Here is a 70,986-nt window from a genome sequence, read left to right as displayed (position 1 = left end):
AGAAATCACACAGAATCAACAAATCACAAGGTTGAGAGAAAAAAATATATGTATCAGATAGTATACGGAAGGTTTGGATTCACCTATGGCGATGATACCATGTAAGAACTGCAGAAATCTTGAAGAAAAGATACAAAACGCAAAAGAAAGGGGAGGGAATTAGAGAGAGAGAATTAGGCTTAGAAAGATAGAGGAATGATTTTGTTATTTCAGTATGTTTTTCACTATTTACAAAAAATGTTATATCTTGTTACAAAGCTTTCTCGCTAAGCTAATAACTAATTGCCTAACTACCTTATAACAGACTATGTAATCTCTTGACAAGTGTCATTCATTTCTGCCATAGATTTATCTGTCACTTGGATGTTGGTTTTCTTCACTTCACTACTCTTACAAACGTCATCCAGATAATAAAGCTCATCTCCCTTAAAGCCACACTATGATCTCATTTCTTTGAATATCATGAAGCAAGCAAAATAAAGGATAAATTGATAGAACACAGTTCAATTGTTTAGTAACTTGTGGTACGAGAATAGATGATGGGACAATGACGCAACTAATAAACAATGGTGTAAAGAAAGAACGATGTAAGACATAATGTTCCTGCTCGAATAACAAGAACAGTAGTACCATTAACAGTTGCTATACACTTTCTGCAAGGAGGTGTCATATATTGAAACATATTCTTATCATAGGCCATATGATAACGCTAGGCACTAGTTAGGCGGCACGCTGGCGCCTAGGCGAGGTCTAGGCTAGTGCTTAGGCGACCTAGGCGGATTTAGGTAAATTTCTTATATATCTTGTAAATAAGTGCATATTGACACCTACAAAAAATTATATTTGTATGAAATTCATGGATAAAATAATAAAAGAATGATAAAATGCAAAAAGAGTATCCAACAAGTCCAAAATTTAAAAACACATTAAGCATATATGCCATATAACCATAACGAGGAGTATTGTAGGATGATACATGTACAATAAGTTCACAATTTAAAACCACATAAAATGAAAAATAGGAGGAAAATAAGGAAATATGGTAATGTAGATAGGATTTTTTTTATTTAAAAAAGAAAAAAAAAAAAAAAAAAAAAAAAAAAACTGCCTAGCCATCTAAAGCCCAGCCGATTTTTCCAACCGATTTGCAAGAAAACGCCTTAGACCACAACCGCCCAACGCCTAAGCCGTTGTTTAGAACACTGCTCGAAGCCCATATCCAACTTGTGTTACGATCGGTGTCCGAGGCTAAGAATGCTAATTGTGCCTGATTGGCACGAGTCAACAGCGGCTGACTAGAATCAGTAGGAGTGGCTTCGGCTCCCTTAGTGCTACTTGTATTGGCAGCTGCTACACTAACACGTTCACCCTCATTATTTCCATGCACCTTAGCTCACAACTACTTCGTAAGCTCCGGAAACGATCGGGTACTCCATGTTTTAAGAAACATGTATCCTCAGTATGATGATTTTCTCCACAATAGGTACATTTCAAATCATCCTTGTTCTCCCGAGAGAACACACGAGGATTCAAATGAGGATAATTCGATCGATCCATTCAACTTTACTCCACTCGGCACAACTAAGGTATAACTTTGGATCATAACCGAGTTCAACATAGGGTTTGTACGTTGAACCTAAGATCCCTCGTTTCAGCTTTTGCTCAGAACTCGCATCTCCTTTGTTCACCATCTTGATGACGGTAATTAGCAGCAACGGCAGCACATGCACGGCGATGTGCTAGGGTTACAACAAGGAAACAAAATTTAAGGTTTGTATACGAACTCCGCTCCCGATACCAAATTGAAATATTTTGGTAGCATACTTCGATGATATCACTATTCGTTTAAGGTTACAATATATATAGGCACACGTGCCTTGTCTCACAAGGAAAATAATTAAAAATATTACAATAAAAAAAAAAAAAAAAACAAATTCTATTACTAGACTCCTAGAATATTTACAATTCATGACAACTTATGACTCAGGCCAACAATTTACTTATATAGCACGTACGTGAGATATTTTTCAACTCTATATGTTTTGAAGGTTAGAGTTTTCTTCAAAATTTTCTATTTGTTGCCCCTATATCAACTTGATCACCATTCATAATAGTCGCACAATACAATAAGCTGCAGAATAGACAAGCCATATCACAATTATTGTTACTCCATACATTATGGGTGCAAAGTATAATTACCATGCAATTATGGTTTGTTTAAAGAAATAAAACATCACAAGGTTTATATTTGAAAAATATTTCTTTAATCAACTCATACTTTAACTATGTTCTTTCACTTTATTTCAGGCTACTAGCCATTTGATTTACACTTTTATTCTCATAGTTTTTGTACTTGCACCTTTTTTTCTCCATTTATTTAATTGGCCCATATTATATTCATGAGATGAATTATGTGGGTTAGTAATCTATGTTCTAAATATAGTAATTATCCAGATTGAACAGCTAAAGCTTACCTGTACCTTATTTCTAAAGACTCAGTCAAACAATCTGGCATTGAGTTTAATCCCATAATTAGTATTTTCTGTTTATCCTCCAAAAGTGATGGAACTTTCTTCACGTGTCCTCCATATATACCAAGCAATTCACCTTCTCCACTCATTGACCAATTTAATTTTGGACCTGTAACCTCAACTTTTGCCAACTACAAGAAAAGCTGAGAGGTGGTGGAAAAATATCCGAGAGTTCAATCTCGAAATTCCAACCAATTTAGAGATTGAACTTTCATGATTTCTTGTTGAACGTTCATTACATCTTGTTGCAATCTTTCTTTTTGTCCCAGCTATTAAACCATCTTTTTCTGTTGATCGGAATATTTGGGACAGACGAGAAAAATGTCGTTCAGCGGAACCCAACAGAAATGCAAGGCTTGTGATAAGACCGTTCATTTCATTGACCAGTTATCTGCTGATGGTATTGCCTACCATAAGACCTGCTTCAAATGCAGTCATTGCAATGGACAACTTTCGGTAGGTTTGCATGCAATGACAATTTACGTACTGCTTTCATTATTTTTACAATTTAGCGGATAATATTCTATTCCTATATCGTAGATTGTGACTAAACCCTTGATTATATATTATAAGATTGTTGAAATTTTGTTTGAACCTGTAGTTTATATATTCACAATCTTATAACTGGTACAAGAAACACTAATAACTTGGAGGCTGAAAATAAAATTAGGGTGCATCTTTTGTGCGATTTAATGAATCATAGTCATAAATCTAATAGCATTTACAATCACAAGAGGCTAACAGATAAGTTGATCTTATTCACTTTTATACCTGAGGTCTCAAGTTTGGTTCACCCATTCCTTAATATCACATGTATAACAAAAAACAGAAACAATTACAATCATCTTCTTGTATGAGATTTTGGCTTTTAATTTAGATTGGCTCTCTAAATATAGTTAGCCACCTAGTAGGTTAGATGCACCCAAATACGTATATACTAACATATTGAAAAAGCACCCATTTACGTGTATATATATTAACATACTGAAAGAAGTTGAGGACATTAACAAAGAAATAAACAAGAAATGGATGGAGGATGAAGCGGCTGTTTTTGTGCTTTTATAGATGAGTAGTTATTCATCCATGGATGGAGTTTTATACTGCAAGCCTCATTTTGAGCAACTCTTCAAGGAGACTGGAAGCTTTTCTAAGAAATTTCAGACGTGTAAGATCCCTTTTCCCATTGCAATTCTCTTGGTACACAAATCTTTAACTAATTTTTTTTTTTTTTTTATTGATTTTTTCAAGTTTTGATGAGCTAAAACTGTTTTGTTCAATCTTGTTTGATGCAGCTGGAAAGTCACAAAATGAACTGGTACACATCCTATTCCTAATACATTATATTTTATATATGCTCAATGTTTTTTGTTTTTATTTTTATGTATGTGCGGTAAAACTTACACATTCTTTATATATGTAGACTAGGACCCCTAGCAAATTGTCCTCCATGTTCTCTGGGACCGTAGACAAATGTGCTGTATGCAACAAAACTGTGTATCCACTAGAGAAGGTTTGAATCCTACATATCTCAATTCAAAATTTTGCACTTCAAATTAATATTATATATTATTTTACAAACTCACGAAAATAGTACAGGATAACAAACTGAGTGAATAATATTTCTACTATATCTTGATGCGATAATATTTTTTGTGGTTGGCTTGAGGTTTGGTAAATTCCAGGAATTTTTTGTGACAGGTTACCATGGAGGGAGATTTTTACCACAAATCATGCTTTAGGTGTAACCATGGGGGTTGCTTCCTCTCACCATCAAACTGTGCTGCTCTGGATGGCATTCTATACTGCAAGCACCACTTTGCCCAACTGTTCAAGGAGAAGGGCAGCTATAGCCACCTTACCAAGACTGCTTCACTAAAGAAAAATGGAGCTACATTGCCGGAACCAAAACCTGAGGAATCGCAACCAGAACCAGCAGAAGAAACAGAAGCAAAACCAGAAACAGAAGTAGCACAAGAGACGCAAGATTCAGCCCCACAAGAGCAATCATGAAAATGTACACCAGCCAATGACATGTTCCATTAAGCTTGTGGTTTTGGGATTTTTAAAAGCAGGTCCAGAGGGATTCGATAACTGTGCCATTTTCAATCTTTTTCATCAAATGCCTGCTGAAGGGAAACATATAGATTAAGCTTTTCTTTGTAGAAAAGAGCATTTGAATTAATGTCTAATGAAATTGTAAAGCATGTTCAATTGTGAATTTCAATACATTTAAACTGAATGAAACTTAATTCTGTCCGACAAATGCAAACGGTAAATTGTATCATGCGTTGGAGTGAGTGATCAAAACTTGAAATAGACATGGTGGGTACATGTAGACCTGATATTCGTGTTGTGTTTTTCGTGTTTGTGTTGTTTTCGTGACATACTCGATATATTAATGGGTCGTGTCCTGTAACACCCATTAAAGTAAACAGATATTATGACTTGACCCGAAATCGACCCTTTAATATTACCAGGTAATATGACCCGACCCGTTATCTATTAAAGAAAATATATTTTAAATGAAAATAAAAAACATAATTTGACCCAACAAAAAATGGAAAACATATTACTAAATTAGTATATGCATACCACGTGGTCACATAAATATTACTTCTAAACATAAAAAGAACATTTATCCTTAAGTATTACATACTCCGAAATAAGAGACTAATGAAAAAACATTAGTACATTACTACAAAATACCAAATGTTCAAGGATATGCAAAATGGAGGGATATGCGTTTCAAGATTGAGGAATCTTGTGCGTTTTTTACAATAAAACCTTCAATTTTCATCAATCACCAAAGAAAATGGTATTAGAACTTTGACTTGATATATTGTTTTCAAGAATTATATTGATGATGTATTCATTAAGACTTTCCACATTAGCACTCTCTTCCACATAAACTAAGTATAAAAAACCAAACATTGTAAACCATTCAAATTTGTTTCGTATTTTTAAATTACTTGATATTTTTATTTATAATGTGTTTGGTATTTTTAAATTACTTGATATTTTTATTTTTACCGTGTTTTATAATTTTTTTTAATCTCACTATTTGCCTATAGTAAACTATGAAAATAAATAAATAAATAAAACTTAAAATTTTAAATTTATATAGAATAATAATACAATAATATATATTAATACAATATACTTTACAATATGGCTATTGAATTTTATGGTTAGTTTTTCTAGTAGTTTAAACAAATGAAAATTGTCAAAATAACTTTTTTCTTAATGTGTCAAAACAGGTTATCCGCGTGTCAGCCTCGTGTAAACCTGTTAAGGACCCGTTATTAACGGGTTCTTATTGTGTGACCCAATAACGACACGATTAGTTATCGTGTTGACTCAAAACCCATTATTTTCGTGTCATTTACGTGTTATGTTATGTAAGAAATTGCCAGGTTTACTTTAAAGTGAAGCAGTTTTTATTGAAAAAAAAAATAATTCCAAACTAGGCCTAACCATGCATCTTTGAATTGGATATTCAAAGGATAATATAATAAAAATACAAGAAATGTTTGATTAAAGGGGCTTTTGGATCTAGGTCCAAAAACATAGGTACTTTTTGGGACTGAGTCCAATTATTCAATTACATATTTTGATATCAATTTTGCCCCTTCAGATAAAAATATTTAAATTCTTTAATTTTTTTATCATTTATTTAGTTTTTAAATTTTGAATATTTAAATACTCAAACTAAAATATTATCTAGTAACCACCTACTATTTATGAAGAAAACAAAACCGATATAATCTGGTAACTACCTACCTATTGTATAGGAAGAAAATTGCTTTATACCTACAAAGCAGATATAATCTACCTGCAAAACAAAAATAAACTACCTATTGTATTGGAAGAAAAATGCTGGGAACCTACATGGCGGAACATAGAAATATAAATATGATATAATATACCTCCATTAAATGAACGAATTTGGAGGGAAGGACACAAAAATATCACCCATGAAAAGAAGTGTGACATCCCACATCGCCCAGGGGAGTGATCCTTATATGTATATTCTCATCTCTACCTAGCACGAAGTCTTTTGGGAGCTCACTGGTTTCGGGTTCCTTAGGAACTCTGAAGTTAAGCAAGTAGCGCGCGAGAGCATTCCCAGGATGGGTGACCCATCGGGAAGTTCTCGTGTGAGTTCCCAAAAATAAAACCATGAGGGCATGGTTGGGGCCCAAAGCGGACAATATCATGCTACAGTGGTGGAACGGGCCCGCGAAATGGTCCCCCCAGGCCGGGATGTGATAGTTTGGTATCAAAGCCTAACCCTGGTCGTGGTGTGCCGATGAGGACGTCGGGCCCCTAAGGGGGATGGATTGTGACATCCCACATCGCCCAGGGGAGTGATCTTTATATGTATATTCCCATCTCTACCTAGCACGAGCCCTTTTGGGAGCTCATTGGCTTCGGGTTCCAAGGGAACTCTGAAGTTAAGCGAGTAGCACGCGAGAGCATTCCCAGGATGGGTGACCCATCGGGAAGTTCTCGTGGGAGTTCCCAAAAACAAAACCATGAGGGTGTGGTTGGGGCTCAAAACGGACAATATCGTGTTACGGTGGTGGAGCAGGCCCGAGAAATGGTCCCCCCGGGCCGAGATGTGACAAGAAAAGACAAAAAAGAGGAGGATTAATAGAGGGAATTGTTTGGAAGAAGGAAAAAATGAGGGATGAAACGGACTGGGGGTTGAGGTGATTATATGGCTATAACTAATCCTACAATTAAGGGATTAGTTAAACGACAAATAATCCCATAATTAAGAAATTTTGTATATTTACAACAATTCGTAAGCCTAAGGGGTAAATATGGTACAAACCACAAATAAGCATACGTGGAATCTCAATTATTGGACCTATTTCTATGAGGTGGACTAAATTCTACTAATGGCTCACAAAATTGGATCTATATCATCCCTTGATTAAATTTGGAAAAAAAAACAAGGTGAAAGATTCATAATTCCAAAATTATCCCTCCTTAATTAAGATTTTAAAACAATCAATATTATTGTGAAAAACAAATCACTAACAGAATAAAACTACTCATAGTGGACAATTTTTTTCCTTTCGTTCTTTAAAATAAAAATATTTAAAACAAAGATAAAATTACAAAGATTGCCACAGGCTCGTGGCAAGAGGTTAACCTTCACATAGGATTAACATATTGATTAGAGCTTGCTCTTACCTTCAAATTTAATTATATAAGATTTGACATCTTATTTAAAGATAGTCTAAGAGCATCTCCAAAGGAGATGTCAAATTTTAAACATAAAATTTGAATTTGACAACCTATGTGGCATTTTGACATATTTCAAAATTTTACCTTCATCCGATATGCAAATTAAATATTATTTTATTACACTATTTTCTTTTCATTTTATTTTATTAAACTATTATTTTATGCCCCTTCTTTCTAGACTTCTCATTTTCTATAATTTCTGCAGATTTGATAAAAAAAAAAATTTTTTTGCAATTTCGATTCCCATTGTTTCTGCCATGGTCTCAACGCCAGAAACCTTTGTCCTCCCCAGCGCTTCCGATAACCTCGTCTCATCCGTCGATGCCACCCACTTCTCCTCCAACCTTTCTCTGTCAACCTTGCCCCAAAATCCTCCTATCTTTATCGTGGAAGCCATGGCAGCACTCCTCCGTCGTCATCGAACTTTTCCGTCATGGAATTCATGGCAGTACAGAAGCCCAAATTTCCCCAAATAATTTCAACCTCCCTCGTAATTTTTCTTCTGGGTGAAATTTCCTTCAGCCAAATTTCCCCAAATAGTTTCGCAGTCAAATTATCAAGTCATGCGATGATTTTCTTTGGGTAAATTGGGTATAAGGGAAGCCACTGACCTTTTCCGTGCATGTTGGGGTCCCAAATTCGGAGACTTTGAGATGGGATTTTGGCGGGAAAAAGGTAGTGTGCTGCGAAGAAAGAGCAGAGGGTAGTGTGCTACGGAGAGAGAGAAAGCGTGCAAAGAGAGTTCCAGATCTGATAAAAAAATTAATAAAAAAATATTTGACACTGCTGTCAAATTTGACAGCAAGGTGGAGAGCTGCCATTCCATATCATGCCACATCAGATTTGGTTTTTCGGTGGGAAATCATTGTTGCTGCCTTTTATAACTATTAATGCTGAGATGCCAAATTGTCCAAATCAGCATTAACAGTCATAAAAGGCAACAACAATGATTTTCAACCGAAAAGCCAAATCTGATGTGGCATGACATGGAATGGCAGCTCTCCCCGTTGCTGTCAAATTGTCAATGCTTTTTTTATTAATTTTTTATCAGATCTGGAACTCTCTTTGCGCTCTCTCTCTCTTTCTCTCTCCACAGCACACTACCCTCTGCTCTTTCTCTTCACAGCACACTACCCTTTTCCCACCAAAATCCCATCTCAAAGTCTCCGAATTTGGGACCCCAACATGCACGGAGAAGGTCAGCAACTTCCCTCATACCCAATTTACCCAAAGAAAATCATCACATGATTTGATAATTTGACTGCAAAACTATTTAGCGAAAGGAAATTTCACCAGAAGAAAAATTACGAAGGAGGTTGAAATTATTTGGGGAAATTTGGGCTTCTGTACTGCCATGACTTCCATGACGAAAAGGTCCGACGATGACGGAGGAGTGCTGCCATGGCTTCCACGATAAAGATAGGAGGATTTTGGGGCGGGGTTGACAGAGAAAGGTTGGAGGAGAAGTGGGTAGCACCGGCAGATGAGACAAGGTTACCGAAAGCATTGGGGAGGACAAAGATTTCTGGCATTGAGACCATGGAAGAAGCAATGGGAATCAAAATTGCAGAAATTTTTTTTTTATCAAATCTGTAGAAATTGCAGAAAATGAGAAGTCTAGAAAGAAGGGGCATAAAATAATAGTTTAATAAAATAAAATGAGAAGAAAATAGGGTAATAAAATAATATGAAGAGTAAAGTTTTGAAATATATCAAATATTGTTAAATTCAAATTTAAAATTTGATATCTCCTTTGCAGATGGTTAAGTAGGCAAGTACCTAGTACTCATGCCAATTTTCAAAGATTCGGATAAACGCCACGTCGCGCTCTCCGGCGGATAATAGAACTTGTTCGTTCGTTCCCCAAAACCTCCAAAGCCTTTCACCCAGTAATCTTTACTATTATCTGAAACTGCATCCATTACCACACTCTAAATTCTGATGAGCTTAGCTGTTCCTTTCTCTCTCTAGAAATGGACGGTTTCTCTCTCTCCCTCACCACCAACACCACCCCTTTCTTTCTCACTCGCACTCGTCTTCTTCCTTCATTTTCTTCCACAACCCAAAATTTCCCTCCGAGGCACAAGAAATGGGTTGTTTTCGGTTCCAGGGAGGAGCCAAAGCTCGACCCTTTGGACCAAATGGAGCTCAAGTTCGGTCGCTTGATCGGCGAGGACCCCAAACTTACGATTGCCAAGGTATCTATGTGTTGTGTTTGCACAACAAACAGTTGTTTGATAAAATTTGCATACGAACTTGTTAGAATTGGTAGATAAACCTTTTAGTTTCTCTAAGATGTTATTGTCTTTAAATTGTAGATTTTGGGTAGAAAAAGTAAACCCAGAAGCTAGTTATATGGTAATTTAGAAGATTTCTCTGTGTATATGTATATGTGTCTCTGTGTGTGTGTGTGTGTGAGAGAGAGAGAGAGAGAGAGAGAGAGAGAGGGAGAGAGAGAGAGAGAGACTCTGTGTGTGTGTTTATGTATGAATTGTTATGGCATGGTGGTTCTATTGGATTCTTTTTTTTATTTTTTATTTTTTTTGAGAATGTTATTATTCTGTATTGTAGATTTTGGGAAGAAAAGCAAACCCAGAAGCTAGTTATATGGATATTGAGAAAAGTTTTTACAAGAACAAGGGTAAAATTGTAGAGATAAAGGAAGTACCTTTTGATGGGGCCAAGGAAGTTCAAACCAGCCAAGAAAAGGAGGTACCTTTAGATGGGCCTAAGGAAGTTCAGTCATCTAGGTCATTGGATGGTGTGAACTTGGTCCGACCGGTGCCAAAGAAAGGAGTTAAATTTGAAGTGGATGATAAGCCAAGAGTGTCGCTGAATAAGAACCTGAGACGCCCAGTTTCCAAGCCCGTGGAACCTACTAAACGTAGTGTTCCTAATGTTATTTTGAGAAAGCCGACTTTGTTTAATGAGGATGACGTTGAAGATATGCCTTCAAGGTTGCAAATTAAACCGAATTTGTCCTTGAAGATGAGGATTAAGCAACCAAAGGAGAAGTTTAGTGATATGACATTGTTGAGAAAACCGCAACCAGTGAGTGTTGATGAAAGTAGCGAAAATAAACAAGAGCAATCTAGTGATGCGGATAAGAATGTCATTGGTGACGCAGAAATGGAGAAGTGGAGAGAAGAAAATGATAAAGTTAGTGGTTTTACTTTATTAGAAAAACCCAAAGCAACTGGCGTCATAACAAAGAGTGAAGATGATAATGAGCAACCTGAGAATGGCGAATCTAGTATCGTTGATACTGTTGAAGATAATGATAGCTCCAAGGATTTGTCTGAATTTACTGCAACTAGCACAACAAGAAACAGTCTTGAAGAATCCAAAGATGGTCCTGGTCAAAAGGATGACACCCTTATAGGTACTACTCTATGTTGCTTTATAGAATTTCTTCAGCTAGGATTGTCAAATTAATATTGTGCTCGAAATTTTAAGGATTGCAGCCATATGAGCAGAGCACTATGGAGTCCAGTGAGGAGGTATCTGGTTCGAGTGAACTGTCTGATACAAGCTTACCTGTTTCTAATGTTGACTTGACGATGGACACTGCATTACAAGGAAAACCGAAAAGGTAAATGAAAGGAGTTTCAAATGTTTATGTCTCAACTCTAAGTTTATATTTGGCCTGATTAGCAGGTTGTTTTCTTATAGATTAAACAAACCTGTTAACGATGAAGAGAGCATTTTTGTTGGCTCTGAAAATATGCGAGAATCACTAATTGAGGTCAGTGCTTTTTTCACATTTAACTCGGATTTTTCCTTAACTTGAATTTTTTTCTGTTACAAAAAATTCATATTCTATAAATCTATAGGGTCATGAAGATGCTGATTGGGTTATGGCTGAAAATATGGTTAAAAAAGGAGACAGGGGAGATGTAGAACTGATAAGTGCTAGCACCAGGGGTTTTGTTGTAAGTACACTTTGGACAGCCATTTCATAGGCTCCTAGTTGTTCTGCACTGTTTTTTATTAACCATATTTACTTTCCATCTACACTTTGGACAGCCATTTCATAGGCTCCTATTTGTTCTGTACTGTTTTTTATTAACCATATTTACTTTCCATCTGACCTTTCTGAGTTTGAGTTTACCTTTACGACAGGTATCTTTCCGCTCTTTAATTGGATTTCTGCCATACCGTAATCTTTCTTCCAAGTGGAAGTTCTTAGCTTTTGAGTCATGGTTGAGACAGAAGGGCTTAGACCCGTCATTGTACAGGCGAAATCTAGGAATTATTGGAAGTTACGATATGGTGGAATCAAATACTCTTCCTAATCCAAGCCTAGAAGATCCTGATACAGATACAAAAAGTGAGGAAGTAGTTTCGCCAGATATGAAATTGGAAGACCTTCTTACGATTTATGACCAAGAGAAAATCAAATTCTTATCATCATTTGTTGGCCAGGTTTGAAGAAAGTGACCTGAATTAGAACATTACTGCTGCATTTGGAAACATCAGTGTCATCATTTATTCCTTTAAATTAATTTTTGGAAACTTAATTTTGTAGAAAATCAGAGTACAGGTGGTGTTGGCCAACAGAAAGTTTGGGAAGCTGGTATTTTCAGTGAGGCCAAAAGAGAAGGAAGAGTCGGTTGAGAGAAAAAGAAGTCTCATGGTGAGAAGGCGGCCACTTTCATTTTTGATGTATCTTGAATGCTGTTTGTTTTTCCTTTATTCTTTTAGTATTCTTTTTAAGCTACAGTATTTGGTAACAACTATTTCCATTTCTGTATTTAAGAGATCATCATGTTCAACATTTTCCGAAGAGTCGAAGACTAACCAATTTTTTTATTGTTAAGGGTGGTGGAAAAGTGTTTGTGTGTGTGTATAAACTTCCTGAAGCTGATTGTGAGAAATCAGTTTTTTATATTTTGTTTTTAGTATGTAAGGACTACATTTCTGGTTGGAACCTGGGAAAGGGAATTGGTCTCTGGAAATTAATTAATATGATTTCTGGTATATGCTATATGTGTAAGTTGATTAAAATGATTTCTGGTTGGAACCTGAGCAAGAACATATCCTTTCCTCCCAAAATTGGAACTTATTAGTTCATCCAAATATATTTGTAAGTTGGTCTGAAAAATCTCTTTTACGTAGGTGATTCTTATATAACTGAGAAGCAATCTTGTCACTAATATATTAAGTGTCTGAAGGCCATGTTCTCTCGAAAGCTTATTGTACAATTCCGAGTATGAACTATGTTGTTTTAGACTCTTATGGTAATTCTTATGGCAGGCAAAACTTCAAGTTGGAGATGTCGTGAAATGCTGCATCAAGAAAATTACTTATTTTGGTGTTTTTGTTGAGGTAACTGAAAGGTTTTCCGCTCATTGTCTCTGGAAGTGGAAAAATACTTTACTCGGTTGTTGTGATATCACAGTTTTTGTTCCACTATGAGATTTTTTGTATGTATAAGTTATTCAAAATAATCTGTTGATGGATTGCCTTGCTACCATCTGGCTTTGGCACAATTCTTTGTGCTATATTTCATTAGTTTAAGGGTCCTGAAAATGGAGCCAAGACTGGGATACCTAGTTTTTCTCACAAAAATGAACCTAGTTAAAATTTATGTAGGTTGAGGGAGTGCCTGCATTAATCCATCAGACAGAAATATCTTGGGACGCTACTGTGGATCCCTCTTCTTACTTCAAAGTTGGCCAGGTAATTTGGTCAATGATCAAACTGTAGGATACTATTTCAAATTCAGTCTATTCCACTGAAGTTTGTGATTTGTACTTAGTTCGTTAGCAACTTTTAGAGTTTCAGTGTTTCTTACTGTTTTGCTACTTTCTCTCTGCATCTTGTTTATCACATAAAGAAACTCTTTCTGATCTCAGATTATGGAGGCAAAAGTTTACCAACTGGATTTTGCACTTGAACGTATCTTCTTGTCATTAAAGGAGATATTGGTAATGTATATCTTATGGATTTTGTAAGCACACATATCTAATTTTGATTGATGAGATATTCAATTACTAAGAAAGATTCATTCGTGTTTTTTGCAGCCAGATCCATTGATGGAAACCTTGGAGTCTGTGGTTGGTGATCGTGATAGTTTAGATGGGAGATTAGAAGCAGCACAAGCAGATACTGAGGTTTACTTATTTTTGTTCACATGTTGAGTGGGATATATTAGTCTAGTTACATCATCATACTTGTGGACAGCATAGCGCATACTTGTAATGTTTATATGCTAACGCCAGCTTTAGTTAAGAATAAGAGAAATCAAATGCTTTTTCCAAAACTAAAAATCAAAAATAGAAAATAAATGCATAAACCATAAAGCAGTTAACAGATTTTGTTTAGAGTGGAAGACATTTGGGAATTTTGTTGTTGCAAGGATTTAAATCAGCAAGAACAGATTTTGTTTAGAATCATGCCATGACATGAACAAGAAAGTAGCATGTTTTATGTATTTTTTCCTTTTTGGTATAGAATGTGATTTATGGTGATAATTTAATTTGCTATTGTACTTAATCTATATGTGATCATGCATGAATCTAATTTCACTTGTCATATGTTTATCTCTTTGATGAAAAAAAAATAGAAGATGTAACCTCAATGATACTATTATACGTATGTAAACTATCTGGTAACTTCATGAGCTGACTCTATATATGATGTTTCTATTGCATATCAACACGTTATCTGATTCAATAGTTTTGACAGTGGGCTGCTGTCGACTGTCTTATCAAAGAGCTGCAACAAACCGAACGAATCCAGTCTGTCTCAAAAGGTCGCTATTTCTTGAGCCCAGGGTTAGCTCCAACATTTCAGGTACGAACACCTAACATTTCTTGATCAAGGTTAAGGTTGATAGAAAGCAGGGTACGATTATGTACTTTAAATTGCACTGTCATGTAATTTGCTTGATCAAGGTTAATCACCAAACTTTTAGATTTATGACTATTGGTTATGAATTTGTTGCTGTGTCTAGTAATCTAAATTTGTATGTGGGAACGTATTTAGGGATTTTATAATTTTACAGAATAAAAACGTACCTTGTTTCTCATTTGAAAGACTGTAAGGTAACATGACTATGGTGCATGGTTGATGAGTTTGTTCAACAGACTGCACAAATGCTTAACAATGTGTTGTAACCAATACATTAATTGTTCAAGGAATCTGATTCGGTTGGGAGTCTATCCCTTTCTAATGCTTTTTGTGTTGTATTAGTATGCTGGAAAATGTCTCTTCTTTGACCTGGACTTCTTAGCGTCATGTTTTTGCTAGAAAAACTAGTTCAGCTTATATTTGTCTAAATCTGTGTCCACTTCTTCAAAATAGTTTACTTATCTTGCCGAACTCAAATATCTGCTTTGGATCTATCTTTTCAATGCAGGTTTATATGGCATCCATGTTTGAGAATCAGTACAAGTTACTTGCTCGATCGGAAAATAAAGTACAAGAGGTGAGTTGTGGAAACCACAGCAGTTTTGCCTTCAAGGCTTCAGTTACTATTTTCCTTTTTTATTCCTTAAAAAAAAAAAGAAAAAAACAATGCTTATCTCAATCTAATTATCTTGCTTTTAAGGCATTAGAAGTGCTTATTAAAAAGCAAGCATTTTAGTGACTTTAGAGCAAAGAATCAATTATCGATTGCATTACTCTTTTTTTTCAGGTAATAGTTCAAACTTCACTGGACAAAGAAGAGATGAAATCTGTGATTCTAACATGTACAAGCAGGGTAGGCTAGTTCTGTTCTTATCCGAGTTGTAAGTGCTGCGAGTGCAGTTTCGTTCTTGATAGGCATCATTTGGAATTTTGTAAAGGTAGAAAAGGAAATTGTTTCCATGGCGGGGAGGATTGAAATTGTTTCTTCATTTTGTAGAGATGGGGATCTGTAAATCCTCCAAGCTATAATTTAGAGTTATTAGTTTATGAATGCAGAAAGCTCCTTTTCCTTTCTATTGTATCTCCTTTTTTATCTTTGGGGATCCAAATCCAAGTTTGGTACTAATTTAGGATTGGTTTGGTATTGTTGTGCTTGAAAAAAAAACTGTTTCTGCTGTACTATGAGAATAAGCAGCTGTGAAATAAAGCAGTAGAGTGTTTGGTAAACATTTTTGTAAAAGTGCTTTTGGAAAAAAAAGCAGTATTATAGTGTTTGTTATACTTTTATGTAAAACAGTTGTGGCTCTGTGAAATGATTAAGAAGGGTATAATACTAGATATGTCATTAATTTAATTTTCTTAACAAATAAAGGTGAATTACTAATATACTTTATTTTTAAAAGAAAAATATTTATAACATCTTTGAGTGCAATTGCAATCTCATACATCTTTAAAACATTTCAATCTTATACATTTACTTACATTTTCATTACAATTTCATACTTCTGTTAAAAATTCTGTGAAGTTTACAGTTAACTGATGATGTGGCAATTAAATTTTTCACATAGATAAAAAAAAATTATAAGATAAATCAATATGAAAAAATATGTAATTTTTTTATGTTAAATGGGCCCACCCCTTCAATGTGCATCTGTAATTCTGCATTTCTATCTCCATTTGACTCCATTACGAGAGAGATCATTGCCCAAGCATCATCTCTGTCGTGATCATCGACCATCACACAGCCATCACCACCACTACAGCATCCTTGAGCCGTTTCGCCGCTATGGTGCTCCCGTCGTTCAGCACCACCTCGTACACCGCCCCCAAGTTCTCTTTCCCCGACATCTCTATCAACACCCACATCAAATCCTCCAACTCAAGTTGCTGCCTTCGGTAAAAAAACACTAGCTTGCTTCTGTTGAAATTGAGAAAATATTGAATCTTTGCTGTAGTGGAATCGAAGCTTGGCAACCAGATGAAGCCAATTCAAATCTCGAAAGTTCATAACGTTGATTGAGATTGGAAGTTGTGGTGGGGGTTCAAAAAGGGGTTGCAATCAAATTATATAGGAATTTTGATGTGGCAGGAGGTGGAGGTTTGAGCTGGGAATGAAGTTCCAGGTTGGGGATTGGGTTTGGGGCGATAAGTTGGGAGCGAACGAGTGAGACGGGAGGGAGAGAACCAGTGAGATGCAGAGTAAGGAAGAAGATGACGCGAGAGGTGAGGGTAGGATCGGCATATGCAAACTTTCATTAAACATTACTGTTCACCTGTGTTTCTAAAATAAAAAGTTGGTTTTTGAAAGCAGCAAATAGCTGCTTCCATTTTTCAACTGTTTCTCGCAATAATTTTGAAAATAAGTGCTTTGTTGTTGAGTTACCAAACACAATATTGAGCTCAACTTTTTTTCATTCCTGGTTTTAAAAAAAATTTAAGCAGTACCAAACTGGTACTTAGTTGACACACCCCGACCGAAATCAAGGCGTGCTGGCTGTCACGTGAGAGTGACGTAACCCTGTGCACAGTTCGAAAGTATAAATAATAATAGAAAAGCGAATAAATAAAAACCAAACTACTAGATAAACTGGTTAAAGTAATACACTAGTGTAAGACTAAGTGTGATAAATATAATCAGAGCACAAAAAGCCTAAGTGCAGTCCAGTAGGATGAATACTAATTACACAACACCCAAAAGTGATCCTACATTTATGTTGTTCTGTCAGAACCACCGTCAAAGTCCTTGTGAGCCACCAAAGCGCTTCTACCTAAAACCTAGAGGGGCGCAAAACAGAAAGTGTGAGTGGGCAAAAACAAAACTTTTCAAAATCATTTCATTCTCAAAAGTTCTAACCCCTCTCCGTAAAACCTGTATAATTTCCCAGAAAATAGAATACACACACACACACACACACCCCAACCATGCTCAGAATAGCAACATTCACAAATATGCCATGTCAAATATCTCAGCATAAATATGAAAATCAGGTGATATTAATCAATGCAAATGATATGTCAGCCAGAGTCACTTAACGTGACCTGTACTGCTGAATCTAGAGCTTAATCCACATCTCAACAACTATACTTGCACACGAGTCGGAACCACCTAAGTGGTCTGTACGACAGGACTAGGTGTAAATAAATACGCTCAAGTGCTACGATCACGTGAAAACTGTGTGAATAATCGCGGGTCACCTACGAATCGGAACCACCTATAGTGGTCTGTAGGACAGGACTGTGCACCTAACTTGGATCCAAGATGAGCGTATGGTGCGGGAGGTGAACATCACATGAAGGACCGTGCCCTAACTCTGGGCGGGAGCACTAACACCGTGGTGCAGGTTTATGAGCTCTCAATGCATCTCACATAACCACTAATTCACAATCATAAACTATAAACTTAACTGGAACTTACATGTGCGTCCACAGCACTAAACATACATATATGCAACTACTAATGCATAAATAAATAGGCAAACACTTTGCATGGCATTTGAAAACATATAAACATTCAATTTCATTTTTTGGGAAAACTCTCAAGTATATAGGTATATACGGAAAGCCAAAAGCCCACTCACTGGTATGTGGAAGAGTTGTAGCCCCCGAGCCTTGAGTGACTGCGCTCGTCCTCAAGATAGGTCTCACCTATATGCGAAACAACTATAAAAACGTCAATTTAAAGCACATAACCAAAACTAGGTAATAACTTCTCATACAATGCTTAAATAGGGTGCTTGAATATACCAACGTGATCTACTCAACCTCATAAACATCCTCATATTTTTAAAATAATTTTCTGACTACCCACGCGCAGCCACGCGCCAGCCAAGGCACAGCCAGACTCGCCGGCCACGCGCAGGAACGTGCCTGGCACACTGACGACGGTAGTTAACGTCGTTGGGAATATTCCGTTAAAACTAACCTAACACCGTTACTATCGTTATGAATATTCCGTTAAAATTAACAAAATATTCCCCTTTCTTATCTGGCTAGCCGTCGGACTCCGTCGCCATCGTCGGAAAACTGGGAAAAACTTTCATTCGTCAAATCTCACTCATTTCTCAACCAAAATTCACGAATTTTGTATGAAGATGAAGCTTACAAAGAGTAGAACAAAACCTTACCACTTTGGGGACTTAAAACCAACGGAATCTCACCAGAAAAAACCCACGATATTTCAGCCAAACCTGCAACTCACTGAAACTAGGCTTCCCGACGTCCAAAACACTTCAACTTTCTTCTCCGAGCTTCGTGAGAGTGTTCTAAAACTCCCTATGACCTTAAAAACTCCTAAAAACTTCACGATCATGTGTGCATGAACAATGCATGAAATCTGGGATTAAGGTTCTCGAGGTTTTCGAAGGTTTCAAGTCTCACAAATGGTATGGATGTACTCAGGAGCTTGCCAAGAACTCAAAGACACCAATTAAAACCTCAATCTGTGAATGGTTTATGGTGTTCAAAGGTTGTCTGTAAGGTTTGTACAGAAAAATTTCAGAAAATCGAAAGAGGAAGAAAAGAGAGAATGCACGGGTGTGACTGTATATGTTTGTGTGGTCCTAGTTGAGTCAACAACCAAAAGAAACAACTAAACAACACCCCACAACGGCAACTAACATCCAAGGGAAATTTAGTCTTCTCACACCTACGGTGCAAATAATTCGAGACGGACTGTTACAACCTACCCCTCTTAAGAGAATTTCATCCCTGAAATTACACAACTACCACAACTCAAACACTAGTAATCATAAAACAAGCATGGATACAACTCTCTCATCCGGTCATCTGTCTCCCAAGTAACCTCCTCCATTGAGTGATTCATCCACTAAACTTTCACTAAACTCACAGTTTTGTTCCTCAGAACCTTTTCTTTCCAATCCAAAATCGTTACTGGTTCCTCATCATATGTCAAATCCGGATTTATTTCCAATGGTTGAGGAGGTATCACATACGACGGATCCGCAAAGTAATGACAAAGCATAGACACATGAAAAACATTATGCACTTTAGCCAGCTCAGAAGGCAACTCAAGCCTGTAAGCAACTTCACCAACTCACTCGGTGATCTGATATGGTCCGATGTACCTGGGACTTAGCTTGCCTTTCTTTCTGAACCATACTACACCTACCCACGGTGATAACTTCAGAAACACCCAATCACCAACTTTATACACCCTGTTAGTGGCATGCCTATCCGCTAAGCTCTTTTGTCGATCCTGGGTCGCTTTCAGGTTAGACTTAATTACCTGAACATTCTAAGTAGTTTCATCTACAATCTCGGAGCCCACCAAAACTCTTTCTCCGATCTATGACCAACGTAAAGGTGTACGACAAGATTTACCGTACAGTGCCTCCAAAGGTGACATGCCTAAACTTGAATGAAAGTTGTTGTTGTAGGAAAATTCCATTAAATCTAACTGCTTGTGCCAAGCGTCACCAAATTGCAACACCGAAGATCTCAACATATCCTCCAATGTCTAAATGGTCCTCTCTGATTGTTCGTCTATCTGAGGATGATATGTCGTACTATATAGTAATCTCAAACCCAAAGCTTCCTGAAAAGCTACCCAAAATTTAGAAGTAAATCTAGGGTCACGATCCGAGACAATATTCATTGGAACTCCATGGTACTTCACAATATTCGATATGAATAATTTAGCTAATCGGCTTAAAGAATATTTCTCCGTCACTGGAATAAAATGCGCTGACTTAGTAAGCCGATCAACTATCACCCAAATGGCATCATAACCATTATGTGTACGATGAAGCTGTACACAAAATCTATAGTAATGTTTTCCCATTTCCACTGTGGAATGGGAAGCGGCTGCAACAACCCAAACGGCTTTTTCCTTTCAACTTTAACCTGTTGACAAATGGCACACCTACTCACATACTCAGCTATCTCTCTTTTCATACCCGACCAATAATAAAATGGTCGAATGGTATGATACATTTTAGTACCAGCTGGATGCATTGCATAAGCTGAGATATGCGCTTCATCAAGAATTGCTTTCTTTAATTCCAAATTATTCAGCACATACATTCTACTCTCTTGTATAAGCATGCCATCAGACTCTCGAATTCTGAAGTCTTTCTTTTTCCCCTGATTCCTTGCTTGAATTATTTCCTGGGTCTTTTCATCATCCATCTAGGCTTCAAGTACATGATCAATTAAAATTGGCCTAACTTGAAAATTAGCAAGTAAGGCTTCCTCTCAATCTTCTACCCCTAACCTCACTTCAGTTCACCTCAAGTCTGCCAGAAGAGGAACACGACTAGCGTATAAAGCATTAATACGGCCCTAAGATTTTCTGCTAAGTGCGTTAGCTACCACATTTGCTCGACTAGGATGATAATCAATCGTGCAATCATAATCACTAAGCAGTTGCAACCATCTCCGCTGTCGAAGATTAAGTTCCCTCTGAGTGAAGAGATATTGAAGACTCTTATGAGCCGTGAAAATCTTACATTTTTCTCCATAAAGATAATATCTCCACATCTTCAAGGAAAAGATAATGGCTGCTAACTCTAAATTATGCGTAGGGTAATTATCTCATGAGGCTTTAATTGTCGTGAAGCATAAGTAATCACCCTACCATGTTGCATCAGCACACAACCCAGACCATTCAAAGAAGCATCACTGTAGATTTCGAAATTGCCACTATCATTTGGGAGTGCCATAATAGGTGCATGAGTGAGACAATACTTCAACTACTGGAAACTCTGCTCACAATTATCATCCCACTCAAATTTAACATCCTTCCTAGTTAGCCTCGTCAGTGGTAAAGCAATCATGGAAAATCCTTTACAAACCGTCGGTAATACCCTGCTAAACCCAGAAAACTTCGTACCTCGGTGACGATTAGTGGCTGTTCCTAATTCTCAACGACTGCTACCTTTTGAGGATCCACCAACATACCTTGAGTAGATATGACATGTCCCAAAAATGCCACTTGATCTAACCAAAATTCGTACGTGCTAAACTTAGCATACAATTGGTGTTCCCTCAATCTTTTCAACACCAAAGTAAGATGTTGTACATGCTCAAATTTAGACTTAGAGTATACCAAGATATCGTCAATAAAGACAATGACAAACTTGTCTAAATATGGCTGGAATACTTGATTCATCAAATCCATAAAAGCTGCGGGTGCTTTCGTTAATCTAAATGTCATTACCAGAAACTCGTAATGACCATAACGAGTCCTAAAAGCTATCTTAGGGACATCCTCACTGCTGATCTTCAACTGGTAATAACCAGACCTCAAATCAATCTTAGAAAATATGCAAGCACCTCGAAGTTGATCAAACAAATCATCTATATGCGGCAATGGATAACGGTTTTTAATTGTTATCCGATTCAATTGCCAGTAATCAATGCATAGCCTCAAAGTCTCGTCTTTCTTCCTCACACACAACACTGGAGCTCCCCAGGGTGAAGTACTAGGCTGAATAAAACCTTTATCCACTAGTTCCTACAACTGAATTTTCAATTCCCTAAACTCAGCAGGAGCTATTCGATAAGAAGTTAAGGATATAGGATTTGTACTTGGAAGCAAATCAATAGTGAACTCCACATCTCGGTCTGGAGGCAATCCAGGTAAATCATCAGGGAATACATCAAGAAAATGCCTGACTACCCTTACGTCCTCCACGCTACTAGGAGCAACATCATTCAACATCGCATGGGCTAAATATCTCTGGCAATCTTTTGATAATAGCCTTTTTGCTCTCACAGCAGAAATAACACCATGTCTCACCCCACTCTGTTCACACACAAAAGTAACGACAGGTAATCCAGGACGATGGAAAGTAACTGTTTTCCCATAGCAATCTATATTGGCATGATTATAATGCAACCAATATGTGCCCAAAATCACATCAAAATCAACAACATTTAACGGGATAAGGTTAGCTGGCATAACTACATCCTCCACCATCACTGGACATCCTAGATACACACAATAGACATAACATATCTCCCCTCTAGGCATAGGAAACTCTAAATCATACCTTAGAGGTGTAGGGTGAGGTTGTGTCACTTGAGCAAATGTATGAGAAATAACGGAATGTGTAGCACCACAATCAATCAATACTCTAGCAAAATAACCAAGGATATTTAACGGACCCATGATAAAGTCAGGATTATTCGGAGCATCCTGCAAAGAAATATTGTGGATACGCCCCTGGGTCTGTTGTAGTCCACCACGACCTCTGCTAGTTTGACCACCTCGACTCTGCGCATTATGCCCCTGACTAGGCTGACCAGACTGCCTTGAAGATCCTGCACTACTAGAAGCAATCTCTCTTTGTTGGGGCTGTCTTCCCTAGTACCATTGAGATCCACCAGCTGGAATGGGAGGATATGACATATAGCCTCCAGAATACTAAGGATACCCACTCTGAGAATAAGGATCCTAGGGATACAGATACTGCCTTGAAGCATAAGGAACAGCGTCACCTTGATAATGGTAAGCACCACCACGACCCATTTGACCAAAACCACTAGACCCTGGAACTTGTTGGATCCACACTGGTGGTGGTAAGAAAGGCTGCTGGGGCCTCTGCTGATTCTGAGGACAACTTACAGCTCTATGTCCCACATGTAAAACATCCACTGCTGTTACTTCGCTTAAAGCTTTGAGTCTTGCGAGGTCCTTCAGAAGCTTGACCTTTACCTTTATCATCTTTCTTTTGATTACCATCATTTTCTTCTTCTTCACTCTCGCTAAGCATATTCTCAGAATCCTCAATCCTTAACAAAATCTCATAGAACTCCTGATAAGTATCACAAGGAGTAGTGGTCGCCATAGAACGCCACTTCTTCTTAATACCCAATCTGAAACGACGAATCATCTCAACTAGATTAGCAGCAACTTCCGGATGATAACGAGACAAATCAGTGAATCTCCTGTAATACTCATTCGCCGTTAACTTCCTCTACTTCAATTCAGTAAATTCTTACTTATTACGATCAATATACTCAGGGGGAACAAACCTTTTCCGAAACAACCGTTTAAACACTTCCCAGTTAGCAACTTTCTCTGGGGTTAAATGACAAATCTCCTGTCCCCACCAGGATGCCGATTCTTTACCTAAGAACCATGAAGTCGTCTCTAACCACTTTTTAGAAGGAAGATTCCCTTGACTTTGCAACACTCGAAAAGTCTTTTCAATATGTTCAAGCCACTGCTCAGCTCCCTCATATCCTTCATGACCCTCAAACTTATCCAGCTTTAAATTATACATGGTCTCTAAAGGTGTCCTATGAGGAGGGCGGAGCGCAGATTGAATAGCAGTAGCAATATCTTCCCCCAACTGAGCTATATCAGGGAAACTAAGCTTAGCTGAGCGACGTGGTTCTCTACGAGGCGGCATAGTTTTGACAGAAGACACCAAAACAATTAGAAAACTCACAAAATATGCAGGATTACCAAACCTAGGCTCTGATACCAAACTGACACACCCTGATCGAAATCAAGGCGTGCTGGCCGTCACATGAGAGTGACTTAGCCCTGTGCACAGTGCAGAAGTATAAATAATAATAGAAAAACGAATAAATAAAAACCAAACTACTAGATAAACTAGTTAAAGTAATACGCTAGTGTAAGACTAAGTGTAATAAACATAATCAAAGCACAAAATACCTACGTACAGTCCAGTAGAACGAATACTAATTACACAACACCCAAAGGTGATCCTACATTTGTGTTATTCTGTTAGAACCACCATCAAAGTCCTCGTGAACCACCAAAGTGATTCTACCTAAAACCTAGAGAAGCGCAAAACAGAAAGTGTGAGTGGGCAAAAACAAAGCTTTTCAAAATCATTTAATTCTCAAAAGTTCTAACCCCTCTCCGTAAAACCTGTATAATTTCCCAGAAAATAGAATACACACACACACACACACACACACACACACACACCACAACCATGCTCAGAATAGCAACATTCACAAATATGCCATGTCAAATATCTCAGCATAAATATGAAAATCAGGTGATATCAATCAATGCAAATGATATGTCAGCCGGAGTTACCTAACGTGACCTGTAGGGCTGAATCTAGAGCTTAATCCATATCTCAACAACTATACCTGCACACGAGTCGGAACCACCTAAAGTGGTCAGTACGACATGACTAGGTGTAAATAAATTCGCTCAAGTGCTACGATCACGTGAAGACTGTGCAAATAATCGCGGGTTGCCTACGAGTCGGAACCACCTATAATGGTCAGTACGACATGACTGTGCACCTAACTTGGATCCAAGATGAGCGTGTGGTGCGGGAGGTGAACATCATGTAAAGGACTATGCCCTAACTCTAGGCGGGAGCACTAACACCGAGGTGCAGATATATGAGCTCTCAATGCATCTCACATAACCACTAATTCACAACTATAAACTATAAACTTACCTGGCACTTACCTGTGCATCCGCACCACCAAACATACATATATGCAACTTTGGGCGGGAGGTGAACATCATGTAAAGGACTATGCCCTAACTCTAGGCAGACACTTTGCATAGCATTTTAAAACATATAAACATTCAATTTCATTTTCTGGGAAAACTCTCAAGTATATAGGTATATACGGAAAACCAAAAGCCCACTCACTGGTATGTGGAAGGGTCGTAGCCCTCGAGCCTTGAGTGACTGTGCTCGTCCTCAGGATAGGTCTCACCTATATGCGAAACAACTATACAAATGTCAATTTAAAGCACATAGCCAAAACTAGGTAATAACTTCTCATACAATGCTCAAATGGGGTGCTTGAATATACCCAACGTGATATACTCAACCTCATGAACATCCTCATATTTTTAAAATCATTTTCTGACTACCCACGCGCCGGCCACGCGTAGACACTTGCCTGGCACACTGATGACGGTAGTTAACGCCGTTAGGAATATTCCGTTAAAACTAACCTGACGCCGTTACTATCGTTATGAATATTTCGTTAAACTAACATAATACTCCCTTTTCTTCTCCGGCTAGCCGCCGAACTCCGTCGCCATAGCCGAAAAACTGGGAAAAACTTTCATTCGTTAAATCTCACTCGTTTCTCAACCAAAATTCACGAATTTTGTATGAAAATGAAGCTTACGAAGAGTAGAACAAAACCTTACCACTTTAGGGACCTAAAACCAACGGAATCTCGCCGGAAAAACTCACGATATTCTAGCCAAAACTGCAACTCACTAAAACTGGGCTTCCCGACGTCCAAAACACTTCAACTTTCTTCTCCAAGCTTCATGAGAGTGTTCTAAACCTCCCTATGATCTTAAAAACTCCTAAAAAGTTCATGATCATGTGTGCATGAACAGTGCATGAAATATGAGGTTAGGGTTCTCGAGGTTTTCGAAGGTTTCAAGTCTCACAAATGGTATGGATGTACTCAGGAGCTTGCCAAGAACTCAAAGACACCAATTAAAACCTTGATCCATGAGTGATTTATGATGTTTGAAGGTTGTCTGTATGGTTTGTATAGACAAATTTCAGAAAATCAAAAGATGAAGGAGAGAGATAACGCACAGGTGTGAGTGTGTATGTTTGTGTGGTCTTAGTTGAGCCAACAACCGAAAGAAACAACTAAACAACACCCCACAACGACAACTAACATCCAAGGGCAATTTAGTCTTCTCACACCTACGTTACAAATAATTCGGGACGGACTGTCACATAGTCATCTCTTTGAAATAGAACAAGCACATATATATAATTTCCATGAGATATCAATAGATAAACTTTACTTCATTATAATGCCCATACGTTGGTATTGTGCTTCATAGAAAATGTAACATTTGATTCTGTGTATTAGCTAAATACAGTAAGGCCTCGTTTAACAACTCAGACAGTACTGATTATTTCAGTCGGATGAGATAAATAGTCATCAGATAGTATTGACTAAATTAGTCGGGCATTTGGTGTTTTGTCAGATTAATCTGTGCAATGGTTCATACGTTGGACCATAATAATTTTCTAAAAAAATTCACAAAATAATTGTTCTTAAAATGAATAAAAAGAGAGAAAACCATAGAAAAACAAAAAAAAAGGAATTAATCATCATAAAAAAAAAATTAAAAAAAAAAGAAAAAAAAACCACAGGTTGAGTTTTATCTCCCAGCGTGCCTTTATTTCTTCATCTTCCCCAACCTCCCATACGAACCCCCTTCCTAATTTCTTCAATCTCCTAAAACCCACATCGATTCACCACCAAAACAATGCTATTAATTAAATTGAAGATGCAAATTGATGAAGAAAAGAAATCAATTCGTGGTGCTAGTTTGAGTTAACATGAGTCGTTGTTGGATCCAACGCCATTGGCTACGGGATGATTGAGTTGTTGAGGTTGTTGTTGTTGACGATGAAGATCGAGCTTCTTGATCTGAACTACATCTTCGTCCACATCGTCACACTTTGATGTCGACGAGTAAGACGCGATGAAATAAGAAACAGCAAACCAGATGGGAAATTGCTTAGAACTAATTGTAGAGGAGTGGTGGCCGGGGTGGAGAACTTGTTGAGGAGTGGCGGCTTCGTGAAGGTGGAGAGAATGCGGCCCGACTAATTATCTCGAGCTTTTGGGATGTTTTAATAATCCGGGTTCAACCATATAAAATTTGATAGACCCGTTAATTAAGAAAGTGCTTATTTAGTACGAGAGTGCACCAAACAACTACTTCCATATTATTAATCCTATCTGATGTGTTATCCCACGTGCCAAACGAGGCCTAAAGCACATACTTCACTGAGATATGGTAGTTCTGGACCAAATATCAATTCATCATTTTCCTCACGAGGATGAATGATTTTTCTTTAATGTCTAAAAATTGATTAATAATTTGAGTGTCCAACTCATGTTCTTTAATCCATATGTTTCTTTAATACCATAAACATTTTGATGGATAAGAATCATGCTGGTATATTGTTCGATCTGCAGCTCGAGACAATATTTCTTTTAACACTTTCTATTTTTTCTAGACTCTTTAGGAGTTCCATTTTAATATAAACTCTTGCAAGAGATTTAGTATGTTATAACAATATCATAATGATAGTCCTAACCAAGGCATTTTATGCCATCCACTGGTATAGAGTACATGATTTGTGTTTTACCCTTCCACGGCTTTCTTCAAGCAATTTGAATCCTTTAAGGATTTTCTACACTTCATGACACATTCTCCTTTGGAAATTATACAGGGTAGCTAGAGTTTGCTGGGGTTATGAGTAGGATTTCCATCATTGAATTTTGGTCTTCCATTCACTTAGTCAGTCACTCATTTTCTCCATTTGAAATTCTATGGGTTCATTATTGATCCTTCAGCTTCAACCTCCTGCATAGCAGAAGTGGTGTGCAACCTTTGCCTTTGAATGTCCTTCAAAACATCATTTCTTGGTGACTCATCCATCCTTGGTAGCTTCAGTGTAAAGAGCCAACAATGTATCAACTGTTTTGTAGTGTTGGTGACTTGAAATCCTACGCCAACAATAGCTGAAGATGAATACTCGAGAGCAATGCAAGGTAAGCAATCAAGCAAAGGTTCCAGCTAATCAATTTCAGACCGGAAGTTTGATTTCAAGTTTTGACTAATTGCTTTCTTTCTCCTTGTTTGTAGACAAAAGCAAGGGCAAAGGAAAAGACAGGAAAAAAGCATGATATGAGATACTTTTGTTCTTGAAGAAAAAAGTAGAACGATTTGATGCTATTGTAAAACTTCTTGGCTAAAATATTTTCTTGCTGAGAAAGTGAGTTTGGCATTTTGAGGGACTTGGTTGAAGAAGTATTCTCAGAGATGAGGGAAGCTGAGTATTTTGAGAGACTTGGTTAAAGATGTATTCTAGGCGAGGAAGAAGAGTTAGACACTTTTGGAGCTCTACCTTGCCATGGAGGGCGGAGGTCGACATATAGAGGGATTGCCTAATAGCAGGTAGTGGTGTTGTTGGGACTATCCCATTCACACTTGTCAGCAACATCTGCGTAGTTGGAATAGTAAAATTCACGTGCTTCAACTTTCTCAAAGATATTTTGGCAAAGTTGTCCTTGATAACTAAAAAGCTGAGGTTGCGTCTAAGAAATGCCAATGAATTTTATTCAGGAAAATCTGACTTTTGAAATTCGAAAAGTAGTCTCTTCAATTACAAGTGGCCATGTTCCCTATTCTTTTATTGAGACATCAATTGTATCCAAAATGCACACTCAAAAAGTTGCCCGCCTGTGAAAATTGCTTCTGTTGTATTTCTGAGATTTCACTTTATCTGGTTTCCTTTTCTTTCATCTTTTCTGGAAATGGCTTGCCCATCTGACCATTGTTTTGATTTGAATGTTGTGGAAGATGCAGACGTGCCTCTTTAGGACAATATTTGGTGCCCATCCTTCTTATCCTCTAATGGTCCTCTTACGGTTAGGGACTTTGCGATGAAGAATGATATAACTGCTGCTGTAGTAGCTAAGAACCTTCTTACTTCCAAAAGACAAAAGAATACTTTCAAAATGGTTTGATGAATTTGCTTTTCAAGACTTTTTGGCTTTCAATATTCAGTGTGCGAGTTTTGTATCCAACATGGGCCAATGTCGACTTGCTTGAACTCGCCAAGTTGAATCATTAGCGATTGAGGTGGCAAGTCTTAGACAAGAGATTAGAGGACTCAAGCATAAGAATAGAGAGTTGCACATACTTGCAAATAATTACTCAACCAACATGAAAGAAAGCTTGACTAGCTGCAGGAATTCGAAAGTCGGATTCAAAGTGACCATCAGAGGTTCGTGGCTTTATTCCGAAGGTATCCATTGCCTCCACTATCTAGAGTTCTACCAAGTACTGAGGCTTCAAATGATCAACCTTAGGTGCTTATTCCTTCTAAAGTTTTGTCAAGTACTAAGGTTTCACATGATCAACTTTTGTGAAAGCTTCCCTTTTTCCTTTTGTTGTTGTTGTAATTCATGTGTATGTATAGAAAAGTTCCCTCTTTTTGGGTTTTATACATGTCTGAAACTTCTGGTTCAGTTTGTTAGATATAGGAAACTATGAAAACTTCTAGTTTCATTACTATGAATCAATGAATAAATGATGAAAACTTATGGTTCCATGAATATGATTCAATGAGTTGTTTAGCAAAGATGTTTTCTAATATCACATAATTCTTGGGCATTATGAATTCATGAAAGTATCTCTTGTATAAGATGTCGATAGTAACAAAATCAAGTTTTGCTAACTTCACAATTTTCTTATTCCCAAAAAGGAAGAAATTCAGGATGACGAAACTTACGATACTTAATTCATACTATATATAACACATGTCTACAGAAAATGTTAGAACTTTAAGTTCTTAACGTTATTCATATGTACTCGAAATTCATTCTTGATGTCGACATCATTAAAACTTTTAGGTTCATATTTTTGGAATTCATACTCATACTTAATCTGTACATGGATTAAGAAATCAGTAATGCTATTCTTACCATGTTTTTATATCATATTTATATATCACCTTATGTGGCATTTGATGTGGACAACCACATCATTTAAATTAATCAGAATTTAATTTAAATTAAAAACCATTTAATAAACCAATAATTAAAAAAAAACTGAAATTAAATGGTGATTGTAGCATACAATGAGTCTTCTCCTTCCTTCCCCGCTCCATCTTGCCTTCTCCCGTTTATTCTTCCACTTTTAAGCCTTTTTTTTTTTTTTTCAGTCACCTCAAGCAGATGAAGTAATGGAGCTATACTATTCTTTCTGGTTCAAGGTCTGGATCTTTAAGAAACAACCAGATCATGAAATCGAAGAAAACCTAGTAAACCCATCAAAGCCAGAGTTTTTACTGATTTCCGACAAGACTCCATCATACACAAAGCTTAAAGCATCAAATGAACTTGTGGGTTTAACTCATTTTCCACAATAAACCCATTAAACGCAACAAAATTCATTCTTCAACCACCATTCAATTCCCTAAGTCTCAGATAAAGACTACTTAGATACTTGAGTGAAGCTTGGTGGATGGGGATAGAAGTCGAGGAAGAGGAAAAAGGATACATGGGAGACATCTCGAGCACCGCCCGATCGTCGTCGACGACGGAGCGGTACTTGCGACCCTTCTGGCCATCGAACTCGTCTTCCGCACCAGCTTCAACATCGACATTGTCCATTTCTGCGCCTTGTTTGGATCGATCCGATACAAAACTATTCCTACAGAAACTGGATTTAAATCTATGCGAGAAAGGGATAGAAACAACATTTAATTTCACAGTCATCATTTAATTCCAGCTTTTTTTTTATTTTTAATTATTGGTTTATTAAATAGTTTTGTAATTTAAATTAAATTCTGATTAATTTAAATGATGTTGTTGTCCATATCAGATGTTACATAAGGTGATATATAAATGTGGTATAAAAATATGGTAAGAATAGCATTACTGTTAAGAAATTTATAGTCATCATTTGCATCAATCAAGGAACTTCTGGCCCAATCTTTTTATATGATGGAACTTCAGGTCCAATCTTTATATATGCTAATGATTAAGGAACTTCAGGTTCGATCTTTTTATACAATGAGGATCAAGAAACTTCAAGTTCTAATTTGATCAAGGAACTTCTGATCCTGTATATACTCATCATAACAAAATGTAGCACAATAAGTAAATTAGAGCATAGGGTGATAATTCTAACCGCTATAAACAAATTGCTTTAAATAACTAATGATTGTGACAAGGACTTTAATTCAGCACTATTCACATAAATATCAAAACTTAAAGATAATAATTATTATTATCAGAAAGGCAACGGTGCCACGCCATTCACATATATATTAATGTATGATTGGTGATTATACAACACCAAACACATCAATAACAAGATTAATAATGATAAGGAAAAAGTAAATATTAACTCACTATACTTCCCTTTTTCTTTCTAATCAGGGTCGTGTATCAACAGTAGTGTTTGAGAAGTATAGGAAGAGCAAACTGTTGGATCTGACCCAAATTTTAATATGATATGAATAAGAGGATAATGAACAACTTTCGTTAAGAAACTGTTTCGATCTAAACTACAAATGAGGGCACTTATAAGATGGATGTCTAGTTTTCTACGAAATTGGAAACTGGGTTGGTGTTTAACATCTGCAACAATCGCATCGCTAGATTTCCTGAAATTTGAATATGTTATAGGTAATGGGCAGACAAACAACTTTCAAGAAGGAAGTATTTCAATCTGAGGTCAGGAAGTTGGAGTTCATAGGCTGTTTACATGGTTGTAAGATTTTCTGTCAATAATAATAATAGTTATATAGTCAAATGTACATCTGCTTAAAGAAAATTAGTTGTACAGGAGTATGAAGATAAAGTAAAAGGATTTTCTTATCTGTGAGATTCTAGTCGACAGAGGTAAAAGGTAGGTATTGCTTCACTAGATTTACGGTGTTGTGATTTTCACTAATACAAGAGCTTCTCGTGCTGATAACATATTGTGAAACTGAGGATATGTGTGCAGTGGAATATAAAGTAAATAAGACACAATATTTATAACGTTTGACAAGTGTGCTTATGTCCTCGGAGCAGCAGTAGTACTTTCTTTTATTATTTGAAATAATAGGAGTACAAAATAACTCTCAGTATTCTTTCTTCTCTCTCGCTTGACTCACTAGTATTTTCTCGTGCATATATCTCTTCTTTCTTTTTCTTTCTTTCTTTCTTTTCTTTTGTATGCTTTTCTCTCTTTTTGTGTCTTTTTTATTCAATGGTGCAAATACCTCTTTATATAAAAGTTTTCATTCTTCCCTGATCTTATTTGGTCAACCATGTTTTTCAACATACCAATCTTACGAAGATTTTTTCTTTGACAACATTGTAAAGCTACCATCATATCTGGTTGCCTATACTCTAGGCATTCACACCTCCATTCATAACATAAAAAATATTTTAATGAAATAAAATAATTTGTCGAAAATACTTGGTTCAAATCCATTTTGTATTTTCAACAAATTACCGAAATAAAAAAAATAAAAGAAAGTTGTTGTCGTGTCTGGTAACAAATGTCTGAAGAATCTAAGCTGTGTGACATAGATTCGCACCGAAGCCATGTCGCCTAAAGCGAACCGAACTACCTCGACAGCGGTCAACGTTATACTTTCACCTTTGACTGCAAGTTAAACATCAATTTCGAGTTAATTTTTGACCCTGAGTTACCGCTTGCCTTTGTTGTTTCGGTTATCTCGGTGTCGTGTGTCCGCTGGTAAATCCCGTGGATCATGAACCATGGGCAGGCGGTTGTCCATTGACCAAAATACCCTTCTGAACTCTGCATTATCCCCTTTGGGCCCCTTTCTGCTTCAAACTTCAAGTGCCACTTTATCAGCTCTCAGAGCCGCAGAAGCAAGTGGCCAATTTGTAATGAATGCATCTTCGGAGCCTGAGAAGAAGTCTCTGACATTTCTCTCCTCTCTTGCTTCTTATTTTCTGCAAGTTCAGAAAGATTAGATTTTGATAAAAGTTCAAGTAGTGAGAGGAATTTAGATTTTGGTACCAAAAAAAAGAGGGGGGATTTAGAAAGAAAAAAAAGGAAGAAATGGGAATGGGAACAAGCACATTTATCATCAGATGGGTCAACTTTCTCACCATGGTAATCTTTCAAAGTTTTCATCTTTCTGTAAAAATCTGTCTGAAAAAAAAAAAAACTGAAAAGATTGCTTCTATTTTGTCCTTTTTTGTTTGCTCCGTTTCTGGGTATTTGTTTGTTTTAAGGATGGGTTTGGTTCTGTTTATGGGTTTTAGTTTGAAACTGTGATTTGGTTTTTGTCTTTGTCATCCTAAATTTGCTTGTTTCTTACCAGATTGATGTTTTTTTTTGCAAAATTTTCAGTCTTTGCTCTTACATTGTCATTCAAATTGTTGGAGAGAATCTGTTGAAATTTGTGTAGCTGGTTAGCTAACCAATGAGCAGCTCTAGTTTATATGTTCTGTACATAAATTTGATGATGTCTTACTATGTGTGATATGCAGCTCTTAGCAATTGTTGTCGTAGTTTTCGGGGTGTGGATGAGTACTCATCACGATGGCTGTCGGAGATCCCTCACGCTCCCCGTTATAGGCATTGGTGCAGTCATCTTTTTAATGTACGCTTTGCTTTCTTTAACACCCGAGTTTTTATGCATTCTTCGATTCCACTCTCTAACTTTGTATTGATCTCGAGAAATCTACTTATACTTGTGTGCCTTGGCTGTTAGATCAATAATCGGCTTCTTGGGTGCAATGAAAAATAGCTCCATACTCTTGTGGATTGTATCCTTAGTAAATGAATTTTGGTTGATTTTTGATCGAGGTTGTTTTGCGGTCGTTCGTTCTTGTTTGTTCCTTGACTTTTCATGTGCAGTATCTGATTCTGTTGTGCTTCATACTGGTGGGAATCCTGGTGTTCACGGTATTAGCGTAAGTAAACATCATCTGGAGCTCAACACTCTTCGTAATTCAGTTTGTACTTCATATCCCATCCATCTATTGTCTGAATTTTTTTTTCCTACGCCAGTTGACAGGATATGTATTTGAAAATATAAGAGAAGTCGGTACTTTTATGCAGTTTGACATTTTGATCGGGAGTTTAAGAAAATTGTAGACTTGTGGTAGTCACAATGAAGTGGGCATGCTTTTGCATATATTTTTTGTTCTGGAAAGTACTTCATCATTCTCAAATGCAAGCTGATACAGGGGCTCAATTGCATTTTTGTCTGTATGCTTCTGTTCTCGATTCTGTCTGTGAAGATAATGTTGATTGTGATCTTCCATAAGTATTTAAATGTTTTCTCGATAGTTGATAACCTTACATGTGATTTTTTTGAATGACTGCAGTTCAACCCAATTCAATATTTGCTCCTTAACGGTTTAGTTTTCATTGTACCAGTTTCATAATATTTGTACGAGGGCCCAGTTTTATTTGTGTGTATGAGTTAGACGTCGCATAATTTTCTGCCTTTACTTGCAGGTTCATTGTCACAAATAATGGCTCTGGTCATAGCGTGGTTGGCTTGAGGTATGCAAATTATTTTCTGGTCACTCGACTTGCTTTATGGGAGGGCATGATCTTGATTTGTGGTATCTACTCCTGAAATATTGTCTGACCAGAACTTTGAAATGATTAGGTTACAGAAAATTGCAGCTGTAAAAGTTTAGTAGCTTCAAATCATCTAGAGAAGCACAAGTTTCAATTTTTATTTCGTCAAAAGAATGCACTTCTAACCACTGTAGGAATAAAATACAAAACATTTTTTCATCCTCTTTTTTCTCATATGGACAGGTACAAGGAGTATCAACTCCATGATTACAGTCCGTGGTTTCTAAAACAAGTGAGTTCCTTTTTTCTTTTGCAGTTTAATGATGATATGTAGTGTCCGCTTTGTTATGCGTTTTTTTTATATCAGTTGCTCTCTTTCGTGTTTTAGTTGAACAATACGCAAAACTGGAAGCACTTAAAGAGTTGTCTTGTGAAATCTAATGACTGCAACGACCTACCAAAAAAGTATAAGGTGCACTTCTCAAGCTTGTTTAAATTGCTTATTTGTCTGCATAATATTGTTGTGATTTCCTTTACCTTCTCTTTTTTTCCGATTGACTTAATTTCTTTCACTTCACTTGTTGGATTCAGACTCTGAAGCAATACAAATTGGCAAAGCTAACCCCTGTGGAGGCTGGTTGTTGTCGACCACCATCTGAGTAGGTGCCATACTTCTTGTTTTCATTTCTGTGTCTTTTGTTGTTTGGTAAGTTTCCGTCGCCTCATCCTCCTGACTGTCTTTCTGCTTTAAGATGGAGTTTCACTAGTCTGAAATATGCATATAAACTATTAAACTTCCATGAACCACACAAAACGGTCGACAAGAAATAAAGTGCCCCCCCGCCCGCGCCACCCCCCCCCCCGCAAACACAACAACTGAGATGATAAGCATTCACTAACACAAATATGTAAAAGTATGAGACGATAATATAAAATAATTAAGTATATGAAATAGACAATTGAAGTGCATGGTACATACTAGATAACATGTTACTGATTTACCAATTGCTGGGATTCAACTTTATTCCTAGATGCGGTTATCCTGCTGTTAATGCGTCATACTATGACATGAGCTTCCATCCAGTTAGTTCAAACAAGGACTGCAAACTTTACAAAAATGCCCGGGACACCAAGTGTTACAATTGTGATTCCTGCAAGTAATCATCACACCTTTATCTCAATTTTTTTGTCTCTTCTCGTTTTTCCTGTATTCTTGTGTATAAATTTAATCAATTCTGAGCACTATTCGTCAATCATTTTCAAGGGCTGGAGTTGCACAATACATGAAAACTGAGTGGAGACTGGTTGCGATCTTTAATGTTGCTCTGTTTGTTGTTTTGGTGAGGCATTCTCTCTATTTATTCAATCACAACCATTGAAATTTCTTTACTTAATAACAAAAGCTGAACTATGTAAATTATAACATTATCAAACATTTCCAAAATTTAACGAACAAGAGTAGACATTTTGTATGTGATGCATGGCTAAAGATTAGAGAATAAACATCTACTATATTCATATAGTTAGTCTCTGTTGAGAAGACTGCAATAACTTGCGTTCTACGGTTGTACCATCATTTAAGATCAATTTTCTCCTGTAAGTGCTTGATGCCATGACATTCCTTTTTTTTGTGAAATGCCAGTCTATGATATATTTCGTGGGATGCTGTGCAAGAAGAAATGCTGCAAGAGTCCGTTCCAAAAATTAACAAGAGGACCTCTGCTATGAGAAACGCTCTTAGGGACGAAGAAACTATGTAGTCCTGAAAATGCATTCAAGCAACCTGTGAGTGATTTCTTTTATAGAATTTAAACAAAGAAAGTGCTCCATCATACAATGGGGAAGTACTTGCTACCTAGAGGCTATCTGCCTTAAGATTGTATAAAAATGCTTTGTGATGCTACGGAAACAAATTATATCATTTCTTTACTTATCTGAGACTAAAGTCTGAAGCATTATTTTCTATCATGTTCTTGCCACACACACACACACATATCTACCTACGTATACTACAGTTACTGTATCATGATCGCAAATTTCAATCAAAGGTTGACAATTCAGTCTGTTCGAAGTAGAGGCCAGAAACTCGACTGTCAGGCAACCAAGCTAGCTCTACAGGACCTTTTGCGCCTTCTTCAACTGTAAGCATCCCAGTATTCTCGTTTATGTCAGTTCTGGTGAAACTAGGACTGACTGCGTTAATAGCAATGTCGGGATACGTCTTTGCCAAGGCTCTTGTATAAGCATTCAGTGCTGCTTTGGATACGATGTAGGCAGATAACTTGGCAGGCCAGACTTTGGCTTCAACCAAACTCTGCTTCACATCCTCCATAAATTCCTCAACTAGGTTGTCCACTTCCTCTTCTCTGAGGCTATCAGTATCTCCTAGAACCCTCTTTGCTTTCTCATTTGGTATTCCAAACTTAGACATGCAGTTGAAACACTAGAAATGAACAAAAATTCGTATACAATAGTTTTATATCAACAGAATGCGTCGTTATATAGGTAATGTTATCTTGCCACATTTCCATATGTCATGTTATGTTGTCAGTTTGATGACATAAGATAACATTTTGTTTGTATAAATTGGGAATGCATAGCATTGATGGATTTCAGATTCGGGTTTCGGTACTGTACTCTTAGCTTTCCCACCGAGGAGGAGACATTGACTATCGTTGCCGAGTTGGATTTTTGAAGCAGTGGAATAAGTGCTTCGGTAAGTTGCTTAACTCCATAATAGTTTGTTTTCAGGCAATCCCTTGCTGTCTCATAGGTTTGCTTCACAACTTCATTGTCGGATCCGGCATTGGAACGTTGAAGCTGCATCATTATTCTCTCTTGTCAATGAAATAAAAAGTTAATTATACTCTCTATGTACTATGTGAACAAAATAAAGAATCAGTGAAGCGAAACTTCTGAGTGACGAAGTAGCTCGACCGTGAGTGAGAGGCGAACCGTGTAAAAGTAGGGTTCCTAAGCAAACGAAGGTGGACAACGGAAGGGTTGGGGCTTATACTCCAACAGGTATTTCCATGGCTAGAAAGTCTTCTTCAATCCAGCCGTACCTTACCCATGATCGACCCGGGGCTTTTGAGCGAGCAAGCCACTTCTCGGCAAGCTACAACCAATGTCATGTATATATGTCTGCCCCTTCGCGTGCATGATGGGGTTGCACACGAGAAACGGTGTTATTAGTAGCGAGAAACGCTGTTAGTAGTTAACTTCGTAGACATGATTAACCCATTTTATAGCTGAAGCTTTAGAGTAATGATTATCCAACGCAGCCGATAGAAGAATACAAACTTCCAAAATGATGTACAAAAAACAACCGAGTTCTATTGACTTACATCATCAGGTGCTATGGATCCAAGAGTTCCTGCATTATTTACCTGCAATATTGTAAAAGTATTTACTTCTTTTAGTGCTTAACCAAGTGATAAGGAGACCTTGGAAGTTCTCGTGCTGCATCCCTTTCTTTCGTCGGCAGACTCAAACATAGGAAAAACATCGTAACAAGATTCGTAGTTAGAGACGGGAATTACCAATATGTCAAGCTTTCCGACTTGAGTTTTGAGAAATTCGGCCTGAGAAGCAATGCTTGTTGAGGAAGTTACATCAAGCTGATGAAATACTACCCCATAGAGGCCATAAGAAGCCTTCAATTTCTCAACAGCTTCTGTTCTCCTCACATCTCTTGCAGTTAAACACCACCCCAACTCCATGAGCAGCTAATTGCCTGCTTATCTCATATTCAATCCCTTTGTTGCCTCCAGTAACAACTGCAATTCTGTTAAGAAAGAATATTAATAAAACCGTGATCACTAATTAAGCATCGTTACTGATCCTTCGTTGTCACGTAGCACTTCAGGAGAGGATGCGGATCGATTAAACGAAAGATTGATGTACCCCTTGGACTCAAAAACTGGTGGTTGTTTCTGCCATTTGTTGGAGATTTGGAGGAGGAAAAAAATGTTAGCTATGTGGATGGTGGTGATGATTTAGAGGGACTACTCCAAGTGCTTCTTCATCTCTTGTTCTTAGGCTATTTATAGTTTAATTACTAAGCTACTGATTTATCATTTGTCAGAGATGGTCACGTATGCCGTGACATTATCAAATGTTTGAGAATTCTATTTTCAATTTTCTTCGGTTAGGGAGCAACTTATATGATATGAGTTCATTGTCATTGTGACATTTGTATTATTAATACAATACCAAATAAAAAGAAACTTACATGTAGTATGGTCAGTGGCACAAAACGTCACAATTGCGATGTACCATTTTCATGTAAAAGTTTTTCTCCTTCAATCATATTTATTGTTCAACGATGTTTCATATCCAGTTCAGTCATATGGATTCATTTGGATTTCAAGAAATTGGTGGTTTTCATTTTTCTGTTTATTCTTTGTTGTGTTCTTTGTCAAATTTTACACGTGGCACGAGCTTAGAATCTAAGTAAGAAGAGACACTCTCATATTATTGGGGTAATGTTTGAGCATGTGACTAGTATCCAATGGATGAATTGGTGATACCACTAAGACTGTATATTGGTTGCAAGAGAGAGTCTTTCCCAATTAAGCCGGAAAGTGAGTCCATTGTTGCCGCATAAACATCTTACGAAATTATTAACCATGGTTTAACAAATATGAAATTTGTTTTAAAACATTAGATAATTTGTTTATAATGTTTGAAAAGGTACTTAATCCTTGTGTTTTTCACAAGTGATATTAGGGAAGATGAGTATGAATACAAGTTGTATGAACGAATATGCGCTCTTTTTCTTTGAAAAACATGAAACTAATCACGAATAAGATCATCGTTAGATCTTTAAACCACACATGTCAAATTGTTGCTAAGAAATTATATCAACAGAAAATAAGCAAACAACACACAAAAATGACTCTAAATATGCCTCAACATAGAAAATTCATCCGCTGTCATATTGGCATGAATATGCATTCCTAATCACTTAAGTTGAATTTTATTTCTTTTGGTCTAAAAATATTATCAATTTAAAGAATTGTCCGTAAGAAAATGTCTCTTATTTAAATTTTGGATTTGATTACAATACTTACATGTACATTTACCATCACGATATTCAAATAGTAGTTGTATTAAATATAGGTAAATATTGTAGCCAAATCCAAAAAAGGGACTTGAAGACGCAGCAAACAAGAAATTCAACTAAAACACTCAAATGACTGGAGACGTAGCAAAAGTTAAAGACAATATTAGTATTGTTTGAAGTGACCTCTGTCTCTTTGATAATTCTACAGTCAATTTCTTAACACGTTAAATGTTTTAGTCCAACGATTGTTTTTCATAAGCATGACAACAGTATTTTATTAGAAAAACTAATGAAAAGGGTTTGAAAATTTTAAGTTTAAACAATAAGTGCAAAATAAAGGGTAAAGTGAATAGTATTAGAATTGACTTTTTAGCGTAAAAATGTGATTTTTCGTAAAAATGAACAGTATCAAAATCCTCAAAAGTGGGCCAGATTCATTTGGAATTCAAGAAATTAATTAAGACCCAAGCATATATGTTCTTTTATGGATTTGACAAATTGAAGGCGGCATTGTTTTTGGGGTGCATTTTTGCTCACCCTGTAAACTTTGATGCATGCTTTCCACACACATCTAAGCCTGCCAAATTATGGGATTGAGATTGGGTCTTTCAAACCAAGCTCAATTCGTTGGCTATAAATACTAGGCACTCATTCATAAAGTCAATAAAGCAGAACGCATCATCCGAATCGAGGCAGAAGACATGGAGAAAGAAAGAGATAATTGCTTGTCGTTTTCAACTCCCTCCTATAAGCCTTGGATTGGCTTTCTCAGGATAAGGTTTGAAGTCGATTAATCTAGTTAAGCTAATCTTAAGTGTGGGCAAAAAGAAGGAAGCAAGTCCACACGCGCATCCTCACACTCAAATGCTCAAACTCCCAAAAACTCTACACACTCAAAAGATTTAAAAAGCTCTTTGCATTCTTCGCCACACTTGTGAAGAACCATCAAGCACCACTACACATGCAGGTTCTTCCACCGGCTCAAGCCAAACTCTTGCAACGTTCATTGGTTCGAGAACAAGTCACTACGACCCCCAGATCAACAACCCTACACGTACATTTCGCAACCCAGGAGATCGAATCGGATGATCACATTTTGGAATAAGAGATTGTAACCCTAAACATTCATTTAAAACAAATATTATTCTGTACATGTGTTCTTGTTTCGTTTGTCATAGGAATTTTCATGTTTACAAGGAAATCCCCTGGGTCTGAGGATTTTGATAGTCGTAACGTGTCACCATGACACGCTTGACCCTGATATTCCTTGAACACCAGGGTAGACACGTGTTGGCCGACACCCGAAGGTGACGAAGCCATATTAGGATGCAAGAGAACTATGAATATGAATAAAATAATAGAAATTTAAATATAATGAATGTGCATTTAAGGAAAGTATTCAGGGCATACAACTAAACTAGAACACTAAAAGAGGAATAATATAAAATTGAATGAATAAGTGAATGTGTAACATCCCACATCACCCAGGGGAGTGATCCTTATATGTATATTCCCATCTCTACCTAGCACGAGGCCTTTTGGGAGCTCACTGGCTTCGAGTTCCATGGGAACTTCGAAGTTAAGCGAGTAGCGCGCGAGAGCACTCCCATGATGGGTGACCCATTGGGAAGTTCTCGTGTGAGTTCCCAGAAACAAAACAGTGAAGGCGTGGTCGGGACCCAAAGCAGACAATATCGTGCTATGGTGGTGGAGCGAGCCCGGGATGTGGTGGACCTCAGGCCGGGATGTGACAATTTGGTATCAGAGCCTAACCCTGGCCGTTGTGTGCCGACGAGGACGTCGGGCCCCTAAGGGGGTGGATTGTAACATCCCATATCACTCAGGGGAGTGATCCTTATATGTATATTCCCATCTCTACCTAGCACGAGGCCTTTTAAGAGCTCACTGGCTTCGGGTTTCATGGGAACTCCGAAGTTAAGTGAGTAGCGCGCGAGAGCACTCCCATGATGGGTGACCTATTGGGAAGTTCTCGTATGAGTTCCCAAAAACAAAACCGTGAGGGCGTGGTCGGTGCCCAAAGCGGACAATATCGTGCTACAGTGGTGAAGCGGGCCCGGGATGTGGTGAACCCCGGGCTGGGATGTGACATAATGGGTCCTACACCGAAAGGACTCGAAGATACCGATGCGGAAGAGCCTTTATGCCATGATCGTATGCCTCGAATCTAAATCCTGAGGGGGCACAAAACAAACATGAGTAGACCAAGTTGATATTTATATATATGTATATATATATATATATATATATTACTGATACAGTTATCAACATACTAACCCCCAAAGTTTTATGAAAACATCAATAGCATAATATATAATAGGTTTTCGAAACCTTAGCATGCCATAAAATTCTTTCATAAAACATATCTCGTATATAATGGGCTAAATAGTGGTATCCAGTAACGATATCTCCCGGCCCAATATCAGCTCCATGTCTCTGCGCCCGTAGCCAGAGATTATTTCTCTCGGCCCAATGCTAGTTCCATGTGTCTCAGCCCTAAGCTAGAGATTATTTCTCTCGACCCGCAACCAACAACCATAATCATCGCCCGTGGCAGTATAGTGACCACTAGATAAGCACAAAACCATTGAACATAGACTTTCAAAACATAGGTATATATATATATATCTCAAAAACATCTTCATAGTATAAAGTCATCCATCATCTATACTGTAAAAAACATGTGTTCGATAAAATATGGTAATTCAAAATATTCTCAGTAAGCATAATATCTCATAAAACGTAATCATTAAATCATGTTTTTCATGTATGCATTTCAATGTTCAGAACTTGATTGTATTAAATACATGTAATTATTTTAGCCAAATCCACATAGAAACTGTAGACGTAGCAAACAAGTAATTTAACTAAAACACCTAAATGATTGAAGACGAAACAAAAGTTGGTTGAGTTGTGACCTAAAACAAGAGATTTAGAATTGAAACTTCATTAAAACTTGACATATTTTTTATTGAGAACACATTGTGCTTAGGAGTACATGTCACATGTGCATATAGAAAATTCACAAATATGCCATGTCGAATATCTTAGTATAAAAATATATAAGCCAGGTGATATAAATCAATGCAATTGATATGTCAGCTGGAGTCACCTAACGTGACCTGTACGGCTGAATCTAGAGCTCATCCATATAGCCGGAGTCACCTAACGTGACCTGTACGGCTCAAATCTACATTTCAACAACTATACTTGCACATGAGTCGGAACCACCTAAAGTGGTCTGTACAATAGGACTGGGTGTAAATAAATACGCTCAAGTGCGGGAGGTGAACATCACGTGAAGGACTGTGCTCTAACTCTGGGCGGGAGCACTAACATCGGGGTACAGGTTTATGAGCTCTCAACACATCTCACATAATCATCAATTCACATAAACAATCTATAACTCACCTGGTACTTACCTGAGCGTCCATCGCGTCAAATCACAATATGCACAAATCATACAAATTCATAGTCTAAGCATAAAATCAATAGGCATGGCAAACACAATTTCATTCAAATCGATTTTCTGGGAAAAATCTCAAGTATATAGGTATATACGGAAAACCAAACCCCCCCCCCCCCCACTGATATGTGGAAGGGTCGTAGCCCCCAAGCCTCGATTGACTGTGCTCGTCCCGAAGATAGGTCTCACCTATATGTGAAACAACTATATAAACGTTACATAAACAAAACTAGGTAATAACTTCTCATACAATGCTCAAATGGGGTGTTTAAATATACCAACGTCATCTACTCAACCTCATGAACATCCCCATATTTTAAAATAATTTTTTATACGTCCCACGTGCCGCCACGCGTCGGCCAAGGCACGGTTAGACGCGCTGCCACGTGCCTGGCATGCCTAACGGTAACCGTTAACGCCATTAGGAATATTCCGTTAAAAAGTAGCATATTCCGTTAAAACTAACCTGATGCCGCTAGAATATTACGTCAAACTTGACGGAATATTTCGTCGTCTTCAACCTCGGTTCGTCGGTGACAGTCGCCGTCGCCGTCGCCGGAAACTGGAAAAACTTTAAACCTTAATATCTTCTTCATTTCTCAACCAAAATCCATGAAATTTTCACCAAAATGAAGCTCTAAATAATAGAATACATTCTTACCACTTTTGCGAACTAAAATCCACGAAAATTCATCGAAAAATCCTTCGATATTCTGGTCACCTCTGCAACTTGCCAATCCGAGCTTTACCAATGTCCAAAACACTTCAAAATTACTCCCCGAGCTTCGTGAAGATGTCCTAAAGCTTCCTAGAACCTTAAAACTCACGGAAAACTTCACGATTACGTTTGCATGAACAGTACATCAAATCGGGATTTCTGGTTCTTGGGTTTTCAAAGGTTTCACGTCCAACCAAAGGTATGGATCGACTCCTGAGCTTGCAAGGAGTCCAAAAACACCAACAACGATCTCGATCTACGACTGGAAGGGTTGGTTTGAGGTTTGTCCGTACAGTTGTACGGAGATGGAAAAGAATCCGAGAGAGAGGAGAGAGAGATAGGGGGTCAACGAGTTGAGGTTGTGTATGAGTGTGTGGTCCAGGTTGCAGCCAACCAAAAACACAAAAACAAACCTAAGTTTAAGTTCCTAATTGGTTCCAAAATATTAGGGACTTAATATATTGGTCCACAACCAAAACTTAAACCACAAAACGCCACAAAGTTCAAGGGTACTTTAGTAATTTCACGCCATCGATACAAATATTTCGGGACGGGCTATGACATTATTGCTAGCTCATTGTGAGGCTAAGCCCACTCGCCTCCCTCTTAGTGTAGATAATATCGTTTGTTAAAAATAAAAAAAATAAAAAATATTTGAAAACTACTTTAATCACATTATTATTCACGTGCGAAAGACCTTTTTTTATAACCAGCATTACACTCGTCTTAAGATGTTTTGAACGTGTTTAAAAATAAAGAAAATAATATTTAATAAACAACTAATTGAATCATATTATTGCTAGCCTATTATGAGGCTAAACTGACACACCCCGACCCAGAAAGTCCACTTGGACCCTGAATCGAGCTGTGCTGGCCGACACCTAGAAGGTGACGAAGCCATAAAATGTGATAGTGTATAAAAAGTGAATGAATTTGAATCCAAAAGTTTCTAAATACCAGAGTGCGCTACAAGTGGGAGCGAACCCATTTCACGCGCGATGTCAGAGCATAAGTAAGGTACAGTAATGTGGGTAAGAATCATACCCTCAAAAATATTCATCAATACTAAGATTCGCCACAAATTCTTGTCGATACAAACTCAGCAGCTAAAACCTGGAGGGCACCAAACAGAAGGTGTGAGTAAGCAATAAAACCAAGCTTCCCAAAGTTACTACCTCTTTAAAAGTAATGCCCCTAAATGTAAAACCCGTATCGTTTTCCATAAGATAGTACAACATATATACATGTATCCAAACCATACTCGGAAATGACCAAAACCACGGTTTGCCATCAACTCCACCATACATTAATAAGTAAGCCAAATGAACTAAATCAATACAAAATGATATATCAGTCAGAGTCATCTAAAATGACGTGTACAACTTATTCGTATCTCATCAATCATAGCTAGCATATAAGTCGGAGTCACCTCTAGTGACCTGTACGACTTATCCATATCTCATCAATCCTGGCTAGCATATAAGTCGGAGTCACCTATAGTGACCTGTACGACTTATCCATATCTTATCAATCCTGGCTAGCATATAAGTCGGAGTCACCTCTAGTGACCTGTACGACTTATCCATATCTCATCAATCCTGGCTAGCATATAAGTCGGAGTCACCTCTAGTGACCTGTACGACTTATTCATATCTCATCAATCCTGGCTAGCATATAAGTCGGAGCCACCTCTAGTGACCTATACGACTTATCCATATCTTATCAATCCTGGCTAGCATATAGCTCAATAAGTATACCTGCACACGAGTCGGAACCACCTAAAGTGGTCTGTACGACAGGGCTGGGTGTAAATAAATAAGCTCAAGTGCTACGATCACGTGAAGACTGGGCGAATAATCGCGGGTCACCTACGAGTCGGAACCACCTAAAGTGGTCTGTACGACAGGATTGTGCACCTACCTTGAATCCAAGGTGAGCGTAAGGTGCGTGAGGTGAACATCACGTGAAGGACTGTGCCCTGGCCACGGGCGGGAGCACTAACACCGGGGTGCAGGTTTATGAGCTATACTATGTCTCAACACAATCGTACTCACTACCATCACTAACATCAACATATACTCACCTGAAGCTTACCTGGGTGTCCTGCGTCCACCTTTGCACTTGAAAGCATTCCCAATAATTATATGCAAGTAGTATACATATGGATATACCATGATGCAATCTAAAACTCAACCATGTTGTAGCATTTTCAATTATAAACAATACGGTGTGAAATGTACAATCAATAACGCTCTACTCCCGAACTACTTATTTTCAGGGATAATTATCCATAATAACCCAATTAACACTAATTAACTAACTAATTCACAAAACTTGTCTTTATCAATTTCCTTCGCATTACTCAATTTCCCAAATAAGGCTTTTGTCTCAAATATTTTATGGCTGCATCTAACGTCTCGTTAGACTGCCTACGTACCCTAACCAGGGATCAAGCCATTCGTAGTTCATATAGGTACTTCAAGCATTCACAATAATTATATGAAGGTAATATACCTAATCAATTTAAAAATATCGATAGAACTCTCAATAATATGCACAATAAAAAGGAAAAGATCCACTCACCTGGAGTCCACGCTATACTTCTCTAGCACGCGCATCGAGGCGTCCTGAATGATCGGTCCCTGTGGCCAATTATCAAATCACATCTCAGAACTCTTATCCGTAGAATACGCAATTCACATAAAACACAACCTCAACGACATTCTGAAATAATTTGATACCCATTGACCACAAGTCAACCGTCGATCAAAGATCGACGGTAGGGTTTACAACCCTGTATATCTTGACCTGGAAGATCCGCATATCAGATTTTCAATCCACAACTCCCAACGATCCACAATATGTTTCTAGAATAACATATTAAAATTTCATTACGATCCAACGGTCAGATCTCCGCCAATTGCCTAAAACAAGTGGCCGTGAACATTTATTTTACTAACTTACAAATCCAATTCAGGAAGATCCGTAAGTCGGATTCCCGATCCGTAAATTCCTATAATCTTTAAATATTACGTATTATAATGTATCCAATTTTGGTGACGATCCAACGGTCGGATCATCGATTCACATTTTATCAAGTAACGTATCGTAACGAATTTAGGTTCCAACTATCAACCTACGTCATTCAAATGACAAAACTGAATTCAAAACATTTGACATAGCCTAGAAATAGCATTGGCGGCCCACTGGCCACGCGCCGCCGCACGCGCCGCCGCGGGTGGCGGTCGGCCGCCCCGACTCGCCGGAACATTTAACTATTTCCAAAAATTCTCAAACTTCACAGAAATGAAGATCTCAGTGAGTGGAGCAACTTTCATACCTGCCACGAAGTCCAAAGGTGGACGGAAGATGGTCAATTTTGCCCACGAAGCCGGCGGGTGCCTAAAACTTCCCGACGTCGATTCGTCGTCTACGGTGGTCCAACGGGGTCAAGGTTGGTTGGGTTTTGCTCCTGGGATGATGGGCTACAAAGCCCAAGTGGTGGCATCGGCCATTGCTTTGCCGATTTGCCGGAAAATCAAGAAGGGTGGCCGGAGCACCATTGATTTTCGTCAACTTTCGTGGCCTCAAACCGCCTCATACCATGGTTAATCAAGGTGGTTCTTGGGTGGGTTTTGTAGAGAGGAATGAGAGCTTCAAGATGGTGGTGGTGGCATCGAAAACTCCACCGGAGTTGGCCGGAATCGGCTTTGGAAAATAGGCACCCGCGGTGGGTGCGGGTGGACGAAAACCCATTTCCCTTCTTTTTTTTTTTTTTTTTCCTTTTTTTTTTCTTTTTCTTTTCTTCTCCCTCCATTTCTGATTGGGCTTCTCCCACAAAGTGGGGATTTAATTTAAATAAACACTAACCTTGAATAACCAATTTCGAACGTCCGTAACTATACCGTTATAATCCGGACTCGCAAACGGCTTTCGCCTATAAGTTCGTACCAATGAGTACTACGAGGATATGCTAAAAGAATAAGTCCCACATCTTTCAAGTCGATGGTTAACGGAAGTCAAAGTCCTTGCCTCTAGGGCAATTTCGTAAATTCACGCTTTTAAAATAAAATAAAAACGTAAAATTTGGAACGGGTTGTCACATAAACCCACCCCCTCCCCTTAGTGTAGATAATATCGTTTGTTAAAAAGAAAAAAATCATTTGACAACTAATTTAATCACATTACTATTACTATCCGTGAAATACCTTTTTTTTATAACCGGCATTACATGCTTCTTAAGATGTTTTGAATTTGTTTGAAAAAAGAGAAATTGAATCACTTTATTACTAGCCTATTGTGAGGCACTAATTAAAAAAAAACAGCATAAAAAATAATTATTATAAAAAAAAATACTGTAAAAATGATGACAATGCCCCTGCCTTATTTGATGCATTATTTTGGGATGCCTTCGAAATTTTTTGTCTTGGGGGCATTTTTATCCAAATATTTTTGTTAAAACTTGGTGACACCAAAATCCCTATTCACTTTTCCATTGGCTTTATATATAGAAGATTAGTGAAGACCCAAGCATGTAGGTTTTTCATGGGATTGGAAAAGTGGCATTATTTATGTATTTATTTTCCATTTTTTATGTTCAAAAGTTTTTTTTTTCTTTAAACATTTTTCAATAGAGGGAGAGAAATTGGATTTGGTGAAACTGGGGAGAATTTGGGTGGCTAAGAAATTGGACTTGAGGGGTCGTATGAAATTATTTTGTTTTTTGTTTTATTCAATTTTTCAATTCAAAAACTATAAGTTAAGAGAAAGAGAATTATTAATAGGATTTTAAAAATCTCATTTTACACTCCTCATATTCTTTCTCATTATAGAAAATTTAGAATGCAAAATGAGTTTTAAAGTCACTCTGTCACGAATATTTACAATCAAGACTTAAGTGGTCAAGTTCAAGTCAATGGGACTACATTTGTTTCACCTTCTATGTTTAAGACTAAGCAATACATGAATTGTGAAGCTTTTAATGACCGTATAGCCACCACTAACTGTGTAAGTTTCAGTTTTGGAGATTTCAAAGCATGACCCAAGTCCAATGGTGGATGCATTAAGGGACTCAATTGATTTCGGGACCATCAAGAAGCTTTGATATGTCGTTGTGACGACAAATGAGGATCACCCAAGTTTAGGCATGTAGTGGAGGAAAATAGTGTAGCGGCGGACCGGCAGCTACAGGTTCTATAAATTATTACCTAAGAAGAAGAAGATTATTTTGGTTTTTAAAAGTCCTTGTGAAAATTATGTCATTTTGAGTCAAACCATTTGAAACAAATAATTAAAAGTAAGTTGCTTATTAAACCACTTTAGAAAAACCCTTTATAATTAAAAATAAATAATGCCTATTCTCTTTCCTTCTACTCCAGATCTCCACCCAATCCGAATCGATGCTGAGAAGCTTGAAGGATTAAATGCGTCTGTCACCCCACGGTCATCCCCCCACAACTTCGTATGTGCCGACGTTGGCATGAGAAACATGATAGCCGATGGGGAACGATGAGATAGAGCTGGGTCAAATACCCTACTCATTCTTTAAGATCAGCTTGTTCTATAAAAATTCATCACAGCCGCTGAATTTCAGGTATCAAAATGAAAGGCTCAGATTCGATCAAACCGGGTCATGCCCACGACCCAGATGTCAGTTTGGGTCAATTTGGGCCCAACAACACCCGAATGTAGGCCTAGCCCAAACGTCCTTCTTAAACCCCAAACCATTAAAACCCTTTCATACCTCCTCTTTGATCGCCGACTCTCTGAGTGACAGACCAGTGACAGCCCCATTGTCCATTGGTGGATCCGACCCTGCTGACCGCAAACCATGTCCGCCTCGATGCTCATGGAGCGTCCGAGACAGTTCTCCAAGCTTCTCTGCAGGCTTATTCTGACCCGACCCATGGGCGGCGGGCCTCGGACCTTCCGGGGCGGCGTCAGCAAGTGGAAATGGAAGCGCATGCACGAAAAGCGAGCCAAAGAGAAAGAGAAACGCCTTTTAGACCAAGAGAAACAGTTATACGAGGCCAGCCTCCGCTCCCAAATTCGGGCCAAAGTCGCGGGAAACCCCGACCCGTTTTCGAGTACTGGAACCGGGCACAACCCGATGAACCCGAACCAGCACCTGAGGGCAATTGCCGATCGGTTCATGAAGGAAGGCGCAGAAGATTTGTGGAACGAAAAGGACGGGCCGATTGTTGAACCGTCGCCGTCGGTTCGACCGGACGGAACAACGAGATCGATTGCGGCGCCGCCGCTGGACCTGAGGAAGCTGATATCGAAATGTCGTGATTTGGCGAGAAACAGGGACAATGTAAATTTGAGTAATTTGGGTGGCAATTATGTTGGGAGTAGGTACCACCCGGCGTAGAAATGAGAGTTCTTCCGACGACTCGGATTTTGATTCGGACAGTGAGTCCGTACAGCCATTTTCGAATGAGAAATCGAAATTTGGGAGAAATTGTTAGAATAAGCATTTAGTCCCAAACTAAGATTACGATAAACAATAAGATAATTCAAATGAATGAATCAGTGTATATATATACATACCTGCAGAAGCCATGAGGTAATGCGAACACATTGAAAGGAAGTTAACAGAAAGTCTTCTACTCACACAGCCCTTAATGTCCAATACTAGCGATAGTCTAGTGATCGAGTGAACGTATTTTCTGGTGAGCAGGGACGTTCATATTTATAGGCTATATTCCTAACGTGATCCCAGCTATCATGGGATCAGTTAATACCTATTATCTTTCACGTTCAAAATGGGATAAGGTTTAACGCTCCCACAATCCCTCAATTCCAGGAGATTAGTTGTTGACATGGTCATGACTTCTAATTGATTCAATCCACGTTTTTTAGGTATCCTTATCATGATACGGAAGTTCAAAACCTAACATTCTCCCACTTTTGAACTTCCGCTTATCATGTTCCTTGTCCAACGCATTAAACCAATCCCTTCAGTGATCACTTGAATCATTTCAACCATACAACAATTCATATCTGCCATGAAGAGTTTCAAAGAGTTGAACCCCAGAAAATTCGTACGTTATAATTTGTACTAACACTCTAAGATCACATCCCCCAAAACTGCTCATGCATGATATTCACAGAGCAAGCAGACATATTCAACATGTCATTCATTCACACTCCCACTGATCAAGCCAAACATCATTGTCAAGCTTTTATTTAGCTCCAACGATAAGCCTTTTATAACGACCAGCTCATTAAACCTTGGTTTGATCAGTAATTCATCATTTCATAAAACTGCACATATATATTTGTACATATACACAGTAGTCGAAACAATCATATTGAATTCATTGTCATAAAATAAACCAACATATGAATACAATAACTCATGCTTATTAAGCTTTCATGAAAACAGAAAATGATGAGAGAAGTTAACCTTCATTCACGCATCACATAAGCATCAAAAGATTCCACAACACCCATGCACGTAACATGATCTTTAAACACTCCAACTCCAAGAGGTTTTGTGAGAGAATCTGCCAGCATTTCCGATGTATTAATGTGCTCAATGGAAACTATCCCAGCCTTCACCTTTTCTTTCACTGACTGATATTTCACGTCCATCAACCTCGCTGCATAAGATTTTTTATTGTTTTTGGAGAAGAACACGGCTGCCTTATTGTCACAGAAAATGACAATTGGTCTTCTTATGCATTCAACAACCTGCATTCCAGTGATGAGATTCCTCAAGAAGCTAGCTTGTTGTGAGGCTTCAAAACATGAAATATACTCAGCTTGCATTGTTGAAGTGGCCAAGTTTTTTTGTTTTGCACTTCTCCAAGATATTGCACCGCCAGCCAACAGGAAAATAAACCCACTCGTGGACCTCCTGTCATCCTCACAACCTACGAAATCAGAATCACAGTAGCCAACCAATTCTAATTTCTCAGATTTCCCATACACCAACATGTAATCTTTTGTCCTTTGCAGGTATCTCATAACCTTTTTAGCTGCTGTCCAATGCTTTTCTCCTGGATTTGCTTGAAATCTTCCAAGCATACTTATGGCAAAGGCTAAATCCGGTCTAGTGCACACTTGAGCATACAATAGACTGCCAACGATAGACGCATATGGCCTGTTAGCCATCCCTCGCATTTCAATCTCATTACTAGGGCATTGAGACTTGTTTAATTTATCTCCTTTGCTCACTGGTGCTTCACCCTTTGAACAATCTTGCATGTTGTACCTCTTGAGCATTTTCTCAATATAGGTCTTCTGTGAAAGACCCAAAAGGCATCTGCTTCTATCACGAATAATTTCTATACCCAAAACGAAGGAAGCCTCACCCATATCTTTCATTTCAAACGTTCGTGACAGTAGTTTCTTTGTTTCCAGCAAGAGATTAAGATCATTACTTGCTAATAAAATGTCGTCAACATATAGAATTAGAAAGATAAACCTCGAGCCACATACCTTGAGATACAAACAATCATCAGTTTTGTTTTCAACAAAACCAAAACTGGTTATTTTCTCATCAAACTTTAAGAACCACTGCCTGGAAGCTTGTTTCAGCCCATAAATCGACTTTCTCAGTTTGCACACCATTTGTTCTTGCCCCATTTCAACAAAACCAGGTGGCTGGACCATGTAAATCTCCTCATCTAACACTCCATTTAGGAATGCAGTTTTCACGTCCATTTGGTGGAGTTCTAGATTGTAGTGAGCAACTATAGCAAGGATGATTCTGAGAGAATCCTTTGAAGAAACAGGTGAGAATGTCTCAGAGTAATCCAATCATTCCCTTTGAGTATACCCCTTTGCAACTAGTCTTGCTTTATGCCTCTGAACCTTTCCTTTTAAGTCTTTCTTTGTTTTGTATACCCATTTGCATCCAATGGGTTTTATGGACTCATTTGCTTCTGTCAAGACCCACACTCCATTCGAATACATGGAGTCCATTTCTTCTTGCATGGCTATCTTCCACTGCTCAGCCTTTTCACTTGTCATCGCTTGCTTGAAGGTGACTGGATCAATCTCTATGCCTTCCTCATGTTCAGTTCTATCTCCATTTGCTTGCTGAAAATCAAGTGAGTCATCGACAGTCTTCTCTAGTTTCTCAGCTTCTCCCACATAAACAAGAAAATCTCCTGAAATTGGAGACTTTCTTGTACGTTGAGGCTGCCTCCTTATTGCAGGAACCATTACTGATTGCATGGTAGTTGTACCATGATTTTCATCTCCATTATATTGCATGTTGCAGACTTGTGTATTGCTGCTGCTTGATGCATGCTGGAAACCAGTAGCCCCACCAAAATCACTTTGATAAAAATCTTCATGGACTTGGTTTTGCGTGTCAAAAGTTGCAAAATCAATTTTGGTTGATGACATTGGGGAAATTGTTGTCACAGCCTCTTCTTCTTCTTCAAAAATAAAATCACGAGCCTTATCTCCATTTGATTCTTCCGCTTCAATAAACCTTGTATTATTTGTTTCAAATATTCTCGTATGTAAGGTTGGAGCATAAAACCTGTACCCCTTTGATCTCTCGGGAAAACCAATAAAACTGTAGCTTACAGTCTTAGAGTCAAGTTTCTTTGCCTCAAGATTGTACATTTTTGCTTCTGCCTTACATCCCCATACATGAAGGTGATTCAAACTAGGTTTTCTTGAAGTCCAAAGTTCAAATGGAGTCTTGTGCATGGATTTACTTGGGACTCTATTCAATATATAATTTGCCATTTTAAGAGCCTCACCCCATAGAAACATAGGAAGATCAGTCCTACTCATCATGCATCTCACCATTTCGATCAAGGTCCTATTCTTTCTCTCGGCTACACCATTTTGCTGTGGTGTTCCGGGAGTAGTATACTGAGCTTGAATCCCGTTTTCTTCCAAGAACATGGCCATTTGGACCCTTTTGTTGACCTTTCTCTGTGTACCTGCCATAATACTCCCCTCCACGGTCCGATCTCAAGATTTTAATTTTCTTTTCTAGTTGTCTTTCCACTTCATTTTTGAAATTTTTAAAACAATCAAACACTTGATTTTTCTCGGATATCAGATATACATATGCATATCGAGAAAAATCATCAATGAAAGACACAAAGTAGGCATTTTTGCAGATTGTTTGCGTGGAGAAAGGTCCACAAACATCTGAATGGACGACTTCTAAGAGGTTAAGACTTCTTGTGGAACCAATTTTCCTTGTGTTTGTTAATTTCCCTTTCCAACAGTCAATACAATTTTGCATATCATTAAAATCCAACGTTGGAAGCATTTGTTCTTTAACTAGAATTTCTAATCTTTGCTTGTTAATATGTCCAAGCCTTCTATGCCAAAGCATTGAAGACCCTTCATTAGTCAGAGACCTTTTCAAAGATAAATTTGATTCCACTGTCAAACATTTTGAATTTAACATTACTTGACAATTCAACCTCCAAAGATCATTGTTTAAAAAACAAATACCAAGCAAAAGATTCATATTACTTTTCTTATAAATCCGTACACTTTCATCATCCCCAACAAAAGCATAACCGTCTTTTACAAGCTTTGAAGCAGAAATTAAACTTCTAGTTAACCTAGGAACATAAAGAACATCTAGCAACTGTAAAACGAAAACACTTGACAACTTGAGCTTTAGGGTGCCTATTGCCTCCACAGCTACTTTATTCCCATCCCCAACGTGGACATCATAGACCTCATTTCTTGAAATTTCCCTTCTTGTGAACCCCTGCAAGGAATTGGTAATATGCACCGAACAACCAGTGTCAAACCACCAAGAATTTGGAGGGACTTCAACAAGATTAACATTAACACAGACAAAAACATTTTCAATTTTATTACCTTTCTTAGGTGCCCATTTCTTTCGTTTATCACAGTCCCTCTTCAAGTGACCAAATTCTTTGCAGAAATAACATTTAATATTTTCAATGTTGCCTTTAAAACCTTGAGATCCCTTGGAGGATGATGGAGTATCATTTCCAGCAGCAAGAGAATAGGAAAAAGGTTTATATGGCTTACCAGATGTCGAGATAGTTTTCCTCGTAGTCTCTGCCTTTATGAAATTCACTGTTTCATTTGACACCCTTTTGATCCTGCTTTCTTCTTGAACACATATGGAAATGGGATCATTCAGGCTCCACTTCTCCTTTTGTGTGTTGTATGACGTCTTCAGTTGTTCATATGCATCTGGGAGGGAATTAAGGGCCATATGAACAACAAAAGCATCATCAATGGGAACCTCCAGGTCTGTGAGCTTCGCAGCAGCCTCCACTAGCTTCAGAATGTGTTCTCTGACAGTGCCTTTCCCATCATATTTCAGAGTTGTCAAGGTAGTCATGAGGTTTCCCATCTCTCCCTTCTCTGAAACCTTGAATTTTGCCTCAATTGCCTCCAGGAAATCCTTCGCTTTGTCAGTTGCAGGAATGCCTCCTCTAACAGCTTCACTAATGGATCATTTGATCACCAATAGTGCCATGCGATTCGCTTTCTCCCATTTTTCAAATTTCAGCCTTTGTTCAACGGTGCTATTGTTATCCAGTGCTTGTGGTTCATCTTCCCTCAATGCAAGATCGTAGTCCATTAGTCCAAGAATAATCTCCACATCCTGTCTCCATTTTTTGTAATTTCCTCCACTTAAAGGCTCAATAGAGGAAAAATTCATTGAAGTGGGATTCACTGCAGAAGCTATGAAATTAGACATTATGAAAACAATGAAGTAGGGCAAACACAGTAAGATACAACACCTTTGGGTGAGGAACATTTACTGCAAGAACTTAATCCATGCATAGCCATTTAGTTATTTGTTAAAAATATTTCAAAACTCAAGTCTTTAGACAAGAATTCGAAACACAGTTAACCATTCACCAAACTATGCCCTATTCCATTAATCGAACCATTCATACGTTGCCTTCTTTAGAAGATCTTATATGCATGTTATGACTAAATGAACTACGAATTCCCATACTTCTGATTTCTTAGTTTAACATTTCAATATGAACCCATTTTGATGTAGTTCATACGATCAATTATACTAAGAAAACAAATCCACACACGATCCTCCTTTATTCTGCAGTCACTGAAGAACACTATGAAGTATATATACATATATACAAAAACTTGAATCTCAGTGAGACTAAAAGGCTCTGATACCAATTGTTAGAATAAGCATTTAGTCCCAAACTAAGATTACGATAAACAATAAGATAATTCAAATGAATGAATCAGTGTATATATATACATACCTGCAGAAGCCATGAGGTAATGCGAACACACTGAAAGGAAGTTAACAGCAAGTCTTCTACTCACACAGCCCTTATGTCCAATACTAGCGATAGTCTAGTGATCGAGTGAACGTATTTTCTGGTGAGCAGGGACGTTCATATTTATAGGCTATATTCCTAACGTGATCCCAGCTATCATGGGATCAGTTAATACCTATTATCTTTCACGTTCAAAATGGGATAAGGTTTAACGCTCCCACAATCCCTCAATTCCAGGAGATTAGTTGTTGACATGGTCATGACTTCTAATTGATTCAATCCACGTTTTTTAGGTATCCTTATCATGATACGGAAGTTCAAAACCTAACAGAAATGTGATGAGATTTGGGAGTAGTGCTTCATTGGGAAAGTATGATATGAAGATCATTAAGAGGAGAGTGCCCCTTAATTCACTGGATGATGAAAATGACTGCCTACATATCTCTGGGAAGGAGAATTAAATCACTGGTGCAGTTATTTAGAAAGATGATACTATGTAAGTTTTACATTGAGGATCATCTATGACGAATATGGTGGGGGCGTTAAAGAGATTAGTTCTCCATGGACTTGTCTTCGCGCAGGCTAGGGTGTTGAAATTCCTAGTAGTACGCCTAAGCTTGGGGATATTCAACCTTTTGGTCATCCAAGTTCCATCCATGTGCTGCAAATTGTTTGTTCTGAGCTTGCCTTCTCTTGGTACTTTGTGTTCTTGAAGACTTCTCTTAAGACCACTTCTCTTAGAACCAGATCTCCAACTTGAAGGCTTCGAGGTTTAACGCCCTTGTTGTAGTACAACCGAATATGCTATTGATAGGCGGCAAGCCCGACTTGGCCGCATTCTTTGCGTTTCTCGGCAAAGTCTCCAATGTGGTTTGTTCGTCAGTATAAAAGTTAGGCATCGTGATAACTTGGGCTGGGAATGATGGCTTTTGTCCCATAGGCCATGGAGAATGGGGTTCCCCGGTTGCTTTTCGAACAGTTGTGCGATAGTGCCTATAGAAATCCAGGCGACTCATATGTCCACTTGCTTTTCTTTACAAGTCTGTTCTTTACGCATTGCTGGATAGTCTTGTTTGAGGCCTCTACTTGCATGTTGGCTATGTATCACGGAGTAGAGGTAAGATGGCAGATGCCGAGTTCCTTGTACCCATTTCGTGCGCTATTCGTAAATCATTGCACAACATAACTTGAGTGGAGACTGATTGTGATCTTTAATGTTGCTCTGTTTGTTGTTTTCCATTTGTTGAAGATTTGGAGGAGGAAAAGAAAATGCTTGCCATGTAGATGATTATGATGATTAGAGGGACTACTCCAAAGTGCTTCATCTCTTTGTTCTTAGGCTATTTATAGTTTAATTATTAAGCTATTGCCTTATCATTTGTTAAAGTTGGTCAAACCTATGAGGAGTCCGTGATGATCATGTATGACACAGTCGCCTAATCACGTGACAAGTATTCAATAGAGTGGGGATGCCACTAAAATTATGCAGCAGTTGCAAGAGGGAATCTTTACCATGCATGCCCAAAAGTGAATCCCACTCTTGCCTCATAGACATTTTATGAATTTATTAACTAGAGTTTAACGGATATGCATTTTTTTAAAGAAAAAAAATAAAGAAAATACTTTGAAAACTTTGAGTTTTAACGATAAGGACAAAATAAAGGGTAAAGTGAATGATACCATGATTGACTTTTTAATGTAAAAATATGATTTTTTGTTTAAGTGAACAATACCGAGAGTTTTTCGTTAAAGTTCTTGTATTTTTTTAACATTAGGCATTTAGAATGTTTGAAAAGATATTTAATGCTTGTGTTTTTTAACTTGTGATATTAATACGAGCTGTATGAATGAGTATGCATTCCCTTTCTTTAAAAAACAAGAAACTAAGTACAAATAGGCTTTTTAGTTAAAATGATCACTGAGATTTGTGTAACTCATCAGTTTAATCCCTGAGATTTGAAATCAATAGAATTGGTCTCTGACTATATCCACCATCAATCATTTTGGTCCATCCTTGATAAATCTCCATTAAATAAGAATATAATGACCAAAATACCCTTAATTTTTGTCAAATCATTTTGGCACATTGTTTATTAAATTGAGGGTATATTTGTCACTTTGATCTTTATTTAACATAATTTTGCACGGTAAGAGCAAAATGATTGATGACGGACAATCTTAGGGACCACTTCTATTGATTTCAAATCTTAGGGACCAAAGTGATGTGATATGCAAATCTCAATGACCATTTTGGTTAAAAAGCCCTTACAAATAAGATCATCGTTAGATCTTTAAACCAAACATATCAAAATGTTGCTAAGAAATGATATCAACAGAAGAATAATCAAACCACGCACAAAAAAGATGTAATTGTGCCTCAACGTAGCAAAATCATGAATATGCATTCCTAATCAATAAGTTAAAAGTTAATTTCATTTTGATCAAAAAAATATTTTCAATATTAAGAATTGATCATTAAAAAATATCTCTTATTTAAGTTTTGAATTTGGCTACAATACTTACATGTATTTAATACAATCATGATTTCAACGTTCACAATTTGATTGTATTAAGTACATGTAATTATTTTAGCCAAATCCACAAAGAAACTAAAGACGTAGCAAACAAGAAATTCAACTAAAACACCCAAATGACTAAAGACGTAGCAAAAGTTGGTTGAGTTGTGACCTAAAACAAGAGATTTAGAATTGAAACTTCATTAAAACTTGACATATTTTTTTATTGAGAACACATTGTGCTTAGGAGTACATGTCACATGTGCATACAGATATATTAAGAGACGAAAAACAGACCAATTATTTCACAGTTTCAAATTTTCATTCGAAGGTTGACAGTTCAGTCTGTTCAAAGAAAAGGCCAGAAACTCCAGTATCAAGTAGCAAAGCCAGCTTCACAGGACCTTTTGCAGCTTCTTCAACTGTGAAAACTCCAGTGTGATTGTTCATGTCCGTGTCAGTAAAACCCGGACACACGGCGTTGATAGCAATTTTGTTGGAATACTTCTTAGCCAAAACTCTTGTATAAGCATTCAGAGCGGCTTTGGATACAGTGTAGGCAGAGAAATTGGCTGGCCAGCTTTTGGCTTCAACCAAATTCTGCTTCACATCCTCCAAAAATCCCTCAACGAGGTTGTCCACTTTCTCTTCTGTAAGGCTATCACCATCTCCTAGCTCCTTCTTCGCTTTCTCGTTTGGAATAACCTAAAAAAAATTGAAAAATTAATTCGATAATGTGATGTTATCTTGCATCTTATGTTATGTTGTCAGTCTAACAATGAGAATGCGAGATTTGAGACAAGGGTTTCGGAGGTGTACCCTTAATTGTCCCAATTGGGAGGAGACATTTACGATCCTTGCCGAGTCGGATTGTTGAAGAAGTGGAATGAGAGCTTCCGTGAGTTGCTTAATTCCATAGTAGTTTGTTTTTAAGCAATCCCTTGCTGTCTCGTAGGTTTGTTTTAGGGCTTGATTCTTATTTCCTGCTTTGGGACCTATAAGCTGCATGGTCATTTGCTCTTGTGAATATGATGTGTTATACAGTAGTGTTCACTAAAGTTGATATACGTATTTCGATCTATTTGCTAACATCTTATTTTCACGATCGAGGTCCTTGGTTTGAATCCCTCGATCCCTACCCCTGTTACATATTATTTATTATGTATATGGTTGTCTGAATCTGTATGCCTCTCCGTGTGTAGATTCAACCTACACGAGAGAGGGCACTAGATAGCTCGACCGACATTTTTAGAACCGTTCAACGGTTTAAGCTTTTGAGATCTGGCGATTCTCTAAACACAATGAATTTTCAAGAACTTACATCATCAGGCCCAATTGCCAACTTCTCTTTGTCGTCTGTGAGGAATACGGATCCGATAACTGCTGCATTATTTACCTGCAATATGAAGAAAATATTTATATATTATAATCAGCAGATTACATATATTTTTAACAGGACGTCCGCCGCTCTTAATTACTTGAGTTACAAGCCTACAAGCCTTTTAGAAATGCGTAGAAATAAGCTAGGGAAATTACCAAAATGTCAAGTTTTCCAAGTTGAGTTTTGAGAAATTCAGCCAGAGAGGCAATGCTAGATGGGTCAGTTACATCAAGCTGATGAAAAACCACATCAGAGAGGCCATAAGAAGCCTTCAATTTCTCAACGGCTTCTGTTCCCCTCCTCACATCTCTTGCAGTTAACACCACCCCAACTCCATTAGCTGCTAATTGCCTGCTAATCTCAAATCCAATCCCTTTGTTGCCTCCAGTAACAACCGCAATCCTATGAAAAAGAAAAAACAAAAATTAACAGAACATTACTCAAATCATGACTAATCCGGAACTGTTCTTAGCAGTTAACACTCCAAAATAATCATCGTTCGCTCGTCTCACTAACGAATAAACGAAAGATTGATGTACCTCTTAGACCCGAAACTGGTTTCTGCCATTTTTGTCGTCGACTTGGTTGTGGATGATAAATTTCAGATGGTTTACAAGGACTTCAATTATTTGTGCTTCACTGCTTGGTGTTCTTGAGGCTGTATTTATAGTTCATTGGCTATTGATTTGTCAAAGTTGGTCCAATCAATGCGTCGGTATCGGTCACGTATGCCATGACATAATATGATATTTCGACATAATATAATATGATATTTCCACTTTTAGTGTTCTAATTAATCTAATTCTTAATAATGAATATATACATTTCAAACACTTTCAATTACTTTTTGAGTTGAACATGTATTATTTTGGAGGACAAAAAAAATTTGAACTTGGAATCTATTATAACTTTAGAAGAAAAGTATCGTTATGTTTTCATATTTACAAGCTAGTGAACTAGCGGGTAATTTATTATTCGTCATTGACATGTCAATTCAATTTAGTCATGTGTTTAATAATGAAAAACTTGATATACATTGTTATCAATTTTTTTTAAACACAGTAATTAGTGGGCTGATAATTGTTTTACATCAACATGACATTATAATTTCATTTGTAAGTGGTCTTCAACACGATGTTTGACGAAGATATACATGTAAGATGCAAAATCCTCGAAAGAGGGCCAGATTCATTCGAATTTCAAGAAATTAATGAAGACTGGGCATGTAGGTTTTTCATGGGATTGGACAAGTACATGGTGGCATTATTTATGTATTTATTTTCCCTTTTTATTTTTATTTTTTTGTTCAAAAGCATTTTTTTTTATAAATATTTTTCAAATGAGAGAGACAAATTCGATTTGGCGAAACTGGGGAGAATTTGTGGCTAAGAAATTAGGGTTAAGGGGTCGGATGAATTATTTTCTATTTAAGAACCATAAGGTAAGGGAATAGTTACTAATTGTAAGATCCCACATCGCCTAGGGAATGATCCTTATATGTATATTCTCATCCTTACCTAGCATGAGGCTTTTTGGAAGCTCATTGGCTTCGGGTTCCGTAGGAACTTCGAAGTTAAGCGAGAATGGGCTAGAGCAATCCCATGATAGGTGACCTATTGAGAAGTTGCTCGTGAGTTCCAAAAAACAAAACCATGAGGGAATGGTAAGCCCAAAGTGGACAATATTGTGCTATGGTGATAGAGCGGGCTCAGGAAGTGATCCGCTCCAGACCGGGATATGACACTAATACTCTAAAAACTTTATTCTATAAACAAAAAAAGGAATAGTACTCTAAAAATTTTCGATTTAAGAAATATAAGTTAAAGGAATAGTTACTAGTACTTTGAACAGAAAAAAGTAAACACGGTAATACTTTTTTAAATAGATAAAAATCATGCATAAAATAATTCAAAAACTGAATTCAAAGCACTATTAGATTAAGTCATTATTGTCATGATAAATCATAAATGGATTGTATATGAAGTAAAAAGATGAATATAAAAATAAATGAAATATAGGGAATAATTGGTTTGTAGCCACAAGAGCTACCTAGGCTATAGCTAGACTTGTAAACGGGTAGGGTTCAATCCGACCTATTAATTTAACGAATCATTTAAACCTAATCTGTTAAGCTAACGGGTTATCTGAAGTCAATCCGTTTTACCCGTTAACAAATTTTTATGGTCCAGCTTTTTGAGGTTTTTCTTACCAAACCCCCCCCCGGTTGAAGAAAGCCTTATTGAAGAAAAGCCGTGCTCAAATTATTTTAGTCCAACAAAAAAGCACAAGGCCGCCAGGGACTGCAGCCGAGTCGACTGGACAAACCTCCCACACCAGCTTCCCCCACTCATTGCCGACCGCCTCCAAACCCACCTCGAACACCTCGGATTCCGCAGCGTCTGCAGCTCCTGGCGCTGCTCCATGCCCCTCTTCCAAAGTTCCAATCCGCCAGATTCCCTATTCCGCTCTCCCAAGGGCCCACTGCCTCCCTCTCCCAAACCACCGTCTACCTCGTCCGCCCCGACCCGGGCCCAAATTCAAGTCCAAAACCTTTCGCGTCATCATCTTCAACCTCTTCATCCATGGGTTGGCTGCTGAAGCTGGAAGAGTCTTCTGGCAAAATCCGTCTCCTGAATCCGATTCGGTTTGTGGAAAGCTCACCGACAGCGCTTGATCCTTCGGATCCCATTTTTTGGGGTTGAATTTTGCAGAGTCCGGATGCAGGTTAGAGAGAGAGAGAGAGAGAGAGAGAGTAGCAGAAAGGTTTTGATGGTGGCTGGAAGACTGTAGGAAGTCCAGCTACGATTCGCCGAGGGCAAAGTCGTGCATGGAATAAAAAAAGGATAAAAAGCAGGAAGAAGAAGGGAGGATGAGCAGGATCCGAGTCGAGTATTCCTTGAGTTGAGGGTGTATTGTTATTCTTCTGCACCTGCGCATCTCACACGTTCATCAATCACTGCAATCGGATTTCAGCTGAGGATTTTCTATTAGGACTATTGAAATTACATAAAAGTTCTCGACAAAGGGCGTTAACGGATGGTTATCGAAGTTTTGCGGGTTTACCCAAAATTTTAATGTTCTAATTAATCTAATTCTTAATAATGAATATATACATTTCAAACACTTTCAATTACTTTTTGAGTTGAACATGTATTATTTTGGAGGACAAAAAAAATTTTAACTCGGAATCTGTTACAACTTTAGAAGAAAAGTATTGTTTTGTTTTTATATTTACAAGCTAGCGAACTAGCAGGTAATTTATTATTCGTTATTGAAATGTCAATTCAATTTACTCATGTGTTTAATAATGAAAAACTTGATGTGCATTGTTATCATTTTTTTAACATAGTAATTAGTGGGCTGATAATTGTTCTACATCAAATGACATTATAATTTCATTTGTAAGTGGTCTTCAACACGATTTTCGTTCCCTCTTTCTTTGTTAGTTTGCATGATGCGGATGAGTTGCACCAAGATTTTTGACGAAGATATACATGCAAGATGCAAAATCCTCGAAAGAGGGCCAGATTCATTCGAATTTCAAGAAATTAATGAAGGCTGGGCATGTAGGTTTTTCATTTATTTTCCTTTTTCCTTTTTTTTTTTTTTGTTTTTTTTTTTTTTTTTGTTTTTTTGTTCAAAAGTATTTTATTTTTTTTAAAAATATTTTTCAAATGAGAGACAAATTGGATTTGGCGAAACTGGGGAGAATTTGTGGTTAAGAAATTAGGGTGAAGGGGTTTGGGTCAATTTGGGCCCAACAACACCTGAAAGTAGGCCCATTCCAAACGTCCTCCTTAAACCCTAAACCAGTAAAACCCTTTCCTTCCCCCTCTCTCTTTGATCACCGACTCTACGAGTCACAGACCAGTGACAGCCCCATTTTCCATTGGTGGATCCGACCCTGCTGGACCGCAAACCATGTCCGCCTCGATGCTTATGGAGCGTCCGAGACAGTTCTCCAAGCTTCTCTGCAGGCTGATTCTGACCCGACCCATGGGCGGCGGGCCTCGGACCTTCCCGGGCGGCGTCAGCAAGTGGAAATGGAAGCGCATGCACGAAAAGCGAGCCAAAGAGAAAGAGAAACGCCTTTTAGACCAAGAGAAACAGTTATACGAGGCCCGCCTCCGCTCCCAAATTCGGGCCAAAGTCGCCGGAAAGCCCGACCCGTTTTCAAGCACTGGAACCGGGCACAACCCCATGAACCCGAACCAGCACCTGAAGGCACTTGCCGATCGGTTCATGAAGGAAGGCGCAGAAGATTTATGGAACGAAAAGGACGGGCCGATTGTTGAACCGCCCCCGTCGGTACGACCGGACGGAACGACGAGATCGATTGCGGCGCCGCCGCTGGACCTGAGGAAGCTGATATCGAAAGGTCGTGATTTGGCGGGAAACAAGGACAGTGTAAATTTGAGTAATTTGGGTGGCAATTATGTTGGGAGTAGGAACTACTCGGCGCAGAGTGGAGGGCGATTTCGGAGAAATGATAGTTCTTCCGATGACTCGGATTTTGATTCTGACAGTGAGTCCGTACAGCCGTTTTCGAATGAGAAATCGAAATTTGGGAGAAATGTGATGAGATTTGGGAGTAGTGCTTCATTGGGAAAGTATGATATGAAGATCATTAAGAGGAGAGTGCCCCTTAATTCACTGGATGACGAAAATGATTTCGAACAGCAGGTGGAGGTGATCCGAAGCGAGCTCAATAAGAAAAAAGCGGTTGAAATCGAAAGAGAGGAGAGCGAAAAGGAGGAGTCAATTCTTAGCGAGAAGAGGTATGCAAGTAATGTGCTTTGGTTGATTGCATGTGGAACATTTGTGTTAACATGTTGAAAAGTTTTAGTCTTTGATGAGTTAAATGTTTGTCTTCTGATTGGTAACTCCTTTGGTTTTCGGCGTTTGGCAGATTTGATGAGTGTGGTATATCTCCATTGACAGTCAAGGCACTCACTTCTGCCGGGTATATTAAAATGACAAGGGTACAGGAGGCTGCTGTTTCTGTTTGCCTTGAAGGTCAGTTGGCTTCTTGTTTAAGTGAGATCTTTGTTATATTTATCGCCTTACCAGTTAAATTCTAATCGAAAGTAAACTGTAACTGTTGCCATGGATATTGTCAAAATTGATATTCTCTTCCTCTTACTAAATTAGATAGAACGGTAACGTTTGTGATTCAAATCCCAGTGATCTTGGGGACGAATGAGATCCTAAGGCCTCTAGGGTGTTTCCCATGGGACATTTTGTCAATCAGTTAGTTGAAAGCCACATGTGGTGTGATTGATATTTAAGTTCTTGTTCCTCCAGTCCGAGTAACTTGAGAGACAGTGGTGTGCTAATTGTTAGTAAAAACAACCAAACGCTATGTATCTGATGATTTTCCTTTTAATTTGTGACAGGAAAAGATGCGTTGGTCAAAGCTAAAACAGGCACAGGCAAAACTGCAGCTTTTTTGGTATATCAATTTTCCTTTTTGTCACTGTGGAGTGGTTCATAGTAGTTTAGGTTCTCTTGTTTTGTTTCTCTTGTTAAACACAAACAGCTTCCTGCTATTGAAGCAGTTGTGAAGGCTATGGCTAGCAATACCAATCAACGGGTGTCTCCAGTTTTTGTTCTTATCCTCTGTCCCACAAGAGAACTCGCAAGTCAGATAGCTGCAGAGACAAATGTTTTGTTGCGGTACCATGATGGCATAGGTATGCAAACACTAGTTGGAGGCACACGATTCAAAGAAGACCAGAAACGTCTGGAATCAAATCCATGCCAGGTTTGTACACTGGTCCTGGTCATTGAAACTGGCAGCAAAAGTTTCGCTTGATTGTAGTGTGGATGTTATGAGATTGAAAACCGTTCTACAATTCTTTTGCAGATAATAGTTGCAACCCCTGGCAGGTTGCTAGACCACATTGAGAATAAATCAGGCTTGTCTGTGCGGTTGATGGGACTGAAAATGCTAATACTCGATGAAGCGGGCCACTTACTAGACCTAGGATTTCGAAGGGATATAGAGAAAATTGTTGACTGTTTGCCTCGTCGAAGGCAGTCCTTGCTCTTTACTGCAACACTTCCAAAAGAGGTTTGGCTATCCTTTATACTTCAACTCCAAAGCCTAAAGTAGCTTTTTATTTGTTACTGTAAACACTTGGTATGTTTTACTGAGTGAAACCACCATAAGCCAGATTTTTCTTGATTATGAATGTGCAGGTTCGCCGAGTATCACAGCTTGTTTTGCAAAAGGACCATATTTTCGTTGACACAGTGGGTTTAGGTTTTGTTGAAACTCATGCTAAGGTATATATAACAGTCACCAGTTGGCTAGTTTTCACAATGGGAATTATGCTAAAACTTTTACATCTCTGTTCAGCCTTATAATGTGGAGAGTACTGGTGTGCACCATTTCAATTACTCTATTATTGATGATTGAAAGTACCTGAATCATAAAATATGACACGGGTGTCATGATGTCATGATCCTATCTTGTCTCGTGAATGCAGGTTAAGCAGTCATGTTTTGTTGCACCACATGAATTACATTTCCAAATAGTGCACCAGCTTCTGATGGAACATATCTCAGAGTCACCTGATTATAAGGTTTGGTGTTATAGCTTTGTGGATTCAAATGTTTGGTTGTATTTTCTGTGCATGAGGCCTAACATTAAACATTTCAGGTTATTGTTTTCTGTACAACTGGAATGGTAACATCCCTCCTCTATCATGTTCTCCGTGAAATGAAAATGAATGTCAAGGAGATACATTCTAGGAAGCCTCAACTCTATCGAACTCGCGTCTCTGAGGAATTCAGGGTATCGAAACGACTGATTCTTGTTACCTCTGATGTATCGGCACGTGGAATGAACTATCCTGATGTGACCTTGGTCATTCAGGTATTTGCAGCTCAAGTGAAATATTACTTTATCTTTTGCTTATAGGTTGAACCTTAATATCACTGACGTGTGAACTATTAATATTTCTAACATTCATATGTGCTAACCACAAAATATAGGAGGTTGCTCAGGTGGGTTCAAATTAATTTATTAGATTTACGTGGCAGCCTTGGGCTCAATTTTTACAGTATGGTACCTACATTTTGTATAATGTCATCGTTTATGTTTAATGAAACTGGAACTTCGTTGTTCTCACATTGAGTACTAATGTTTATAGTGTTCTTGAGTGTTAATTTCCTAGTCATTGCTATGATAAATCTTGACTTTTGGTCTCAAAATTTAGGACATGTCCGCATCTGTTAACTATTTCACATTAAACTAACAAAGAAAAAGACAAAATTTTAACTCATGAAAGTAATAACATGTGGTCTAACTGTAATCAGGTAGGTATTCCTTCTGACCGGGAACAATATATACATCGTCTTGGAAGAGCAGGAAGGGAGGGTAAAGAAGGACGAGGCATATTGTTACTTGCACCATGGGAGGAGTATTTTCTGGATGAATTAAAAGATTTGCCTGTGGAAAAATTTCCTTCGCTGCAATTGGATCGGGATACCAAGCTTAAGGTACTTGCATCACCTCCTTCAATTGTTTTCTTTGCTTTATGTGTGCATGCTGCACCTGAATCACATTATTTAGTTCAGAGGAGCTCACGGTTCTGAAATTGAAGTTCTTAAAGCAGTGTTCTCTTTCCATGGTCCAACGATTAATTAAAAAGATTTATTGGTTCAATTTGTATCCTTCATTCGGTTTCAGTTTTCTGGAAATATCAGTATCTGAATCCCAGTGATGAACTAGTATTTATCAAACAATTCCCATATTTGTGGCATCGATAGCTCGGTATCTGCTTGTAGCTCGTAGGTTTTCATTACCTTGTTTGAATTATTTGTAATGCTCGGAACTTGCTTTTTCTCTTAGATTGACGACTCGATGACCAAGATTGACACTAGCATCAAAGAAGCAGCATTTCATGCTTGGCTGGGGTATTATAACTCGATCAGGGAAACTGGCAGGGATAAGACCACACTTGTTGAGCAAGCCAACAAATTTTGTGAGTCAATTGGTTTGCAAAAACCTCCTTCTCTCTTTAGAAAGACAGCCTTGAAGATGGGTTTGAAAGACATACCTGGCATAAGAATACGAAAGTAGGGCGTAATTTGGAACACGGTAAAGCAACCAACCTGGTGATTGAGCGGCGGGAACGGAAGGACAAGAAGTGAAGGATTTTCATCGTGTTCTCGTTTAACGTAGGTAAAACAGGTTCACCCAGTTCAAGTTGTTATTTCATATGAAAATTGCCTTAGGTGAACGGCTGGTATAGAACTGGTGTGAGGTCTGTATTGTAAACATTTGAATTATAATGTAAAGCTGCATTTTCTTCCTTCCTATACTCTAGTACGCAAAAACGATGGCAATGACAGTTTTAACCCTAAACATAAATCTAGCAGAAGTTTACTCTTATCAAGAATAAAACTATTTAGTTCCTAGTGTCACGGGATGACTCTTTAAGCCTTCCGCCCGTGCGGCACTTACATTTGAGAACCTCGATGAACAAGCTAAGTAAGCCTTTGAAGCCTCGCTTCCCCGGATTGAATCACAAAGAAAGCTAAGATAGCTTGGAGAATGCTAAGATCACTTAGAAGATGGGAGAAAGGAAGCTTTGTATTGAAACTTAGGAGAACTTTACAATTGCTTACAATTCTTGGATGCTTTGGCCAAATGGCCTTGCCTCCTATTTATAGGCCTAAGTAACCTCCTCAATGGAGGGTTCTAGAATTCCCTACTTACATCCAAAAATATCTAGAATAGTTCTAGATACAACTTGCCTAATCTAGATTGTTCTAGGTGAGGCTTGAATTTGTACACTTGTGTGGATTGTTCCGGAATGCCCTAGATTATCTTGAACGCTCCGCCATGTTCTTGATTTTTCCGGGATATTCCGGAAGCTTCCATGAAGACAAGGCTTTATGGGCTTAGATATATGATGTCTTGGGCGTTTTCTTTGTTTGTAACATGTCGCCCGTGACACTAGTCTGGCGTGTGAGCCTTAGGTATAACCGGAGATATGTCTATGGTTAGCACACATGACCGTGATATATATACATACACACGTTAAAATCTTTTGTACTTATAACATGTTTACATGCATAAAGGCAGAATGAATTACCAGGAAGAGAAATGTGAGAGAAATTCTCAAAGTGAGATTCTTCATGGACTCCTTACCATCTCATGTTAACATGAGGTGACAGAGAGTCCATGAAGAGTTCACCTTTGAGAGTTTCTTTAGCATTTCTCAATCAACATTGTAGAAGGGGTAATGCTAGGGACACTAAATTTGTAGATAAAATTTGCAAACTAAATAATGCACTTGTATAAATGAGCACATTTACAACGCCTTACGTCATAATCCAATCACCAACGCCTTAAGTCATAATCCAATCACCAACTTTCATGTCATTAAGTTTACAAAACTTTGTTTATAAATTTAGTTTTCTTAGCATTATTGTTATACAAAGAGAGACACCTTAATCAATCCATTTAACCGTCCTTGATACCGTTGTTGTTGCTACCCCCGCTAACATTAATTTGGGGCAAGCCCCATGAAGACCCAAACCCGGTTAGAAAAATTGTCGTCCTTTCCATAAAACCAATTGGCTATATGAGGAGTAGCCCAACATTTTATAAGCTCATACAATGTCTCTTCTCCTATCAATGTGGGATTCATTTTCAACAAGTCCCCTCACTTGCGGCGAATTTTTAAGCTTAACACGTGAACAACATAATTGGGGTGATGTGGAGCACGTGGTTGTTGGGATTCACAAGTGCAACAACTTGGCTCTGATATTATGAAGAAAATTAAGGTTTCACCATTAAACCAATTGGCAATATAAAGAATTACCCAACCTCTTATAAGTCTATGTAAGGTCTTTTCTTTCATTAATGTGAAATTCATTATCAACAATTACAAACTAGTAACACACAACAAAGGCAACCTTGCTCTTCTTGGAAACATTGACCATTTTTTGTTTTTAATTAGTTTTCAAATAGTATTAAGAACTAAACGCTCCCCATAGAACTGATTGCTCTCTCAAAAACTCTCACTGATCACTCTTTCTTTTCTATAAGTGGTGTGGTCATATGAATGGAAAGACCTGCGTTTTAAAAGAGGGAGGAAGTTCTACTTCTTTGATGGAACTGTCAGTTTCTGGCAATGCAAGATTATTTTATGGTGGTTAATTTTTCCAAGAAGAACAAGGTTGCCGTTGTTGTTGCCGAAGTTAATCCGACCAGAAGTAGTAGAAAGGTCGGTATATGTGTAAACGAAAGTCGTACCAACCAAACCCTAAGACCTACTCTAAGATTGGAGTAAAACTCAAATTTTAGGTTCTAAATTTACCCTAACTTATTTCAACCCTCGGGGTAAATATGAGTTTGAACCTAAAACTTATTTATGGGACAAATTTAACCTAGGATTCTCCCTGAATTAGTGGGGCTGACCCACTATATATGTGTATTGTTTTTAGTTTTATATTTATAAATTCATTTAATCTAACAGTTAAGATCTAATATGATTAAATCTAACTGTAAAAAAAAAAAAAAAAAAAAATCAAACGGTCTAAATTTAAATCCAACAGCTAAAGTAATTAAACAAAAAAATCTTTTATCTGTTTCATATTTTTTTCATAGTGTTCCACGAGTTCCATGATATCGGTTTAGTGAAATTTTTAGGTTAAAATGTTCATAAAATTAAATTAGGATAGTTTACATAATTTTTTTTTTTTTAAAGTTACTTTAAGAAAAAATTATCCTAAATTTATTTTTTAATAATCTTCAGCTAAAAATTTAACCAGAAAGGTTGGATGAGAAAAATTATTTTTGAGTTAAAACCTTAATTTTCTGAATTAAAATTTTTAAGTTTTAACTCAATAGTTGGAGATGGCCTATGAATGACCATCT

General features: G+C 37.8%; 6 protein-coding genes across 7 annotated transcripts; 4 read left to right on the top strand and 2 right to left on the bottom strand.

The window, feature by feature from the left end:
* The first annotated feature begins 2,654 nt into the window (after positions 1-2,654).
* Positions 2,655-4,786, top strand: LOC103958501 (LIM domain-containing protein WLIM2b-like). Its single transcript, XM_009370767.3, has 5 exons — positions 2,655-2,987; positions 3,597-3,696; positions 3,824-3,846; positions 3,952-4,041; positions 4,230-4,786. The coding sequence occupies exons 1-5, from the start codon at positions 2,853-2,855 to the stop codon at positions 4,539-4,541; spliced, it is 660 nt and encodes a 219-aa protein (XP_009369042.2). The 5' UTR covers positions 2,655-2,852; the 3' UTR covers positions 4,542-4,786.
* A 4,806-nt stretch (positions 4,787-9,592) lies between these two features.
* Positions 9,593-15,716, top strand: LOC103942167. Its single transcript, XM_009352375.3, has 14 exons — positions 9,593-9,985; positions 10,359-11,169; positions 11,244-11,379; positions 11,460-11,532; positions 11,621-11,719; positions 11,910-12,212; positions 12,316-12,423; positions 13,044-13,115; positions 13,383-13,469; positions 13,646-13,717; positions 13,814-13,903; positions 14,478-14,585; positions 15,151-15,219; positions 15,430-15,716. Exons 1-14 carry the CDS (start codon positions 9,761-9,763, stop codon positions 15,502-15,504), a joined length of 2,328 nt encoding a protein of 775 aa, XP_009350650.2. The 5' UTR covers positions 9,593-9,760; the 3' UTR covers positions 15,505-15,716.
* A 17,262-nt stretch (positions 15,717-32,978) lies between these two features.
* On the top strand, positions 32,979-36,619 carry LOC103958498 (tetraspanin-10). Of its 2 annotated transcripts, XM_009370764.3 has the most exons (11): positions 32,981-33,261; positions 33,642-33,754; positions 33,866-33,920; positions 34,012-34,067; positions 34,618-34,665; positions 34,930-34,978; positions 35,075-35,158; positions 35,278-35,345; positions 35,718-35,843; positions 35,951-36,026; positions 36,329-36,619. In XM_009370764.3, the coding sequence occupies exons 1-11, from the start codon at positions 33,208-33,210 to the stop codon at positions 36,392-36,394; spliced, it is 795 nt and encodes a 264-aa protein (XP_009369039.1). In that variant the 5' UTR covers positions 32,981-33,207; the 3' UTR covers positions 36,395-36,619. The 2 variants fall into 2 exon arrangements, with proteins under 2 accessions (XP_048445576.1, XP_009369039.1); XM_048589619.1 differs by lacking the exons at positions 33,866-33,920; positions 34,012-34,067 and having other exon boundaries at positions 32,979-33,261.
* On the bottom strand, positions 36,328-37,515 carry LOC103958516 ((+)-neomenthol dehydrogenase-like). Its single transcript, XM_009370782.2, has 2 exons — positions 37,324-37,515; positions 36,328-37,108 (listed from the first exon to the last, which is right to left on the bottom strand). The coding sequence occupies exons 1-2, from the start codon at positions 37,513-37,515 to the stop codon at positions 36,725-36,727; spliced, it is 576 nt and encodes a 191-aa protein (XP_009369057.2). The 3' UTR covers positions 36,328-36,724.
* Positions 37,516-58,907: 21,392 nt separating this feature from the next.
* LOC103958496 (salutaridine reductase-like) lies at positions 58,908-60,789 on the bottom strand. Its single transcript, XM_009370762.3, has 5 exons — positions 60,629-60,789; positions 60,245-60,491; positions 60,030-60,104; positions 59,528-59,710; positions 58,908-59,413 (listed from the first exon to the last, which is right to left on the bottom strand). The coding sequence occupies exons 1-5, from the start codon at positions 60,655-60,657 to the stop codon at positions 59,030-59,032; spliced, it is 918 nt and encodes a 305-aa protein (XP_009369037.2). The 5' UTR covers positions 60,658-60,789; the 3' UTR covers positions 58,908-59,029.
* A 3,046-nt stretch (positions 60,790-63,835) lies between these two features.
* Positions 63,836-68,411, top strand: LOC103958515 (probable DEAD-box ATP-dependent RNA helicase 48). The gene is made up of 10 exons (XM_018650200.2): positions 63,836-64,867; positions 64,999-65,105; positions 65,486-65,541; positions 65,629-65,853; positions 65,956-66,162; positions 66,291-66,377; positions 66,581-66,676; positions 66,754-66,969; positions 67,413-67,595; positions 67,948-68,411. Exons 1-10 carry the CDS (start codon positions 64,011-64,013, stop codon positions 68,176-68,178), a joined length of 2,265 nt encoding a protein of 754 aa, XP_018505716.2. The 5' UTR covers positions 63,836-64,010; the 3' UTR covers positions 68,179-68,411.
* The last annotated feature ends 2,575 nt before the right edge of the window (positions 68,412-70,986 follow it).

The sequence above is a fragment of a genome, unplaced genomic scaffold (assembly GCF_019419815.1).
Source record: "Pyrus x bretschneideri cultivar Hongxiangsu unplaced genomic scaffold, Pyrus_bretschneideri_v1 Contig3, whole genome shotgun sequence".
Taxonomy (NCBI): Eukaryota; Viridiplantae; Streptophyta; class Magnoliopsida; order Rosales; family Rosaceae; genus Pyrus; species Pyrus x bretschneideri.
The sequence above is the reverse complement of the archived record's forward strand: the minus strand, read 5'-3'. Positions and strand labels throughout refer to the sequence as shown.

What these genes read in the sequence shown, in the direction of transcription:
- LOC103958501 (XM_009370767.3), top strand. Translation starts at nt 2,853, where the DNA reads ATGTCGTTCAGCGGAACCCAACAGAAATGCAAGGCTTGTGATAAGACC. An exon ending in ATTGCAATGGACAACTTTCG is followed by an intron (nt 2,988 to 3,596) that starts GTAGGTTTGCAT and finishes GTGCTTTTATAG; the next exon opens with ATGAGTAGTTATTCATCCAT. An exon ending in CTGTGTATCCACTAGAGAAG is followed by an intron (nt 4,042 to 4,229) that starts GTTTGAATCCTA and finishes TTTTTGTGACAG; the next exon opens with GTTACCATGGAGGGAGATTT.
- LOC103942167 (XM_009352375.3), top strand. Translation starts at nt 9,761, where the DNA reads ATGGACGGTTTCTCTCTCTCCCTCACCACCAACACCACCCCTTTCTTT. An exon ending in CCAAACTTACGATTGCCAAG is followed by an intron (nt 9,986 to 10,358) that starts GTATCTATGTGT and finishes TCTGTATTGTAG; the next exon opens with ATTTTGGGAAGAAAAGCAAA. An exon ending in AGAGAAAAAGAAGTCTCATG is followed by an intron (nt 12,424 to 13,043) that starts GTGAGAAGGCGG and finishes TTCTTATGGCAG; the next exon opens with GCAAAACTTCAAGTTGGAGA.
- LOC103958498 (XM_009370764.3), top strand. Translation starts at nt 33,208, where the DNA reads ATGGGAATGGGAACAAGCACATTTATCATCAGATGGGTCAACTTTCTC. An exon ending in GCTCCATACTCTTGTGGATT is followed by an intron (nt 33,921 to 34,011) that starts GTATCCTTAGTA and finishes TTTCATGTGCAG; the next exon opens with TATCTGATTCTGTTGTGCTT. An exon ending in CATAGCGTGGTTGGCTTGAG is followed by an intron (nt 34,666 to 34,929) that starts GTATGCAAATTA and finishes TCATATGGACAG; the next exon opens with GTACAAGGAGTATCAACTCC.
- LOC103958516 (XM_009370782.2), bottom strand. Translation starts at nt 37,515, where the DNA reads ATGATGCAGCTTCAACGTTCCAATGCCGGATCCGACAATGAAGTTGTG. An exon ending in CCTCGGTGGGAAAGCTAAGA is followed by an intron (nt 37,109 to 37,323) that starts GTACAGTACCGA and finishes TGCATGTCTAAG; the next exon opens with TTTGGAATACCAAATGAGAA.
- LOC103958496 (XM_009370762.3), bottom strand. Translation starts at nt 60,657, where the DNA reads ATGGCAGAAACCAGTTTCGGGTCTAAGAG. An exon ending in TGGCAATTGGGCCTGATGAT is followed by an intron (nt 59,711 to 60,029) that starts GTAAGTTCTTGA and finishes ATGACCATGCAG; the next exon opens with CTTATAGGTCCCAAAGCAGG. An exon ending in CCCAATTGGGACAATTAAGG is followed by an intron (nt 59,414 to 59,527) that starts GTACACCTCCGA and finishes AATTTTTTTTAG; the next exon opens with GTTATTCCAAACGAGAAAGC.
- LOC103958515 (XM_018650200.2), top strand. Translation starts at nt 64,011, where the DNA reads ATGTCCGCCTCGATGCTTATGGAGCGTCCGAGACAGTTCTCCAAGCTT. An exon ending in TCAATTCTTAGCGAGAAGAG is followed by an intron (nt 64,868 to 64,998) that starts GTATGCAAGTAA and finishes GGCGTTTGGCAG; the next exon opens with ATTTGATGAGTGTGGTATAT. An exon ending in TTGTTGAAACTCATGCTAAG is followed by an intron (nt 66,378 to 66,580) that starts GTATATATAACA and finishes TCGTGAATGCAG; the next exon opens with GTTAAGCAGTCATGTTTTGT.